At 40.1% G+C, this 72089-nt stretch overlaps 1 protein-coding gene across 1 annotated transcript; it reads left to right on the plus strand.

Moving 5' to 3' along the window:
* Positions 1-704: 704 nt before the first annotated feature.
* Positions 705-42173, plus strand: CDCA7L (cell division cycle associated 7 like; the record flags this gene model as incomplete). Its single annotated transcript, XM_080609600.1, has 10 exons — positions 705-770; positions 6938-7084; positions 10572-10703; positions 11159-11518; positions 13373-13447; positions 17733-17918; positions 19312-19446; positions 20293-20442; positions 21565-21701; positions 42125-42173. The coding sequence occupies 10 exons, from the start codon at positions 705-707 to the stop codon at positions 42171-42173; spliced, it is 1437 nt and encodes a 478-aa protein (XP_080465726.1).
* Positions 42174-72089: the final 29916 nt, after the last annotated feature.

The following is a 72089-nucleotide window of genomic DNA, read 5'->3' on the forward strand; positions in this document are numbered from 1 at the left end:
GCCACCTGGTTTAGTGGAAGGTATCCCTGCCCATGGCAGGGGGTTGGAACTGAATGATCTTTAAGGTCTCTTCCAACCCAAACCGTTCTGTGATTCTACAATTTCACTTGCACTGTTGAAGTTAAGGGCAGTTCACCCGGAAGCTGGGGAATGCTACATCACATCCATTCTCCTTTTATTTCGAAGTTGTTTTGAAAGGCTTAAGCTTCACATCCACACTGGATAAGTAAATATTTAAATTACTTGAAGATGAAGGGAAGCTGTGGCTGCCCCATCTCTGGCAGTGTTCAAGGCCAGGTTGGACGGGGCTTTGAGCAATCTGGTCTAGTGAAAGGTGTCGCTGCCCATCGCAGGGGGTTGGAACTGGATGATCTTAAGGTCCTTTTAAACCCAGAGCAGTCTATGATTCTATTAAAGTGTATTTCCCCAGACAAGACTGCTCCTTTCGCACTGACGCCCGCTGCCGTGTGAGGGGCGTGCAGTAAACCACCGACGACACTGGATGCCACCAGGGGAGCCCTCAGAGGATCACGATCTCACAGGACCATCCCGACAGCCGCTACCCATCCCCAGCCAGGCCACACGGCCTGCCCCGTCTCCATCTCGCCTTTCCCGCCGCCGCCACTGCCAGCCGGCTCCACCCCCCGCTCCTCCTACATCCTCCTTTTCCTCCTCCCGCGGTAGCGCGGGCGGCTCCATACGCCATGGTGCGGCGCGGGCGGCGGCGACGGGGGGGGGCGGCGGCGGCGGCGGCGGCGAGCCGCGGCGAGGTGAGGCGAGGCGAGGCGGACGGCGGGTTGCGCGGGCCGGCGGGCAATGCATGGCCGCTGGGGGAGAGCGCCGGTTTGCGCACTCTCCGCCTGCCCGGGGAGGTGGCGGCCTTTGTCCGCTCCCTGCGCCTCCGCGATCCCACGTGGCGCGGGGGCTCTGAGATCGCAGAGCGCCGGGAAGGCTTTGGAGACCGTCTCTGAGGCGGTGAGAAAGCCTTGGCAGTGATGGGTCCTGCAGTTTGTCTAGTAAGGGCCAAGCGTAGGTCGTTGGGGAGGAGCTTTGTTAATTAGTGTGTGTGTAAGCCTGGGGGCGTCACTTTAAAATAGCTAATTTTTAATATTTTAATTCTGTTCTTTTTTTTTTTTTTTTTTTTTTTTTTTTTTTTTTTTTTTTTTTTGTTGAAATGGCGCGATGCCACAAACATTTATTTGCGTTTCTTGAGTATACACGTGTGTTGGTAAGGCTAGAGGCTTAGGGACAAACGCAGGCGGGTTTCCAGAGAAGCTGTGGCTGCCCCATCCCTGGCAGTGTTCAAGGCCAGATTGGACTGGGCTTTAAACAACTTGGTCAAGTGGAAGGTGTCCCTGACCATGGCAGGGGGATTGGAACTGGATAGTCTTTAAGGTCTCTTCCAACTCAAACCATTCTATGATTCTATGATTTAATCTCTGCACCCAACTGTGGTCTGGCCCATGCCTGGTTCGCACTTGCGTCAGGCAGTTTTTGTGGTTCCAGTCTTGGGAAGTGGTGTGGTGAGTCTTCCATGTAGCGGAAGGAGCGAGAATATCAGCATCTCTGGTCAGCTCTTGCTGATGGAAAGTTAGGGCTTTACGTGGGTTTTTGTGAAGAGGAGGGTTGTAGTGACACTGAAACATCTGTTAGGACCTCTGTCCTCTCAGGTACCTTGTAAACTTCCCACCTCTGTATGACCTCGTGCTCGCCACTGACAGTGGGGAGATAAAGACACTAGAGCAATTTGGGAGAAATCTGATCGACATGTTTCAATAGAAGCGAATGACACTTCTCTGGTGCTGTAAATGAGAGCCTCTTACTGTCTGCTACTCACCTCTGCTGCACAGGTAAAATGGTGCGCATCATGATTCTTGTAAGGCGCAGCAAAGGGGAGAAGGACGCAGACTGTTCTCAATACTTTCTTGTTTCTCATGGAAACTTGTTTTTGGCTAAGCAAGGCCTTTGCTGGCTCTTGCTTCTCTTAGTGGCACACTGGTGAGCAGCAGGGATGTGGTGGTAAAGGTTTCCTTGTCCCTAAAGTCACAGGTCTGCTGACTGGTGAGCTAGCTTGTGAGTTTGTGCCTCAGTTGAAAGCAGTAGCCAAGGAAGTCAGCAGTACAATCTTGCTTCAGACCTGCAGTTCCATTTCCCATCCCAGGGTCTAATTTCCCAACAGCAGTTTCAGCACATGGAGCTTGTTAAAGGACTGCTGGCTGACAAATGAAGATATGACATGAAGAAGGGACATGTTGCATGCCTGGTGCACAAAAGTGTTTTCCTTGGAATGCTGGGGCTTGGGTAGTAACTAGGCACTACCACAGAGGAAAGGGATGCTGTTGAATCATGCAGAATTAATTCTGAAATAGGTGTTAATATCCGTGAGATACTAGAAAATACAAAAGAAGAGATAGTAGTAGCTAACAGCATTTGGATTGTGTTCGTGTGCTGCATGCTGATATTCCCATTATTATCAGTGTTTTTGAAAAGTAGGGGATAGTTTCCAGGTAGATATTGCCTATAGAAGGTCGCATTTTAAGTAACTTGCCTTGTGATTATGATGGTTGGGCATTCTATACTGTAGGATAAAGTTAAAAAAAAAAAAAGTAAAAAAAAAGCCCTTGAGTCTCAGGCTGGCTAGTGCTGACAGTCCTTTTGACTGTGCATCTAGTTGTGTGATTCTTTTGCACTGCAATACATGACTTTACCTCTCTTTGCCTTCCACATCACACATTTGTATGATGTTTAAAATTAAGCTTTCGTACAAATGTTGTTTGCCTTTTATGATTCCAGTGAAAGACCAGGATCTTGACTTATAAATAGTTTTGGGTTTTTAGTTTGGCAGCTATTGGAATTCTGTCTGGAGCCCTGTATTGTAGTGCTGCTCATAATTGTCAGCCTTGGAGTGCTTCCCCATTTGGTTGTCATTTTGGGGCTATGAGTTCCAGACCCAGTAACCTAGTAATGCAGTTCCAGTGCCTGTAACCCATGGGCGGTGTGCCTTGGGCTTACCTCCATACTGAGCCTGGGACAAGCTTTTCCAGTGTGTGTTGAAGGTGTGACTTTGCACAAGTTTGGTTTGTGTGAATACTTGTTGGAGAATAAACTTGGATAATTTCAGTTTGAACATTACTGAAATTATCTGTCCTCTGCTTCAAATAGGAATGCCCATGCATTGTGCAAACTTGAATGAGGGGAACACAGCACAACTGATTTTTTTTTTTTGTTTGTTTGTTTTTTTGAATGGTAGGAGCAAAAAATAGAGAATTACATCTGACCCTGCTTTTTCCACAGTATGTTCTCCTGATACGTTGTCAGAGAAGAATGTGCTAGTGTGACAATTGGCAATGGAAGTGACATGTAGAAATACCTCTTAAAAATACTAAAGAGGGTGGACAGTGATGTAGAAATAACTCTGATGCTTCCCACTGAAGCTCTGGGCATGCACACAGGGAAGCGGTTATCTCCTCACAGGCTGCCTGGGAGCTGCCTTGCAGAAGGTCAAGTTTCATCTGTTTTGGATTTGGTATCAGGAAAGTTGCTTTTTCACTTGAGATACCAGAATTCTTCCTGTTGATGTGGAAAGTAAATCACCTCAGGCTTTTTTTTTTCTCCTTGCCTAACAAAGGGGGTGGAATTTGTGGGGATGGCAATAAGAAAAACATTAGTTTGACTGGGGGGGACCTTAGGTGCCTTTTTTCTCCCATCACTCATGCGGATGTGTGGGAGCATTGCTGAAACAGGTCTGACATCCCTCCCGGCCTTGTTTTCCATCCTTCATCCTTGGTGCCAGACCTTCCAGCCCCCACAGGCATGCACAGGCTGTCTTCTCCCAATTCTGCAGGAAGAGTAACTCTCCTCCATGCAGCCCAACAAATCCTGGTGCATTCCTGGGTGTATGGGCAGTATTTTGTCAAATTTAGAGATGGGGAAACTGAGAGATGGGGATGTCTTGAACATTAATCTTCTGTATGAAAAACTTAGATGGTTATTCTTGCAATAGTTGGATTGGGAGGCATTTGCAGCAGGGAATGTTTTCCATTGCTTTTGAAAAGTACCTTGTGGGTGTGTTAAACAAGTAAGTGTATTTTATGTGCAAAAATAACTGAGCTCAATAGGTATAAGATTTCCTACTTTGACTTTGTCAGCAGCAGGTAATTGTTTCCAGCTTTTACCAGATTTTCAGTACTTGGCTTTTGACTAGTAACTTTAAAAGGTAGTATTTCTCACATCTCTGCAGCATTTCATCAGACCACTGTGTCTGAACCTGTGGTCTGTTCAGGTTGAAATATTTTCCCTGAGCAAGCCTGAAATGTGCATCGCCTTTCTGCCTTTGTGTCTTCAGGGATTTAGTGCCAAAAAGCACTTGAAGTACCTGGATTTTTAAGGTCCCTTCCAACCCAAACCGTTCTAATATTCTGTAATTCTGTGACCTTCCAAGTGTTTAAACATGAATATTTTGACATTTTGTTTAGGCAAATACGTATTTTCTTTCTTGTTATATGCGACTTTGTTGACAGTGTTAAAGTGCTAGGCTCTTATGTTGATTATAAATCAGTTTCTGAATGTTGTAATTGAAAAAATGCAAATATCTATGGCTTCTAGAACTACACAATAACAGTAAACAGTGCATTATCGCAGAGGTGGTTAGTGCAAGCTCATCCTTGATGTCTGTCTGCTGATGGCAATGGATGCTGGCAATAAAGTCAAGGATGCTCTTTTTGAATTCCTGGAGTATGCCCACCTCATGTGTCAGGTGTTGTCTGTTGTTAGCCTAGGCCTTTTCAGTGGAATGGAGACTTATCAATGACTGAATGAGATTCTTTGTAGTTGGGCTACAGGGAGCAAGTCGCAAACTAAAAGTTTTTTAAATTCTGCAGTAAGTTACTTACATCAGTATCTTAGTGTTTGGGAATGCATAACGATCAAAAAAGGTGTTCTATTGGAAAAGATTTTTTTGGTTTCTTTCTTCATTTAAAATCTGTAATTACACCCCCATAACAGCTCCTCTGGTGCAGATCTAGAAGTAATAGACAAAGAAGAAATTAGTTAGGCATAAAGTAATCACAGCAGTGGCTAACTTGGCTGTACAATAGCACAAGAATTAATGTAGTGGCTCCTGGAAGCAGTTTATTCATAGCAATGAGGCTCAGAGCTCCTTATATGTTTTTCCATTAAAATGCATAGTGCTTTATTTTTAATGCTGCTCTGGACCAAGTGAATTTCAAGGGAGGTGGATTCTGGCCATTTGTTTAAGAAGTGGGGGTAAGGGAATATCCAGAGAGGTTCAGATGTGGACAACACAACTTCTCCAGTGCATTGGGTTGTGCAGTACATTGGGTTGTGCACTCTGCTCTTGCTCAAGCAACAGTGAATCAGTTTTGCATCAGTCTACATCAGCTTAATAAAAGCGGAGCAAGAACAAAGTTAAGCCCATATACACCCATTATTGTAGCTTGTTTCAGAGAATGAAGCTTTGGTCAGGGTGCTGTTTGCTCTTTTAATGGGGGAGGAATGTTGTCAGCAACATTACTTTTGGAGAATGAGCCGCCTTTGGGCCATTTGTCTTGGCATAAATAAATAAAGGATAAAATAATGGTGGAAACAGTCATTGTACAAGTTCCTGTATGAGCAGCCTTGGTTGTCTGTGATAGTGAACAAGGATAGGCTGTTCTTGTATTGGACTTCATGTTGGGGATTTTTGCTTGAATATTTAGGGTTGGAAGCTACCTCCTTTGGAAGAGGAACTGGCCTCTCTCACCAGGCAGCTCTTGATCTCGTGTTTGCGAGAGTTAATGAGAGGAATGGGAAATCCATGTGTGACTTTATCACACAGCAGATAGCAGAAAGGCTTGCTTTGATTAAGAGTAGCATGTAACGTGTACATGTCATCCTGGGGATGTAGAAGATAGATGTCTGGGTGCTGTTGAGTGATACGGGCACTTTGCTCCCCAGGCATTTCTGAACAACTGAACGGTTTTGCGGATGATACTGGGATGTGTAAACCATGTTCTGAAACTTGGCAAAATGCCTTCTGCCTCCATTTTTAAGGCTGGATTTGTTCACAGTGTCCTTCCACACACCAAATCCTAAAAACAGGCTAGGTGGGAGCTGTCTGAAGGTGGCAGGCGTCAGGTAAGCCTCTCCGTGTAATGAGCTAGCCTGTTACATAGAGAAGTTTATCTGAAGCGCTTGTTAAATGCGTGTGGTCAGAGGGATTGGTTGGATGTGGTGATACGAGCCTCCTGTGCTAGGATCAGACTTCTTGAACTCTGAAGTTACAACCTTGGTCACATCAGAAAGTGCCTCTGCCTGCCTTTGGCAGTGCTTCCTCCTGGTGGGCTACACTGTGGGCTTCTTGCAAACAAGAAGTGTTTTTGTTTAAAATAGGTTTTCACTTCTTACCAAGTGTTGTGGAAAAAGCTCTGCAGCAGTACTGACAAAAGAGAATGAGTTGCACTGGTTTTATTTTGGGAGTTAGCTAAGTGTCTGCTAAAATACGTAATGGTACTGTTATTACATCTAATATTAAGGTTTCTATGTACTCAATTAGCATTTTGTTACATTTGAAGGTGCATTGCTCACCTTTGAGAGGAGGAGCAGTGGTGGGTTTCACTATGGATAAAGGATGCACTGAGCATATGCTTGCAAAGATGAGACATGCATATTTTTACATCTGAGTGCTGTTCTGTGGAGTTAAAACACCCTTCTTATCACATCCCCCCCTAGCCCCAAGTCTGGAGTCTGTATTTAGGGGTTAAAACAGTCTGTACTGAGTTTTCCTAGAGTTTAGCTAAATAAGGCACAATTTACACGTAGCATATTTCATGAAACAGATTTGCATAGGAGTATAAAAGTAAGTTGAACTGTTGCTAATTTGAGTTTTCCTAATAAGTTGGCATGCCTGACTCATATCTTCTCTCTTGTTTTGAATCAGAAGCAGATATCTAAGGATGTGGCTGACATTTTTAATGCCCCCAGTGACAGTGAAGATTTTCTGGGGTTCCAAGATGATGCTTCCAGACAGAGGTTGTTATCAGAAGACACCTATGCTAATTATGATTCCCTGGAGCCAGGAAAAAAGGTAGGAAGAGATTGCCTTGGCCCAGTTACGCTTTCTGTGTGCAGTAGTACTCTGAGCCTGTGTCAAGGCTATGTAAGCTATTACTCTCCGCAAACCCCGTAGTTTGCAGTTCTCATATTAAAAATGAATGTAAACAAACTTGCTATATTTTTTAGGGTTCAGTGATTTCTTTTAAAAACTGTTTAATTATATAAAAAGGAAAATGAGTTTCATTAAAACACAAGTTTAAGTGAAGCAAATAGGAAAGAGAGAATTATCCTGTTCTCTGACTACATACAATGGTGGAAATGCATGATAATAGAGGGGCATTTGTGAGTATGCGGACTTCAAGGTATTTCTTCCAGAAATTTATCTCGGTTCTGTTTCTGCACTAAAATCACATTTTAGTGGTGGTGACCCACAGAAACTACCAGCTCTGGTTGACGGTTGTGAGATTTGATTGATCTCTGCTCTCTTAATGGTGAAGTAGCTAGATCAGCATAATGGTTTGTAACTGCTTAAGAGGTGCTGAAGACAAGGACGATGACTTGTGTTAGCAAAGAAGACAGAGAGAATGAGGCTTGTACAAGTATATATTATTTCTGAGCTTTCGTAGGCAAATGGCCTCAGGAGAGTGTAGAAGCCTTTTGGGGGTACAGCCACTGTCTGCTATGAAGAAAGGCGGCGGCTAAAATGTAGTGAAATGGGTTCTAAATTGCTTTGTTAGTGTTGTTGCTAGATGGGAGTACTAGTAACTTCAGAAAACCAGAAGGTGACTTGCTCCTGTATTTGTGGCTTTGTGTGGAGCAAGAAGGATCAATGAAGAGAGGTGGTGATGGAGCAGGAGCCTTGTGCAGGAGCCTGAGCTTCTGCTGCCTGCTTGGGACAGCTGGCACCTTACTTTACTTCTCTCTGCCTTGGTTTCTCAACTTGAAAGATGGAGATTATGATAATGATCTTTGCTACAAATTTTTCTAATGAAAAATGCTGTGGAAGTGTTAGGCACTGTTAGTTTAAAATGTGTTACTGGGAACCCCAGTGAGACTTGTTCCACATATACAGCTGGCACTGCAGCCTTCCTTACCATTCTTGCGTTTCCCTTGGGCTGAGAATTATTTTAAATCTCCATCAGTGTTAACTCCTTTACCACTAAATGGTACACTAAACACACATTAAGAGCAAAGCAATGGGAAATTCAGAAAAATTGGGCAGTTGTTGGGAGAAGAGGCAAGGCAGCTGCCTTGCTAGGGGGTGAATGGGATCTTGGTGCATCAGGTGTTATCTTGGCTGCGATGTGCAAATGTGCTAATAAGTAGCAACCTCTGCATGTCTGCTCTTCCTTCGGGCTTTCTTCAGTTCTCCTTCCATAATCTTTACGCTTTTGTGGAGTTTCAGCCATTTCTCCTGCAGTTATCCCTGATGCCTATTTTACCTTGTGTAGGCCGTTCCTTATAGGTGTAACAGCATAGCTCTAGGTGTGTTATTTTCAGTCACTTTAGCTAACACACAGTTTATTTCCCTCCTCCTTTTCATTGTGGAATTTCATGAAAAACCACAATGCATAACAACTTCGGTTTCCCTCCAAGAAATGCAATTTAACTTTAAAGTAACTTCCCTATTGTGTTTGTTCCTTTCTCAAGCAACTGCACTGCAGCTATCAACAAAAGAATAAAGCAATTTTCCTCAGAGAAAACTTATTCCAATTACCCATAATAATTTGTAGGAGATGTTTAAGTGTAAAAAACCAGCATACGCAGTAGCTCCTCCCTCCCATTCCCCTCTAAGTTTTTCCACTCATGTATTGTATCTGTTTTCACCAGACATTTTAAGGTAAAGAAGGGTGTTATGAAAGTCATGGAAGGGACAGAATTGAAAGGAATAATAAAGATACTTAGTAAATGTATTGTATGAAAGGTCATTTTTGTATCTCACATGAGAGGAAGAAGTAGCAGAAGAAAACTGAGGAAACGAGTGTTGCTGGCTTTCAAGAGGCAGGTGTGGTGTGAACATGAGTTATGTTCCTACTGGGAACAAGTTTTTCAGGACACTAACAGAGGCAAGTTGGCAGATGGTCTTCTACTAATTCTGACTGGGAGTATGGAAATACATTACTGATTTAGTAAATGCATTGTGTTTAATTGATGCATATTGTGAAGAGTGTTTTAATGAGATCTTAGTTTCTTTTTCATGGGCTGAATTTTCACTTCCTAGTCTGTAGGCAGAATTTTGGGATCTCTATACCCTAGAATATGTTTGAATGATAAACTGCACCATCGAAACAGAGTTGAGCAGTTGGAAGGTGGAGGGATATTAGTCAGGCTGTTCAAAGCTCTGTGGTTTTGTGTTGGTATCTGTCACTTCAGTGATAGTGTACCAGCATAAGAAGGAACAGATCCCATCTCAGAGACCCTTAAGTGCTGCTGCAGCAAGCCCAGAGGAGAGGCTTTTTTTTTTTTTTTTTTTTTTTAAACCGTGTTTGTGGTTCGTATTTTCTTCCATTTGTCCAGGATTCAGCACTAACAGTTATGTTTCTCCTTCTTAGTAGCTGGTGCAGTGCTGTGTTTTGGCTTCAGTCTGAGAACAATGCTGATAACACATCAATGTTTTAGTTGTTGCTCAGTAGCGTTTATCAAGGACTCTCCAGTCTCTCATGCTCTGCCAATGCGGAGGGGCACAAGAAGCCAGGAGAGAGCAGAGACAGGGCACCTGACCCAGACTATACCACAGCACATCATGCCCAGTATGTAAACTGAGCGGAGTTACCCAGAAGGGCAGATCACTGCTCGGGTCAGGCTGGGTATTGGTAAGCAGGTGGTGAGCAGTTTGTATTGTGCATCACTGCTGGTTATTGTTGAGGGTTTTTTTCCTTCCCTTTTTAGTTTTATATTCTCTCCTTTATTATTTCCCTTATTATTAGTAGTAGTAGTAGTTTTGTATTGTACCTTAGTTGCTGGACTGTTCTTATCTCAGCCTTTGGGGCTTACATTCTTTTGATTCTCCTCCCCATTCCACCAAGAGTTGAGAGAAGGAAAGGGGGAAGTGAGTGGGAGTCTGCATGATTCTGAGGTACCGGCTGGCCTTGAATTAAGACACCATTCAAGGCCTGGTTTTTTAGATCCAGAAGAAAACATACAGCACAGCATGATAATTTACACATTAAAAAGCGGATAGTTTATTTTCACTGGGTAGTACTGAAGAAGAGGAGAAAGAGGCAAAGAAGAGGAGAAAGAGGCAAAGAAGAGGAAGGTTTCTCCCGCAAGAGAGTTAAATTAAAGCCCTGTGCTCAAAGTGAAGGGGAAGAAAAGATAAATCCTAAGCTAAATAACTTAGTGCTGAAACTGTATTTCTTCTGCTTTTTTCTTTCGACAGGTTTTGCCTGCAAAGTGCTTTCACTTTGCAGTATATGCCATCTAATTGGTATCTTCTTGAACCTCAGAACCCGTTTATTGTGGCTGAGACTACTATTTATCTGACTGTCTCTCACAGCTACTGGCTGGTGTTTTTACAGGGGGTTCAGTTTCAGTCCAGATACCTCACTGAAGAGCTGCAGAGGATTTTTACTGAAGACACTGATTCTGAAATGGAAACATTTGAAGGCTTTGATTCAAGTGAGGTGGATGTGAATAAAGAAGGAGTTCCGGTAAGGCAGTTACATACGTGTGAATATATGTGTTGACTTCTGTTTTTTTCTGTTTCTTCTGTGTAAACCTCCTGTTCTAGTAGGAGTGTTTCTGATACACTGTGATGTTCTTTCTTCATGCTGAAGAAAAATATTTTAAAAGAGATAAAAAGCTTTATTTAGTGTAACATCACATATGAGACATGAGGACTTCTTCCCTTGCTTGTAGACTGTGCTGGGCAAGAATGTTCTTTTGAAGACAACCATGTCTGTATCAGACTATTAATATGTAGATTTTGTATTGATCTCTGCACAGGGAGAGGTGGTGTACTGTGAACTTTTAAACATTTGTTGGCTTAGGTGAATTTATGACTGTGCCTTTGGGTGGTGAGGCTGCTGCCTAGAATTAGTGATTTAAAAATTACCTTTTTTGTGTCACAGCCAATAATGTAACATGGGATTCTTCCTGCCTCTAGGCAGTAGAGTTGGATTTGAGTGAGGAAGAACGTGATAATTTATTGGGTAGCAAGGAAGAAGAGGAGGAAGAGGTGACGAAGAAAGTTGCTCCCAAAAGAAGAAGCTTCGGCCTTCGTGTTGCCTTACAGTTTCCCACCAGAAAGTCATCTGAGAAAAAAGTTCCTGAACAGGAGTTTTCTAGCTTACCTTTAAAGGAAAGTGAATCCCTCACACCTCATTCAAAAGAAATAAGCTGTAAGTGGTGGGATAAACTAGAGGGCTCTGCTTCAGAGTCTGAAGAAGACATGAAAGAAACACAGGAGGAAAGTTCCAGTGCTCTGCTTAAAAGAGCCATGAATATTAAAGAAAATAAAGCCATGGTAAGACTTAAGAGCAGTGGTTTTCCTCTAACATTTACATTCTAATACTTAGCTTCAGCACAGTTGAATGTTGGGGTCCTTGCTGGTGCAGTGCTGGGACTTTGGTAAAATCTCGTGGTTTGTGTTTGAATTTTTTTCTGTCTGGAAAGACCCTAGAGGACCAACAGCATCCAGACATTAACCCCTAAAATAGCCTCAAGTAGGACTAGCCTGCTATGACCAGAACTGAACCAATCATTTTGCATGTGGATGTGAACAAAGTTACAGATGCCTGAGCTGTATTCTCATATTCAGAACATGTCAGAAAAACAGCATGTCCCTTCATATGGTTTGTGGTATCATTTGCACAGCCAAGTTTATACTTTTCATTTGTGTCTGACAGATCTGCTGCAGTTAGTGATTGGAAAGCCAGCTAAAAACTGCTAAGGATGCTAAAATGTAATTTTTCAGTTGTGTGGAATGTGTTTACAATTATGCTATATAACTACTGAAAGTGTGTGTTTGTGTTTGTGTGTGTAGGTCCGGAAAAGAAAGACACTGATCATTGCCTAACACTTTTTCCTCTATTGTCCAACATGCCACCAGCTCTCTATCACGCAGCCATGTAGATCCAAGTTGATGTTGGGTCCTCAGTGGTTCCTTTAGTTTTACTGTATTCCTGGAAAAGTTGCGGCTGCCCAAGTACAAGTACATCTCTTGGGTGTGTAGGCCTCTGTGTAAAAACTTCTTTTAGTTTTGTACCTGTGTTTCTAATCTGTTTTGTATCCTCACTGCTGTTTGTGTTGGTCTTGCTGCTTTTCCACTATTCTCACTCTTCTAGTTCAACCGTTGTGAAATTCATCGGCATCCTAGTTGCAGTACTGCAGTGACATTGAATAGGTCTTGGTAAATGCCACACTGAAGTATTTACTGAGAAATACTGCATCCAGCTTTTAATTTCATAATTGGTAGGGTGGTCTCAGAGACAGCTAACAGCTTGGGTCATCCCCACTGTTGCTGGTTTTTCAGAGGACAGCCTCATCTTGGTGTTCCAGAAGAGGTCAGTATGTTTCTGGACCTGTTAGCCACTACTTCTGTTGAAATGTACATGGTGCAGCAGATTGCCCTGCTGCAGTGCTTCTTATACTGCATACACCATGGTTAGGGGAACTGCCTGTGGGGCTTAGTTGTTTTATGACTTTGCAAATGAGCGTGTACGCATATTTCTGTGTGCATCTGCACAAAGCAATGGGTATTTAGCATTACTGGCTGTGGTTTGCAGCATTTGTGAAATCAGCACTAGCTGTCATGGTTGAAAAAAGGGATGTTCCTAGTCTTTGCTACTAAGGACCACTGAAAAATGATAAGGAAAGTTTCTCTGCTGCAATGTCACTGTTTAAAGGGACACTTGCCCTGGCAAAAAGCACAGGTTTATCAGCAGTTATTCAGAAAAATAGCCCATAGGGAACATTCAGTGGCCTTCTGGTCAAGGGCATCCTGTCTTCCTTCTCTCCCTCCTGTCATGGACTGTGATTTTCTCATTATTGGTCATAGATGTTGTAACCATGTTGTAATGTGCTGCTTCAGTGCTGTTTTGACAAGATTGGATGTTATTCTAGCTAATTCAAAATCCCAGTAAGAATTAATGGGAGCTGTGAGGATAGTGCTGTCTGCAGAGTTTTGCTTATTCAGAAGTAAATTAACTGCTTTTAAGAGCCCCACTTAAATAAAGTGCCTCCAGAAAGATTTCATGCAGAAACCTGAAACTTCATGTGTTTAGATATAATTCAGAGTGTATGTGAGGAGCAGATGATTGGTGTTGCTTGTTTGCAAGTGTGCAGTGAGTTTTCAATATGGCATCACTGTTGATTTCAGCTTGCTCAGCTGCTGGCAGAACTGAATTCTATACCTGAACTGTTCCCAGTGAAAACCCCCACCTCAACTCCTTCGGTAAGTCTCTGCTACTGGCTGGAGGTGACAGTCATTTTGCTAGACTTACGATTAATGTGTTTCCTGATGAAATGCTTTCACCATGATTGTTTTGGTTTTCTTTGGTTTTGGTCACTTTGTTTGCATAGATTTGCTATTGGTCAGTATTTAAGTACCAGAGGTTATGTGAGGAAATGGAATTTTATGAGATAATTTATGGAGAAATATGGAGACCAAGGTGAGATGCTTCTTTATAATTTTTGCTCCAGAAATACTGTTGAGATGCTAGACAAATCACAGAATCACAGAATATTAGGAATCGGAAGGGACCTCAAAAGATCATCTAGTCCAATCCTCCTGTCAGAGCAGGAACACCTAGATGAGGTTACACAGGAAGGCGTCCAGGCGGGTTTTGAATGTCTCCAGAGAAGGAGACTCCACAACCTCCCTGGGCAGCCTGTTCCAGTGTTCTGTCACCCTCACTGAGAAGAAGTTTCTTCTCAAGTTTAAGTGGAACCTCTTGTGTTCCAGTTTGAGCCCACTACCCCTTGTCTTACCATTGGTTGTCACCGAGAAGAGCCTGGCTCCATCCTCGTGACACTCACCCTTTATATATTTATAAACGTTAATGAGGTCACCCCTCAGTCTCCTCTTTTCCAAATTAAAGAGACCCAGCTCCCTCAGCCTCTCCTCATAAGGGAGATGCTCCACTCCCTTAATCATCTTAGTTGCCCTGCGCTGGACTCTCTCCAGCAGGTCCCTGTCCTTCTTGAACTGAGGGGCCCAGAACTGGACACAATATTCCAGATGTGGTCTCACCAAGGCAGAGTAGAGGGGAAGGAGAACCTCTTTTGACCTACTGACCACCCCCCTTCTAATACACCCCAGGATGCCATTGGCCTTCCTGGCCACAAGGGCACAGTGCTGGCTCATGGTCATCCTGCTGTCCACCAGGACCCCCAGGGCCCTTTCCCCTACACTGCTCTCTAATAGGTTATTCCCCAACCTGTACTGGAACCTGGGGTTGTTCCTACCCAGATGTAACACTCTACACTTCCCCTTGTTATATTTCATCACATTTTTCACAGCCCAACTCTCCAGCCTGTCCAGGTCTCGCTGGATGGCAGCACAGCCTTCTGGCGTGTCAGCCACTCCTCCCAGCTTAATGTCATCAGCAAACTTGCTGATAGTGCACTCAATTCCCTCATCCAGGTCATTGAGGAAGATATTGAATATTACTGGCCCCAGCACTGACCCTTGAGGCACTCCACTAGATACAGGCCTCCAACTAGACTCCGCCCCATTGACCACAACTCTCTGGCTTCTGTCCTTCAGCCAGTTCGCAGTCCACCTCACTACCTGATCATCCAGTCCACACTTCCTCAGTTTAGCTGTGAGGATGCTGTGGGAGACTGTGTCAAACACTTTACTGAAGTCAAGGTAGACCACATCCACTGCGCTGCCATAATCCAGCCACCTTGTTATGTCTTCATAAAAGGCTACGAGGTTGATCAAGCACAACTTCCCCTTGGTGAAGCCATGTTGACTGCCCCTAGTGTGATAGTAGAATGACCCTCTTCTCCTTGATACGCCTTGAGATGACACAAAGGATAAGGTGTTCCATCAGTTTCCCAGAGATGAAGGTGAGGCTGACCGGTCTGTAGTTACCCGGGTCCTCCTTCTTGCCCTTTTTGAAGACTGGAGTGACATTTGCTTTCCTCCAGTCCTCAGGCACCTCTCCCGTTTCCCAAGACTTGGCAAAGATGATGGAGAGTGGTCCAGCAATGACTTCAGCCAGCTCCCTCTGTACCCGGGGGTGCATCCCATCTGGACCCATGGATTTATGGATGTCCAGATTATGTAATTGCTCACTAACCCATTCCTCATCAACTAAGGCAAACTCCTCCAATTTCCCGACTTCCTCTGGGGCCTCAGGGATACGGGGCTCCTCAGGACAGCCTCCAGCAAAGTAGACAGAGACAAAGAAGGCATTCAGCAACTCTGCCTTCTCTGTATCTTCTGTCACCAGGGCACCCACCCCATTCATCTGTGGGCCTACATTACCTCTGGTGTTGGTTTTATCTGCCATGTATTTGTAAAAGCTCTTTCTGTTGTCCTTGACCCCTCTCACCACGTTTAATTCTGAGGAGGCCTTAGCTTTCCTAGTTGCCTCCCTACATCCTCTGACAACAGCCTTATATTCCTCCCAAGTGGCCAGCCCCTCCTTCCATGATCTGTAAACTCTCCTCTTCCATTTGAGCTTACCCAGCAGTTCCTTGTCTAACCACGCAGGTCTCCTGGCTCCCTTCCTTGGCTTTCTATGTGTTGGGATGCTCTGATCTTGAGCTTGGTAGAAGCAGTCCTTGAATGCTAGCCAACTATCTTGGGCCCCTTTACCATTGAGCAGCCTTGCCCATGGGATTTCCCCCAGCAATTGTTTGAAAAGGCCAAAGTTTGCCCTGCTGAAGTCCAGGGTTGCAATTCTGCTTGCTATTCTGTTCCTGCCGCATGAGATCCTGAACTCCACCATTTCATGGTCGCTACAACCGAGGCAGCCCTCAACCTTTACTGCTTCAACGACCCTCCTTGTTAGTGAGGATGAGATCCAGCAGCGCTCCTCTCCTAGTCGGTTCCTCCACCATTTGCATCAGAAAGTTATCATCAATGCACTGGAGGAACCTCCTGGACTGTGGATGGCAGGTTGAGTAGTCTTTCCAGCAAACATCAGGGAAGTTAAAATCCCCCACGACGACCAGGGCCTGTGACTGTGAGGCTGCTCTCAGCTGCCTGTAGAAGGCCTCATCAACTTCCTCACCTTGATCTGGTGGCCTGTAATAAGACACCCACAACAGTATCACCCCTGCCAGCCTGCCCCTTAATTCTCACCCACAGACTCTCAACCTGCTCCTCATCTGTGCCAGGACAGTACTCAGTACATTGTAGTTGCTCTCTCACGTAAAGAGCAACTCCGCCACCTCGCCTGGCTGGCCTGTCTTTCCTGAAAAGGACATAGCCCTCCATGACCACCTTCCAGTCGTGTGAGCTGTCCCACCATGTCTCTGTAATTGCCACCAGATCATAATCTACTGACCGAACACAGGTTTCTAACTCCTCCTGCTTATTCCCCATGCTGCGTGCATTGGTGTACAGGCATTTCAGGGCGCGAGCTGAGCACACCGATTTCACCCTACGGGGATGGGAGGCCTCACTGGTGCCAGCCCAGATACAACCCCATCCCCCTTCAAATCTAGTTTAAAGCTCTCCAAACGAGCCCTGCCAATTCCTGTCCCAGCATCCTTCTACCCCTGCGAGATAAACCTTTCCCATGTGTCACTGTCTGGACTGGTGTCTTATAAAACCAGCCGTTATCAAAGAATCCAAAACCCTGCCTGTAGCACCAGTCTTGAAGCCAATCATTTATGGACTGAATTTTTGTAATTGATCCTACATCATCATTTGAAAATGGAAGGAGTGCAGAGAAAATCACTTGAGCCCCTGGATCTTTCACCATCTGTCCCAAGGCCTTGAAATCTTTCTTCATTCCCCTCAGACTATGGGATGCAGCTTCCCCCCCACCTGTCTGGAAGATTGGCAGTGGGTAGTAGTCTGTCGGGTGCACCAGGTTGGGGAGTACCCTGGTGATATCCCTGACTCGGGCTCCAGGTAGACTGCAAACTTCCCTATGATGAGGGTCAGCTCTGCATATTGGGCCCTCTGTCTCTCTCAGAAGAGAATCACCTACTACAATTACCCTTCTTTCTTTCTTATCAGAGGCAGTCTTGAGGTGTGAAGGCAGCTGCCTCTTCCTATGTGACCTTGTAGGCATGCTTTGTACCACATCCTCACCTACCTTTTCTTCAAGATCCAGGGCCTCAAACCTATTACGGAGGGGCACCTGGGGAAGCAAAGCAGGTAGGGAAGGGGGTTGCCTGTGACACCAAACTGGAACTTGCTTCCAACCCTCGTCATGTATGCTTGTGTATATGAGAACAAGAAAGAGTAGTTGCTTTCCTTTGGGTTTAGATCCTGTTAATATCCCTCTTGCAGGGTTTTCTTCTAAAATCCACACTTTGTAGCAGACCTGTGCTTATGAAATTGAACCACTTCAGCATGAACCCAGAATGATACTAATATTATTTCAACTGACTTTTCTTGTCTAGAAGCAGAGATGTGGAAAAATATGAATATTTAGCTTCTGAAGAACAGCGAGAGCTAGCTTCTACCTTAATATGCCATACATAAAATTTTGGTACTGTTCTGTGGTATTAATTGGAATAGAATTTGACTGTTGTTATTCTCTTTCTAGAAACAGAAGAAAATCCCAAGGAGGACATTTTCAGAAGGCCAGATAGCACGTCGCATGAACCCAACCAGAAATGCTCGTCCACCAGAAAAATTTGCCTTGGAAAAGTTTACTGTGTCAGCCATCAAGTTTGCAGAACAATTCAGTAGCTATAGACAACAAAACCTCCTGAAGAAGAGACTCAGTGTGGTATTTGCCAGACTTTGACATCTCCAGTAGTCAGGGATTAGGAAACATTTAAATTGTTGGCCAGCACTTAGAGCAGACATCACATCCTACAGAAAGTTAATGAGAAGCTTTGGTTGGGATTAGCTGCAGGAAAGTTATCTTCAGGCCTTCCTGCCTCATCTTTCACCCATTAACTGGGCTCTATTTGTGACCTGTGTTGTCCAAACAGGACAAGGCAGTTTATAAGGTCTATTATTTATTCATTATTTGAAAATTACTAGAGCCCACAATGTAGAAGCAGTGGGGCTGGTGGAGGTGGCAGAGGAGATCTTCTCTATCTTCAGACTCAGCGAAAAAATAACAAAAGAGATAGGAGTTATATAGCTGAACTGAGAATGAATGAAGGGAATTGCACCAACAAATGCTGACGTACTGGTTAGCCATTCAAGAATTGTAGGTTTTATTCTTTCTCACTTTCTTAAGATCTGGTTTTTTCCTCCCTTGGCTTATGGTGGTCGTTTGTCTTGGTTATATTTACTGTATAGCTTTTATGAGGAAGTTTGCATCTGCACAGCCTGGATTCCAGTTCTGCTTGTAGGAATGAGAGCTTGGCATAGTTGAAGCATTATAAAAGGAACGTGGCTATTAAGAAAATGGAGTAGCATTGAATGAGAACCTGAGCTGGTAAATAACTACTTTGGAGAGAAAAGAGCTGATCTTGGGTGAAGGATAAATGAGGTGTTAAAGAGTGGGAGGGATGGGGAGAAAGCTGAGGATCAGATGAAACTCATACATGAATAGGGGTCAAAGAGAATGATATTTGGAAGGAAAAAAAGAACACTTACTTAATAGTGAATGGAGGACTCCCTTCTAAATAACAAGCAGGATAGTAAGAAAGGGCTGGATAGTAAGAAAGTATGGAAGGACTAACCTAGAACTTCAATAAAGATTTTTTTGGAGGACATTAGAAATTGTTACTGGAGAAAGCAATTAGAGAGTATGGTGGCAGATTGAAGCAGCAGAGCATGGGAAGGCAGAAGATCATAGTTCCTTCTTTTAAGAGGAAAGAAACGGAGTATGAAGAGTTACAGTAGACATATGCAGGGATGAAAAGAGAAAAGATTTTCCAAAGAAAAGGATGTAGCAGAAAAATATGTTAGGGATTGTAGAAATAGAAGTAGTAATGATGGGAAGGAAGAACACTGAATAATAAGCGGAGTATAGAAAAGATTATGGAGGAGAGGGAGAGAAAGGGGTGGTGATGATTTGGAAACTCTATTCCCTGTTCCCACCGCGGTCCATGAGCCACCCCCTCTAGACTGCATACACATTGTAAATGAAAGAATTTGTCACCAAGTGTGGTGACAGAATCTTCATAACACCAGACAAAAAGTGTTGAGATGAGTTTGTTTAGCAGGGGAATTGTCGAGTGCGCAAAAGGAGGAGATCATCAAAATATTCATCCCACCGTCCAGTAGAGGATATCACTGAGGAGGACTTGGACAACATTGCAATCACTGTTAAAGATAAAATCTATGACAAAGTTCTAGTAAGTGGCTGCTGTTCTTGAGTGTGACCATGTGCTTAAAAATTAAAGTTCTTAATAGTTCACTGGTATTTACTAAAAGGTACGCTTTCCTGCATTGGAGAGAGCAGCTTAGCACTATAATATTACACAAGCACAACTTTGAAAGCTTTGCCAGGCTTCCGTGGGCTTGCCTCTGCTGATTGATATGCCCCACCAACTTTTTCCTCAGCAAGGAAGTACTTTCTTCATTGAGCTGTTAAGTGGATTTGCTATAGCTATGAGTCACCACTGATGAAAGCCGGCATCCCTTTGATCTCTCATTCTCAGTATAAATGTGGTGGTGGTGGTTAACTATTAAATAATAGTGATCCCTGCTGCTCATTGTACCCCCTGGAAATGACATTTCTGTATGGTTTGGGTAGTTTCCAAAGCTCTTGATGAAACTTGTCCTTCATTTCTTTCATTGGGTTTGGCTATTATTAATTGTCTTAAAGATCTAGATGGTCAGCTTGCTATTTCATGCCTCATAGCATTTGTAGAAATGAGTCACAAGGTCATTTTTTGAATAATATGAGCTCTTTTTGAGATAGATAAAGGATCAAAACTGCGACATGAGGTTTGAGTTTGAGACTCCCAGTGCAGCTGAGGCTGGGCACTGTACAATTCCTAGCATCTCTCCAGAGATTAATTACAATAACAGAACTTACTGTTTTTACTAAGATTTTCATTGCTGAATTTGACTTCAAATTGCTGAATTTGAATTCAAAAGTTTGGTCTTTGCTATCAGCAGATATACTAGCAAAGGTCAGCAATGAGCATTTAAGATGTCCTTCGGACATACACTTTTCTCCTCTTTTCCAACTTTAGGGTAGTACTTGCCACCAGTGTCGACAAAAGACAACTGATACAAAGACAGTCTGTCGCAACCACGGCTGTGGTGGAGTAAGGGGACAATTTTGTGGACCATGTCTTCGAAATCGATATGGGGAGGATGTGAAATCAGCACTGCTTGATCCAGTAAGTATTTCCAGGTCTTGAAAGAAAGTGTAATGAATATAGTTTTGTCAATAAGCTGAGGAGCACTTGCTCATGATAACATAGAGTTCAAAGCTTTTTGCCATGAGAAAATCTGTAGTTACTGTTAAAACTGACACTGATCTTGTTGGAGCTCAAGTGGAACATGCTGGACCTGGGTTACAATCAATCCATCTTCCTGCTTTGAAGCTCCCATTTCTTACCAGATAGTGGAGGGAAAGCATGACAGCTTTTAAAAAAAGAAATCTGTCCCCTTTCACGAAAATGCCAAAACATTCCCTTTTTTTTAGTGCTCTCAGTCATGTGGCACGCAAAGCAGGTTCCTTGGTTTAGATTCCAACTTTTAAATATGAAAAAAAAGGAAAAGGATACCTAGAAGTCTTAGGGGTGGTTCCCTCTTCTCTGTTGTCCCCCAGGGCTCTGAGGAAGGAGGAAGCGCAGGCTGCTGCTAGAGAATGAGGCATGTGGGTACACAAAAAACCCTCAGCAGAATAGTACTCCCTGTGCTCGGGTTGTTCTGGGGCATCCTCTCACCCTCCTCTGCTTTAGATCTGGGTTTCTGGGCTGTTCTGAAAGACAGTGGAGAACTAATGGCTCTGATTTACTAGCCCAGTGTAGCAATGGCTGCAATTCCGTAATGCAGGCTGTTAGAACTTGCCTGTCTGTTAAGTTGCTGAGCAGCTGGGAGATCTTTAACTTCATGTACATGCTGGGTAATTCCATCCCAGGAATCATGCTATACCAGCAGGCAGAGCCAAAGAAACCTGTCATGGGGTATTTGTCTTTTGCTAGGCAGTTCACTGCAGTCAGCCTAGCACAGATGAGTTACTATTAGGCATTGCGGATGCCTTTAGTCTATTTGAAAATCAATACTGAGTACATCAGAGAACCCGAGAACCTGAGTCTTCAGAGTTCAGAAGTATTCAAGCAAACAGGGTAGTACTTAATAATTTATTTAATACGCAGAATTTGGAAAGTGTTTATAGGGTTGGTTGGGTGGTTGATAGAGGTTTTTAAAACCTTGTGTCTGAGTAATGGGAAGGTGACTGTAATCTTACTCATGTCTTGCCTTTACTTCCACCTTCCACCCTCACCCCCTTGCAGGCCTGGATCTGTCCTCCTTGTCGTGGGGTGTGCAACTGCAGCTACTGCCGCCGGCGGGATGGGCGCTGTGCCACGGGCATGCTCATCCACTTGGCCAAGTTCTATGGCTACAACAATGTTAAGGAGTACCTGGAAAGGTGAGGGTTTTGCCCCATGGTAATTTTCTTTTAAACTGTTGTAGCCCTTTAAACAATACCTGACTTCTGTGGCCTGGGGCAGATCCTGGACCTGTGCAAAAGAAATCTTTTGGACTTGAAATCAGCTTCAGTAAAGTGAGTCATAGTGTCTGTAAACAACTGATTTCCTTAAGAGATTGAAATGCTTTTGCCAATTTGAAATCTGTATTGATTGCTTGGAGCGTATAGAGGTGCTATTTTGGAAGTTATCAGCTTCATCTATGGTAATTGTCTGTTTATGGAGAACCAGAGTTTCCTAGAAAGCACTAACACTGTTTTTTCACATTTTCTAGTTTACAGAAACAACTGGAGAATAACAAATGAGAACTCTGAACTCAGCGTGTGCCTGCAGCTGGTTAATATGTTGACAATATTTGACTTCAGAAGGTTATTACTATGTTTTATAAAAGACAGAATTGTAGGGTAGGGTAGATTATATGCATTTCTTCGTTCAGAACTTTGATTGATGTGGTCTTATGCAAAAGAGCTCTCAGGAAAATATTTTGGTAGAGAAATCTACATGCACAGACCTATATGTTAAGTGAAGTGGCACTCTTGAACTTTGAGTGGTTAATTTTTAATAGAGCTACACAACCAGATGACTGAGAACTTGGTCAATTTGAGCAATATTTTTATTTATATAATTGTGCAAGTTTCCAAAAAGGGTGTTTAATAACTACCTGTAAAGCATATCCTGTCTTTAAAGAAACAAAATGCCCTTTGTTTGCCAGCTTGACCCTAAAAATTCAGTTTTCCAAACCTTTCTGAACCTACTCCAGCACCTGTAGTTTATGGAACTTTCCATGCAAAGAAGGGAAGGGTACTTTCATCCAAATGCCATAATATTTCAGCCAAAGCTGATGCAACGTACCAGTGAGGGATGATTTTTTTTTTTTTTTTTTTAATTCCAAAGTGCAATTAGTAACTGAAACATAAAAGTGGAAGAGTCTTTTATTTAAAAAAAAAAAAAAAAAATTTAAAGAATTTTAAACATCATCCCAATCCAGAAAAAGAATTGTTCACCTATGGTTTTCATGTGATGTACCTGCTGCCTGAACCAGCAGCTATTAACTGGTTAACTGGCTTAAATCACAGAGTTCAGGATTACTTTTTTTACGTACAATTCATATTTAGATTTTTTTTCATAAGTACAGCCAAACTTTCAAACTTTGTTTAAACACAATATGTTTCTATTGCAGTATGGTTATGTTAAAATTCTTGTAAGATACATGTTTCAATTTATGTAGAGAGAATAAAAAATAATGAAGAGTAATTTGTGAGTTGAACTACACCCAGATGCTGATGTCTCCCATTTATTTTCCATAGCTGCTATAATGAAGGAATGTTTGCAGATCAGTAATAATTATGTGGAGAAAGACATTAACACAACACTGACAGATGAGGATATAACAACATAGAGCACATAGAGTGTTATAGGAAAGATTGTGGTTTTGGGAGGCAAATCTGCTCCAGTTGATAATGAAAAATATCTCCTTTTGCTTTAACTACAGGGCAGATTAAGAAAGCAGTACATAGTAGTGAAAGCTTAGTACTAAACTGCCAAGAATAGAGCTACATCTGCTGGAGCCCATTTAGGTGGCTTCTCCTTGTTTTTCGTAGTGAAAGTCCAAACATAAGTTGGCCCTCTGCTTTTGGTTTTAGAAACTGGACGTTCATAAACATTATTAGTTTCACTTCAATCCACTGGAATAGCCCTCACAAAAATGACTCACAAGTCAATGCCTTGATCCAGTTCACCTATGGTCCCAGCTAGATGTCTCACCTGGTGCCTACAGTAAAGATAGGCACATGGTGTTCTGTAGCGCAAGACCAGAGTACTTCAGATTCAAAGAGTTGCCTATTGCTGAATACTTAAAGCTATGTTTAAATATACAGATTCAGTGTAGACTGTTGCTGGCCTGTTGTGCATCATCTCTTTGTGTGAATGTGGAGATGAGTATATAGCTTCTGCTGGGAAAGGACATCCGATTTCATCAGCATGCCCTTTCATTGAAAGCAGGGACTGGAAACTACTTATATTTGGGATTTCGAGTATGCATGTGACTGAATATATCTGTCAAAGTCAAGTGCTCAGATTTTCTCCTAATGATTCACTAGATTATGATCAAGTATTCCAAGAGGTGGAGAACTGTGCTTGGAGTGTTTAGCACGTGTTTGTTAGAAGAACAAATACAAACACAGCAAACTCCGCAGCTTTCAGAAAGTACATAGCCCTTCAGCAGCACAGAACTCATCTGTCTTAACTACACTGAAGAACCTGTTTGTATAGTGATATAACAAAGTAGCATATAAAAGTGTTGCAGATGCTTGTTGTGGATTTTAGAAGTGTTTATTTAGCAACAGGAAAGTTTATCTTTGTAAATACCAACACAAACACAGAAACTGCATTTCACAAAGTTCCTTGATACCTTCTTCATATCCACAGGAAGAATGAACAGCCTTTGAGTGACGGATTCAGGTTACCATTTCAGAAAAGCAGCAGTCAAATGACACACTTGTCATTGCTCCAGTCTCCCATCCTGATTTTACCCTTGGGGCTTACCTGCTGTAGTGGCAACTGCCTTCCAAAAGAGAGGTGCTTTCTTTTTATTACATTCAGGCCTGGTGAAGAGTACTGATGATATTTCTCTAATTGCTGTTGGAGTCATTCACCTTTCCTCTAATTAGCTCTAATTCAGTTGACAGCCTTTCTAAGTTAAAACTAAAATCCCATTTTGACTGTGTACCTTAATTGTCATTCCTAAACTAGGTGCTTCACTCTCAGCAAAGTACAATGTTTATCCTCTGAAAGCTGTTAAAAGAGGGATTGCAGCTCAAAAGATGAACACAATTTCCATTCAAGGACAGCCTACAACCATATTACAGCTACTGCAATAATTGACTCTTGGAAACCTAAATGAAAAATCTACTCTTGTCATACTTACACATCACCCACATAGGTGTATTGATATATCATGCTAATACAGGGTTCTTAAGTATTTACTTGCTTCTTTTGTCTCCCCAGTGGCCTATAAGTATTATGGCCTAGCAAATGAAAAATTCAGAGTTGTTTAGATCTGTTCATTTAGAACTGACAACTCTCTGCCGAGGTAGAAGAAAAGACAGGAGAAAGGTGATTTTTTTAAATAGATTGTTTGTTTTAACTGCGACTGTGTGGATGGCTTGATCCAGGTTACTAGCATCTGGTAACTACTAACCCTATTCTGCACCTCTTAGAGCTGCTGAAAATTTCTAGGCTGTTGGTATTGGGGTAAAAACTAAAGTCTCTGGAATAGTCTTCAAGCTTCTGAATCTCAACTAGATGGGAGTTGCTGTTTTATTACAATGCAGACCTTGTTTAGACCCAGTTAACAGTTATTTAAATGCATAGAGTCAGTGATTAGGACACCAAGCTGGTGTGAAATTTAAAGTCACAGTGGTCCAACATCAACAATCCATTGCCATTCCTAAACTTCCTCAGTGCTGTTCACAGGGTCACAACACTTTAGTCCAACTCTTGATGGAACTTACCTACCTAGTAAAGGGAGTTACAGTCCCTGAACTAGGTTACTGAGATCAACCAATTTAAGCTTATTTCTTTCCTTCCACAAAAAGCCCACAGATACAAGCTCCTTCCCCTGGTGGGTAGCCATAATCTTTGGTCTTTTGGGTAGCATCTGCAGTCAAGCACACCTTATCCAAAGAGCAGTTGTTCTTGCATGCCATGCTGTGCAGTACAGCTTTAAAAAGTAATACTTGCAATAACTCAATATTCAGACAGCAATTTTAATGTCAGAACTGTTAATGTGCCCCTTTTGGACCAGTAGTGCTCAAGCCTGAGACTGGCTGGGATTTGGTTTGGTTTATTTTTCCTTTGGCTGTTATTTGAAGGAAGACAGAAAAGCTGCATGAATGCAATTATTTGGAAACAAAATATTCTGAACAGTACAGAACAAACCAAAACAGTACCATGATATATGTACTGAATTGGTTAAATAATAATGGTAGGAAAACTCGCACTCTACCTTTTTTAAACTATAAAATTCAAGGTTTCATTTCCTTAGCTGCTGCTTCTTCACACCTGATTAGGCTGAAGACAAGTCTTTATTGATGCCCCTGCTTTCAGGAGATGATGGTCATTCTGATATTTAGCTGATTTTTCTCTTTGTGTTTAGACTCTGCTCAACTCTCCAAACAGCATCACAAACACAGCTAACACCAATGGTGAAAAAAATCAACATCTGGCAGTGAAACCACGACACCAAGTCCTTACAACCATCACTGCTTACCTGTCAGAAAGCACAGGGTTGAACAAGCCAGAAAGCCAGACCACTGCTGGCAGCACAAGATCCTGTGTCCAGATGTGAAGTTCTTAACACATGAGATTGGTAACCCTAAAAGTGGCAATAGCTTCTGACTTAATCTGTATGTACCACTTTTTTAACATATAAATAAATCACAGACTTCCAAGTGCAATAGTTCCTTTGTCTACAAGAAAAAGTACATGGCTAAAGTAACCAGAAAGTACATGCTTGCATAAGCACAAGGTCATGGTTTTAGGGGAATTTGTTCTTTCCCTGGTGCCCAAAATCAGTTGTAAAAGGTGATCGGCATGTGGCAGGTTGCTGGTAACAGAGAGCGTGAGTATGCTCAGACCTGTAAAACTTCTCGTCTTGGGGAAAAACCTGAACATGACCATCAGTCATGTTAACACCATGTACGTGTTATTCAGAAACTGCTAAAAATTGGTAGCAACAGTTGTTGATTCTTTAACGTAAATTGTCTGACACCATCTTCAGTGGTGCATTTAAACTTCCAGTAAGTCAGAGCAAAATACAAATTAGGAGCACAAGAGAGTCTGACAGCCATTGAATAATGGCATGCTGCAGCATACACTGCCACGAGATATCAAAGGAATTTCTAAAACACTGCCTATTTTATCCATATCTAATCACCTGCAAGGGGATATTGCTGGTGGCAGGGAAGGGGAAAAGGAATCCTACAAAATGCTGAACACCTCTAGTACTTGGGACAAAGGGAGGTGACAAAGCCTTCGCTTTAGCCAAGTGCTTGGCATTTTTGCAAAACACACTTCACAGTAAAACTGACTTGCATTAAAATTTGGACAAAAAAGTAAATGGAACAAAGCTGATGGATTTAGATCACTGGAATAGCTCTGTGCATGGTAGTTTAACCCTGTAACTGAAGGGTACTTACCGGTGGGCAAGGCAACATATGCTAGTTTAGTCCATATGTCTGGCACAGCATCATAGAAGAGTGCAGATTGCAGCACTGCTGTGTGGGGAGACACGTCAACTCCAAAAAACATACTAGCATCATAAAGAATAGCCATTCCATTTCCAAAAAAAAAAAAAAAAAAAAAAAAAAAAGGCAACAAAAAGCACCAAAACACATGGAACAGCAATAGTAGTGTTAAAAAAGCCACTTACTTGCCTTCAGCCAAGTCCAGCTGTTTAAAGAGACCTATGCATCTCTGAAAGGAGAAGGTTAATCCACTCACACTCTTGATGGCAAACAAAGGTGTAGAGCCTCCAGGCAGTAGTGTTCTGCATCATTCTGCTATATTAAACTCCTCGGGAAGCATCTCCAGAATATCATCCAGGATGTTCTTAACCTGTCCAGACCAGTAAAAACAGAGCCATTAGAAATCACTTGCAATCAACTCATTTTGACTGTTCTACTTTGAAGTCTGATTTCTTCTCCAGGAGAGAGCAAACATCCTATTTTCTTAGGCAGATAAAAACCAGAGATTCTCTCCCACCTTTGCTGTCTCTTTGACAACGGCATTGAGAGAAATGACCGCAAACCTGTTAACACTTAGCAACTTCTATTTAGCTTTATAGTTTCAAGTAACATCAACCACCTGTGAGAGGTGTTGAGAGACTGATCTGAAATTAGACTCCGCTGTCCATTGTCTCAAAGATTAATATGAGAAGCTGAGATGGAATTCCACCAATCCATTGTCTCAGAGATGGGTAGGAGGAGTTAAGACTCCAATATCCGTTGCCTGGGAGAAGGATGTGAGGAGCTGAACTGGACTCCACTTGCCTGAGGGATAAGTGGGAAAGAGCTGTGATAAGACTCTTCCATCCATTACCTCTAGGATTGGTGTGAGGAATTGTTGCCCATTATCCCAAGAATTGCTGCTGACACGTGCAGTTGAAGAGCTGGCTTCAAGACCAAGGAAACTGGTCCACCAGGAATGTAGTATGTTGTCCTGGGTTCAGCAGCAGCAGTCAGTTTTTCTCCTTCTTAGTAGCTGGTGCAGCGCTGTGGTTTTGACTTTCGGCCTGGGAATAATACTGATAAAGCTGATGTTTTCAGTTGCTGGTCAGAATGTTTACCCTGACCAAGGACTTTGTGAGTCTCATGCTTTGCCAGGGAGGAGGGGAAGCCGGGAGGAAGCAGGGACAGGACACCTGACCCAAACTAGCCAAAAAGGTATTCCATACCATAGCACATCATGCCCAGGAGGTAGAACAGAGAGTCGCCCGGAAGGGCTGGAACACTGAGGGGTGGGGGTGAGGTACCGGTCGGTGAGCGGTTGTATTCTGTTCCCTTGTTATTTCCTTTATCATTATTATTATTGGCGGTAGCAGTAGTGGTTTGTGTTATACCTTAGTTATTAAACTGTTCTTATCTCAACCCGTGGGAGCTGCATTCTTTCGATTCTCCTCCCCGTCCCTCCAGGAGTGGGGGGAAGAAAGGGGGGGGTGGGGGCTGGAAGTAGACTGCGTGGTTCTGATTTACAGCCTGGGCTTAAACCATGACATATGTAACATGAAGAACATTAGAACTCATTATAAAAGGGCGAAAAGGTAATCATGAAGAGGAGCCATTGCCATGAGGAGGACCCCAGAAGGACACCTCTGTAAGTACACTCTCCACCAATGACTACTATGGATCCTGAGGGACTCCTTCCATGAGACATCACCATGAGAGCAACTCCATCAGGACACCCTCAAGGGTACCTTCAAGGGAACGACTCCAGAAGGACATCTCCACGAGGACTCCCACCTCCAACGACTACTACTGACTCTTGGGGGACACTTTGCTCCGATACCAACTATGAACCCTGTAGGAACCGATACCGACTACGAACCCTGAACCATCATCACCTCTGATGACAGATCCCCAGGACACCACTGGATCCACAGTGGTGACTATCTCTCTCTCTCTGCACCCCAAATTCTTGCTTCATTTCCACCATTTTTCCAATCTGTCCTATTGCTATCTATCTTCTTTATTACAGTAATTTCCATTTTTAATAATAATGGTCTTTTTGTAATAAACCAACTGATCAATTATGATACTTGACCTCATTTACATCTTAATTTCATTCTTGGGATCATGAATGAAACAGGGTCCGACACTCGGGTTTTCTCCAATCAGATCCTGACACCCCCAAAGCAAACCAACATGTCAACCCTGGGCTTGGGATTACTGCTGTTACAAGGATGAACCCTGTGATTGCCTTGGGTTTCAGTTTTGTGATTAATTAATTAAACAATTTTTTGTGTTTCTACAGTACCTAATAGCTTCACCACCCCCTCCACCACCCACAGTCATTACTGTCTCAGGCATTAGGCAAAATAAAGTGCAGGCACACAGACACATGTCTCACCCCGAAAAAAGAGCCTCTTTCCCTCCCCACAGGCCTACTCTGGAACTGAGATAGAACATAAATGAAGAGCAATTCACAATGTCAATGTCAAACCTAGCTCTGGCAGCATTAATGATGAATGCAATATATGTAATTGTCCACACTCCCTCAAGTGGACAGGAACTGAAAGTGAAAAGCACAAGCTCCCCCTGGGGATTGAAACATTGTTTGGTAACCTGGTTTTAGACACTTAATCTCAAAAAACGACTGTTGTGGTTTAAGCCCAGCATCACACAGCTATTCACTCACTCCCCTCTTTTCCTTCCCAGGTGGGATAGGGAGGAGACTCAAAAGAATGTAAATCCCATGGGTTGAGATAAGAACATTCCAGTAACTACAGTATAATACAAAAATACTACTAATGATAAGGGAAATAACAAAGGGAAAACTATAAAACTAAAAGGGGAAAGGAAAAAAACCAATAAGCACAAGTGATTCACAATACAATTGTTCACCACCTGCTGACTGATACCCAGCCTGACTAGAGCAACGATCTGCCCTTCTGAGTGACTCCCATCAGTTTATATACTGGGCATGACGTGCTGTGGTATGGAATACCCCTTTGGCTAGTTTGGGTCAGGTGTCCTGTCTCTGCTTCCTCCTGGCTTCTTGTGCCCCTCTTCACTGGCAGAGCATGAGACTGAAAAGTCCTTGATCAGGGTAAGTTCTACTGAGCAACAACTAAAACATCAGTGTGTTATCAGCATTGGTATCAGACTATAGGTAAAACACAGCACTTCAGCAGCCACAAGAAAGGTGAAAAAAATAACTGCTACAGCCCAAACCAGGACATTTGGCTACTTGCATGCAGAGCTGTCATATTCCCTCCTGCAAAACCTCCATGATCTGATGGTGATAAGAGGAAAAAAAAAAAAAAAAAAACAAAAACACGAGCATCCAGAAGAAAAGGAGAGAGTAAAGAAAGAGATGGAGAGCTGCAGAACAAGAATGGCAGTCATGGGGGAGTTCCCATTTTCTGCAGTATTGAAATACTGTCACTGCTTCCTTCATGATGATGCCCAAATTTATTTTAGGCATTGTCACTACAGAGGTGAGTATTTTTTAGGTACTGAATTTCGGCATCCCCTCAGCACACAAGCAAGGATTATGATGCCATTTTGCAGATGAGAGTCTGAGACACACAGGACAGAGTCACACAGGAAACCTGGGGGAGAGGAGAACTGAAGCGTCAACTCACCTGAACCCTCATCCTAATACATAAGCCACAAGATTAAAGCTATTTAGTGTGTTGTTAATTAAGGGCTTTACACAAACACATTGCACTCATAATAACCTTAAAGGGGTCACAGGGAGAGGTAGGTAGATGAGACAGGTAAGTGGAGTGTGGAGCTAGGATAGCACGTCAGTAATCTCATCTTGTCAGAAACAATGATTCCATTCCACTTTCCACAGAAATGGTGCCAGTTAGAACATTTCTTTATGTGTTGATGTTCTTTCCTATCTCTTCTGCCTGGCTGTTAACACCCAGAAGCTGGAACAGAAAAGAAAAAAAAGCTACTCCACTACATCTCTCCAAATGTAGGAGTCTTGTACAGGGTTTTGCACTGCTGCTTTAGTCTCAATGAGATAGACAGAGGCAATAATTTTCACAGCAGAAAAAATTAAGATCTCAATCAGCTCAGTATTGAACCAAATACTATCAACTGCACTGTTCCTACAGAACAGACAGGTCCTACCCCTGTCAGGACATTAAAGATAAGACTCAGGATTTTGGAGCAGCTCAAGAATTAAAGAAGTATACAGGGGACTATGGTGAGATATACTCTTGGTGGGCTGCCTTTCTACTGACAACATCACATTTATTTTCCAGACTCCTCCAGCTCCTTCACTGTAAGGACTTCACTGGATTCAAAGTTTCTCTGAACTTATTGTCATAGAGCTGTCTGGGATTTAAACCAGACTTGCAAGTTGTTTTTTGCTGAAAAATATTTCTGGCTCTAAGTGGTACTTTTCATGGAAGCTATTTCTTCCTAATGCTGGGCCCACTCCACAGAATCACAATAAAATTTAACAGCTTCTGGCATTTAGAACAGTCAACAACAAGCTGCTGCTCACAATACCACCAGTAAGCACTCATTTCTGAGTCATTTTGGTTCTGCAACCAGCCATTTACCTGCGCCTGAACCTGCACCCCTACCTTCACCCACAATGAGCTATGTCTTAAAACGCCATTTTGAAGTAGTGCCGAGGGTTGAAAAAAGTCTTGTTATTTACCTGAAGTGAAAGATCAATTCTGTCAGACAATCTGTACTTACCAGTCTCTCTGCTGGCACTTAGATCAGGTTTTACTGTATTTGTGGGAGTCATGGGGGTTACAGAGATTCATATCAGGAACTAGTTCCCCTTCTGTCCTTATGACAGATCCCAAATGAGGTACAGCAAAGCTGACATATAGTGGTTTATCCTAATGCACCTCATGTAATGAATTTAAGCTAAAAGAACTCATTAGCAATACAAATAGGTAAAAGAGAGGGTAGTCTCTCAGCAAACACAAAGTGCCAGCACTGATGAAAGGCATTGCCATCCTGTTTCATTCATTTGGCAGCCCATCAATGAATGATTTCCTGGTTTTGCTAGTAATTCAGGGCTCTAACGTTTTCCAGTTATGACAGATAACTTGGAAAGATATCTCCCTGCTTAAAATACCAGTGGATCCACTCAGGGTTGGGTCCCTAAACTTTCCAAAGGCCATAGGAATAGCAGTGATTCTGCTCAGGTTTCACCACTTATTTTACAATTATTTGAATGAAAGTTCAGGCTTGTGAAGGTTAATGGACTGCCAAAACTGGAAGCAGTAATTCTTTACTTATCCATAGGCTAAAGGCAGACCCGGAGCTGTCAGGATGAGCTTCCCCTCATGGCCCCACGACCTCAGCTGTCATTTGGAGAAATCACCCTCCACCTAGGTCAGTAGTACAGTGGTGTTTATCCTTTCCATCTCCATGGCAACTTACTTTTGGGCATCTTCTTCTGAGCAGTTACTTCCAATTGCCTTCATCTAAGTGTGGCTCTTTGACATATGAAAACCCACTTGTTAGGGACCGAGGAGACACCAGCAAGCTTATCTTGCTCACAACCAAAAGGCAGCTTCAGCTGTGTTGCCAAGGGTGAAACCAAAGCTGCTCAGAATAGATGCTGTTAAGAGAAAGAAAAGAAATTGAAATACTGCCTGTCAGAAAGCTTCATGGTTATATATTCACACTGATAGGTTTCATTTGTTTAGCAAATAACTACATTGAAACACAGATTTCTTTTATTTCAATCCAGTGAGAGGTATCTATAAATATTGCAATGAAAATATCAACTTTGTGACTAAAATTCAGTAAAAGTATAAAGTGTATCAATTGAGCCTTATGTCATGTTTTCTACCTTATTCCTTATAGAAAGCTTTAAAGAGAAAAGTACATTTTCAAAACACTGCATGATATAAAAGAATATAACTCATTAACAAGTGCATGTATTTTCCCAAACAGACCTTTAAAAACATAATCTTCATGAGTGACAGGAAGGTAACCTACTGTGCCTTTCTTAGAAGAGAAATAAAAAACTTGTATCTGATTGCAGTCTTTTATATCTCCTCTCTAGGAAACACTCAGTAACTGAAATTCTACATTATTTGAATTTGGGAAGTATTCAAGAACTTTGATAAAAATTGAACTAATATTAATCCCATTACCATTATATCACATAAGCATTACGGTTATTGTAGAACTCTAGTCATAATGCTACTGTTGTAGCATGTAGTTAACAATAGTAAAATATTTGATTCAAGGAACTACTTTCTTTCTCTTTTACTTGGCTTCACAGATTTTGAAGCTTCTTTTTTGCTACCGTTTCATTTGCAAAATATCATAGAATCATAGAATAGTTAGGGATGGAAAGGACCTTAAGATCATCGGGTTCCAACCCCACTGCCATGAGCAGGGACACCCCACACTAAACCATGCCACCCAAAGCTTCGTCCAACCTGGCCTTGAACACCGCCAAGGATGGAGCATTCACAACCTCCCTGGGCAACCCATTCCAGTGCCTCACCACCCTCTCAGTAAAGAATTTCTTCCTTATATCCAATCTAAACTTCCTCTGTTTAAATTTGAACCCATTACCCCTTGTCCTGTCACTACAGTCCCTGATGAATAGTCCATCCCCAGTATATTTGTAGGCCTCCTTCAGATACTGGAAGGCTGCTATGAGGTCTCCACGCAGCCTTCTCTTCTCCAGGCTGAACAGCCCCAACTTTCTCAGCCTGTCTTCATACAGGAGGTGCTCCACTCCCCTGATCATCCTCGTAGCTCTCCTCTAGACTTGTTCCAACAGTTCAATGTCATTTTTATGTTGAGGACACCAGAACTGCACACAATACTCCAAGTGAGGTCTCACAAGAGCAGAGTAGAGGGGCAGGATCACCTCCTTCGACCTGCTGGTCACGCTCCTCTTGATGCAGCCCATGATGTGGTTGGCTTTCTGGGCTGCGAGCGCACACTGCCAGATCATGTTCATTTTCTCATCAACCAACACCCCCAAGTCCTTCTTTGCAAGGCTGCTCTGAATCTCTTCTCTGCCCAGCCTATAGCCATGCCTAGGATTGCTCCTACCCAGGTGTAGGACCTTGCACTTGGCATGGTTAAACTTCATAAGGTTGGCATCAGCCCACCTCACAAGCGTGTCGAGGTCCCTCTGGATGGCATCCCTTCCCTCCAGTATATCAACCGAACCACACAGCTTGGTGTCATCGGCAAACTTGCTGAGGGCGCACTCAATCCCACTGTCCATGTCACCGACAAAGATGTTGAACAAGACCGGTCCCAACACCGATCCCTGAGGAACACCACTCGTTACTGGTCTCCAGCTGGACACTGAGCCATTGACCACAACTCCAGCCAGTTCTTTATCCACCGAGTGGTCCACCCATCAAATTGATGTCTCTCCAATTTAGAGACAAGGATGTCATGTGGGACACTATCGAACGTTTTGCACAAGTCCAGGTAGATGACGTCAAGTGCTCTACCCTTGTCCATCAGTTTCATAGCCCCATCATAGAAGGCCACCAAATTGGTCAGGCAGGATTACCCCTTAGTGAAGCCATGCTGGCTGTCACCAACCACCTCCTTGTTTTTCATGTGCCTTAGCATGCCTTCCAGGAGAATTTGCTCCAAGAGTTTGCCAGGCACAGAGGTGAGACTGACTGGTCTGTAATTCCCCAGGTCATCCATTTTCCCCTTCTTGAAAATGGGGGTTATATTTCCCTTTTTCCAGTCATCGGGAACTTCACCTGACTGCCATGATTTTTCAAATATGATGGCCAGTGGCTTAGCAACTTCATTTGCCAGCTCCTTCAGGACCCGCGGATGGATTTCGTCAGGTCCCATGGACTTGTGCACATTCATGTTCTTAAGATGGTCTCAAACCAGATCCTCTGCTACAGTGGGCCTAGGGTCATCGTTCTTACAGTCCCTGCATCTGCCTTCCAAGACTTGGGTGGTATGGTCAGAGCATTTGCCAATGAAGACTGAGGCAAAGAAGTCATTAAGAAACTCAGCCTTCTCCAAATCCAGGGTAGCCGTTTCTCCTGATAGCTTCTGGAGAGGGCCTACATTGTCCCTAGGCTGTCTTTTATTTGCAATGTACCTATAGAATCCCTTCCTGTTATCTTTAACATCCCTAGCCAAGTTCAATTCTAACTGGGCCTTAGCCTTCCTCACCTGGTCCCTAGCTTCTTGAACAACATCCCTGTATTCTTCCCAGGCCACCTGTCCTTGCTTCCACCTTCTATAAGCCTCTTTTTAACTTTGAATTTTCCTGAGCAGCTCCTTATCCATCCAAGGAGGTCTCCTGGCCCTCCTGCTGCACTTCCTTGTAAGTTGGGATGCAACACTCCTGAGCTTGTAGTAGGTGATCCTTGAATATCAACCAATAGTTTTTGGCCCCCCTGCCCTCTAGGGCTATATCCCATGGAACTTTACTAAGCAGGTTCCTGAAAACGCCAAAGTCTGCACTCCAGAGCAGTGAGCTTGCTGCACGCTCTTCTCACTGTCCTGAGGATCTCGAATTCGACCATCTCATGATTGCTGCAACCAAGGCTGCCCTGGAGTGTCACATTTCCAACCAGCCCTTCCCTGTTGGTGAACACAAGGTCAGTTTGTGATGAAGCCTTTCCAGACAGAAACCTTTACGCCCTTGGGGGCAGTATTTGCCTCCTAAAAGTTCAAGTAAAAACTTAATTATAGGCTTTAAATACTGCATGATGTGACAGAACAGAACAAGTAAAATAGCTGCAGCTATTCCAGCCTGCAAGCCTGAACAGACAATCCCTGTGAAAAATACCAACAACTTGGATTTAGAATGAAACATTCTTCCAGTTAGAATAAACCCACTTTTTGTTTGTTGGCAACAGAAACACATTTAAAATTTTTCTAATGTCGTATATATTCATCTCAGGTAATGGCTTTTTCTTTAGGGTTTTAGAAGGGTATTTCAATATTCTCAGTATAAGCTTGCTCAGCTGCACACTTCTGAGGCACTGATTACGCTGGGATAATCAAAGCTAGTGAAATAAAGTGGACATTTTTCTAGTGTGCGAAAACTGAGGGGTTTGCATTAGAAATATTTTGGGCTGTCAGGTTTGCATAATTGCCATTGTAGTCTCCAGAAAACTGTTGGACTAAAAAAACCACTGAGCCATTGCTCAGTGAATGGATATGGTGAGGATGGAGTTCACATCCCCTTCACAATGTCAAACAATAACTCCATGGACATGTGTGTGGGGATCAGAAGGCAGAGGGGAAGAGTGGGACAATGAGGCAGGATCAGGCATCTTCACCTGAGGAGATCTCAACTTTCAGAAGCAAGTGTGGTGGAGTTCATCTTAGCAACAGGAAAATGGGTTAAGTCTATTTGAGATGCAGGAGATTAAATATTCACAGGGAAGCACATGAACTGGTACAAGTGATTATGGAGGTAAGGCAATTTCCACTAGCTGGTGGGCTAGCTCAGGTTTCCCAGTTTATGCTTTCTGGTCAATCTTTAATTGGCTTAAGCAAAATTGTCCCCAAAGGATACTCAACTGGGAGATTTTTTTATTTATAAATCTATATACGGATATGGATATGTACACACAGTCATAAACATGTTTATATACATACAAAGTTATGTTTTACAAAACTATAATCTCTCTTCTCTCTCTGGTATCTCTGTTAAAAAAATGTTTATAAAGCCAAAGGTAATGAATCACTTACCAATGCAAAGAGAAGGGCCAATAAGTCCTCCCTGCCATCAGAATCCTCCTTTTCATTAATTAGCAAAATTAATTATCCAGCTTATGAATTCTGGTTTGAAAAGAGCAGAGCTTAAAGCAGCAAGATTTGTTAGCAAAGAAAAGTAAGAGTTGAAATAAGGTTATTTTATAGAGTTGGTTTTTAAATGGGATGCATTAAATCATCACTATAAAATTAAGCAATTATCTCACTATGACACCAAATACAATAGAAAGGAAAACCAGTTTCATGTCCTATTAGCTAAATAAAGGTCAGTAGGGTAAGAAGAAAAAAGGAAAATTAATTTCTAAGAGTAAATACAAGTTGGGAGATATGGAGAAAACCATGTCATCAAAGGATGACATTACCCTCTCTTTTTTTATTCATAAATATCTCTCAAATTTCTTTAGCTACTAGAATGGGAGGATCTATTTAGTATTATCCTATATCATTCAGTAATAAATAATTATTGCCTTTATTTAGGCATTTCATACACAGAACTTATACAAATTACCTCAACCGAGTATTTAAACTGTACAAGTGTGAAATATGCTGTAGCTTAGAAATAAAATCACTCATCTACCCTTAACTTTAACTCAATGGGAATGTTACTGAGAAAGTCACAAGGTGACATCCTTAATACATAATAATGACACATGCAGGAAATGCACCATTATTTATACATGTGACATGCTGTAAATTGCTTCCATCATCAGAACTAATTGTAGTGATTATTAATGCAGTGTTATGAACTGTCAGAATTGCTGTATGTAATTACATTTGTGCAAATGCTTCATTACCTGCCTAATGAATTTGGCATATATGCACATGTAAACCACTGTTTTTGTTAACATAATGAAGGGCATTTTTTTCCCCCTTAGCTACTGATGTGGAACTGGTTTGACCTATACTATATTACAAAGTTCAAGCATCCACTGCCAGAAAACCCACCACACACCTTTTGATCTGGTTTATTTTCATACTTAGCAATGGCATTGTATAATGCCAGCCACTTAAATAGCAGCTTCAGAAAAAGAATTGTGTCCCACTCATTCAGTACAAACAGCTGACTGAGTTGAAGTAACCTTGGTGTATGGTTACCTGACCACTGTTTCTTATCTTCGTAGGGGTCTCTAAATAGTTGCAGAGGACAGCCATACAAACTGTGAGATCTCTAGCACTGAGCAGGTTCCTTTCATTCCAGCCGCAAAGGCCAAACTGCAGTCTCCCAGCAACACAGTGTGAAAGTAGTGCAGAGAAAAAAAAAAGGACACTTTTAAATCCCACTTCTCTGATGCACAGTTCAAGGGTATCCTGTCAAAGACAAAAGGAATACATTTATCCAGTTAACAACTGGCAGCATTATTGATAGCTGTGCCTGCCTCAGCTGCTGAAAGGGAGCACTTATAAACCTGGAGTTTGAAGGAGAGCGTGAATCAGATTTCTTAGTGACCAGTGACTATTAGGCAGTATTTTCTGAAGTAATTCCTAGATACAGAAGTGTTGATGGGCTGTCTTTTTATCTCCAAATGTCCCTTAGGAAAGGAGAACTGTTGTGCTACTGAAACAGATAAAAATAGAGACTTTAAGTAGAACTCTATAGATACTACTCAGGTAACTGCTATAGTTTCCTAGCATAAATCATCCATAGGTTTTATCCCAAGTTGCCAGTTTAACATTTATTAAAAAGCATCCTATTCCTTCAAATTTTAAGCTGTTTTTCAAAGAGTTATGTTTGAAATTTAAGTTTCATAATACTCTTTTGCCTCCTTTGTTTGTAGTGTTAGTAAAGAATCTCAGCAAGATGAAATTCTGTGCAGAGCTTCATCTGGTTTTTAAATTACCAAGACAAACTAATTGACATTTGCCTATAAAACATGCAGAAATTAATTCTTTATTTTCTGACAGTTTCTTAAAGTCTATCTTTTAGTTTAAGAAGTAATTGACATTACAAGGTGACTTTTGATGCCCTTAAAAACATAAACCTGTGGAAGAAACTTCAGAGGGATAAATTCATGGCTGTCAAAAGGAAGTAGGTCATCCTGAACAGAACAACAGGTAGCAAAGCCTGCATAAAGGTGAAAAGTTTTATGTATGACAAAAACCCTCCTTAAATCAGAATCCTGAGTTTAACAGTGAAACATACAACACAAGTTTCTATGCTGGAGAAAGCCACAAAACATTCCACCTGGATTAGGCATAGTTTAATTTACTTATTACACCCCCTCCCCCTAAAATTAAGATACCTTAACCAGAAACATATTAATGATATTAAAGACAGTGTCTACACAGAAATTTGTAGCAAGCTGCAAACAGTTATGGTTCAAAATAATGGAGGAGAAAAGAGAGTTCTCTAAAGTATCAAGATTAGAAATTAGCTACTTAAAATACATTTATAATGTTGATATTTTTTACATAATTTAATATATATATTATTTCTATTATATACATTTTATATTTTTATAAATTTTTTGACCTGAACCCAGCCTGAATTGTGACAACAATATGTATGGATTGTCTTTATCAAAACTTTGTCTAGGTTTTTCATGTTTCCATTAAAAATATTATTATAACAAGTTACAAAACCCATTAAAAATAGTATTACAAAAAAGGGAGAAAATTGCTGCATTAATAGTTGCCTGTTTAGCTACACACCCACAGCCATTCTTCCTTTTACAGAAGTACCTTTTCAAATCCCCCCATACCACCAAAATCTATCCATTTCTAGCCAAGGTAGCTTTGACGCAGCTGTTTTATTGCACAACTCTTTTTTTTCCTAGGCATTGGTTAGGAGAGTTCCCTTCAAAATAAACTCTTCCCCTTTTCTTTTACCCCAAGCTCTGCCTTCATGTGTCTTGTGCTCAAATAAATACATGCTAATACATTGCTGGAAGACTAATGTGCACAGTTACGGTTGCCTTCATCATGGTCTGCTTTGCTGACATGAATAAGCTGGCTAGTACAAAGAATAAACTTGAAGATTCTTAGCTCCTGCCATTTCTTGATATGTGTTGAAACAGCAGAGGTGTCACCATCAGTTTCTAAAGTTTCAGGCTCTAATTGTGAAGCTAAGGAATATATTGAGGATCTGGGGCTGTAGGTGTTCGCACATGCAAAGATAAGCATAAACCAGCACACACTTGGTGTCTACTCAAATTCCCTGTAGAACTGGGACCTAAGACAAAACATGTCCAATGCATGACAGGAGCAAGACTGAAGAACTGCTAGACAAAGAAAAATGTATACAGCTATTCTGCTACCTAAAAAATATGTTTCAAACCACTTCAGAGCCTAACAATCTTTAAGGTTCTTAATTTATGAAGGCAGTGGAAAGTCATTGATAGATCAGAGAAGTGAGTTATAATGGAAAAGTATCTGCCTCCAAAGCACCTATCGGTGAAATATGAGAGTATCAAGAGAAAGATTTACAATGTGGTTGGGCTATAGCTGTTTTCACCCCTCCTTTAGCCCACACTTTTATTTGTTACAGTATTAGCACTTCGACTCAAATTGCAGCTCAGCCATGCAGTTTCTGTCTGGCTTTTCACTGCTGTGCCAGAACCTACTGATTGCACTGGCTTCCATCTCTGTGCAGTGCAAAAGGAATTACAGCTCCATACACTAGCCAAGAATATAACGTCAGTCATGCTCTGGCTGCTGTTATCACTTTATCAAGAGACCAAATGAAAGTGTATTCCCAAATTGTTCCTTGACATGTGGAAAAAGGAATAGGGGAATAAAAAGAGAAGACGACTTTCATATTACATCACATTACATGATATCAGCCTGGCAGTGCCTACATTTTCATATAGTCTATATCCATCCATGGCAAAGTGGAAGTGATTCAAGCCTTAATATAATAACAAAATAACCGTTTGATATATCAGATGTCTGACTTTGAGAAATTATTAAGAGTGACAGAAGAGTTAAACCTGTTACCAAAAGGTTTCAAACCAGTCTTTTTCTGCCATTTTACTAACATCTGTGCCAACTGGTTTTGCTAGATCTGAAGCCAAAGGAATTTTTAAAGTATTACACAGGTCATTCAGAATAGCAGGGTTTTTTTAAAATATAATACAGTCCCTAGCCTCCAACAAAATGCATACTAAATACATCATCTTTTTGCTCCAGGACTTTTTTTTAAGCACAAACATGTAGGGCATCCTGGACCAAACCCCAGAAGGCTGAAGCTCGAGAAGCAGTGAGTACATCCAAATCCCCTTAGCTCCAGCTACCTTAGCACCATTAGGGATTTGGTCCAAGAGATTTATGTAGTCTCCTCTCAGAATTTCCCCAATCTTTCATTATCAAAAATCTTCACAGCAAAACCATCACCTCCCTCCTGTCTCAGAAGCCAGGCATAACAGGCAGGAAAATGGAGCAGGTCTGTGACACCAGATGCCTCTCTGGTGTTTCCCATGTATCCCTGTAGCTTCAGACACACAACACTGTTGATTCCCATTCTGCCACCTCCCATTTTTTTGCCCTGTCCCCAGAGCAGCTGAGAACTCTGAAATTCTCCTAAAACCCATCTCTGCTCTTTCCTTCACAACAACATTTCTGTACTTACTACCAGAAAAGCAGGGTCATTTTCAGACTGCATGACTAGCTTACTCATGTGGAATCTGGTTAAAGAATTCTTCCAGTTTCACTGTTGATGAAGGAGTTGGTTTGTGTCTGTTTGCACAACACCTAGCACGCCAAGGACCCTCACTAATCCCTTGGGGGTTTTATTTCAGCTGGCGACAACACTCAGCCTAGCCCATCCCTTCATTTGTTGCAGGCAACTTGGTTAATAGCCAAACACCACTGAGGTGAAAATAAGGAGGGAATGCCCCACTACCATGACCTCCTTAATATCAAGGCCTGGAACATACATTTCTTGTTTGGCTTTAGGGGAAAGGGATTGCTACAAATGTCCGTTGTCTATTTAGCATACAGAGGTGCTTTCAGTAGCATTAACAACTGCAGTGCTCCTGCCCACACCATCGTTGTGCCAGGAACCGCAGCTCACCAGGGGATTTCACCGATTTCTGTGTGTGCTGCAGAGTGGGTTCTCAGTCCATATAATGCTGGCCAAAGCTGCAGCTGCTATCTCACAAAAGCAGCACTCAGGGTTATTTGCACAGTGTCCAAAGGGGGAGTCAGATGCAGTTCACTCAAGTCTCCACTATGGCCCAGTCAATGGAACAGGAGCTCCTAATTATGTGGGGAAAGCATATGTGTGAGGACAGTCCTACTATCCACTAGAGGATTTCTGTTGTATCTCTCTTGTTCCTCCTGGGAGGGTGAGGAGTGTTCAGCGAAACATGACATACATTTTATTAATATGTTTATCCTGTTACAGTCAAAAGTGAAAAAGAGCAAGATTATTTGTTGTTTAAAAATTTTGTTCTAACCCACTGATTGTTTTGTTTGTGTTCCAGGAATATCCCTCCACTTGAGGAGACAGTCCCTGTCAGAAGGGCTGTTTGATACTTGGAAAGGAACTCAATGGTCATGTCCGGCAGCCTTCCCACTTGCTTCCTCTGCAACCATCTCCTGCCCTTGTCCTAAAGAGACGTTAAAATCTTCCAGAGTCTACAGTGAACTCAAGTTTTTTGCCTGTAAAAGAAATAACTGGGGAAGGATGAGTGACAGAGGAGGAGACATAAAAATTTGCAAAGCAGAAAGGAAAAAGTATGATAATGCCTCCATTATTTCACTATCACTTGTGCAATGCGTATTACTTCTTCTAAAGCACTTCACTAAATCATTACTATTTCAACAAGCAAAATTGCGAGCTCTCAACGGTGGCCTTATTGCTGGTATTAGAAAAAGACTGCACAAATCTATTCCCTTGGTTTTAAGATAATGAACCTTTTGACATTTTGATAGATGCTCGGCATTGTTACTGAGCTTTAGAAACTCTTACAGGGAGTACATAGCAATTCCCTTATGAAAAAGAGAGCAACATGTGGTAGATCTCACATCAGTTTTTTAACTGATTGGTTCAGTGGGTAAATGCACAAGCCTCTCACCTTGTGAGGCCTGAGTTTAAATTGAGCACAGTGAGGTCACAGCTGTATTAACCTGGTATTCTCACTATTGTCTGTGGGGAATAGTAATCCTAAGTATAAAGCCACTGAGCCCTATACAATTGAATATAGTTTGTATAATGACCATTATTTAGTCACAGGGGGCACAAGATTACATGAACATGAAGAAAATTGCCCTCTGGCCCTCATCTAGTCAAAAGGTAGAAAATAGTACAAAGGAAACCTGCATTATGCCAAGCAGAGGAATAATACTTGGTCTAAAAATTTCTTCATACTATAGTGCTTATGGCCTTACACTTTTCATTCACCCTATTTACCATGAACATGGGGGTGTGGGGGGGAGGAGAAACTTTAGAACTTGAATCTTCTGCTGAAAATAAACTCTGCCAGACTTTCCCATAGTAATGGGACTCCATTGCACTCCATTGCAGTGACAGATGATTCCAGAAGACTCTGTTCTGTTTCGTAAAAATACACTCATACTCATATGTGTGTATGACCACATACACTCAAGTATATAATCATATATCAATTTTTCTACATTTCCAGCCCTACATGCTCCATTTCACTTTCAAGGTCAATTTTTCTTTCTTTAATGGGAGGCCAGCTGAATGATTCTTGCACAAGAAGCAAACAAGAGGCTTATATAGTGTTTCAATATCTTCAAGTGGATCTGCTCCTGGAGACAAAATGAATAACATAGGAATGGCTGGACTACTCTCTTCATCGGATGCTGCTAAACGCATCCTTACGCTTTCCACATATCTTGAGCCAAGCTTTTCCTCCCCAGAGTTCCTATACACAGGAAAAAACATGCACTAAACACCAAAAACATTCCCTGATACAGGCTTCAAGACTGCACCATTCTCAGACTTGAGCAGCTGACAGAGATGGTCAAACAGTCATTTCATCAATGAAATTGTCAGGGAAGTGAAGATGAGAAGAGGAGGCAAGGTGAAGCAAGGGAGAAGAGAGTCATTCCATTTCTTTGGGATAGGAGCCATGAGACAGAAAACAGCAACTTCTGAATGAGAAGACCTCTTCAACAGTTGAGTCCAGTAAGTCCTTATATGCAGGCAATACTGTCACATAAGGCCAAGGCAGCTGGGCAAAATATACACTCAGGACACAAAGCCTGCATTCTCAGAAGGCATGCACATGGATAAAGGTTGTGATGGTGTGGAGGATCAGGTCTATGAGGCCATCACTTGAGATTAAAAGATCAAAACAGTACAACTGGAAAACAGGTGGGAGAAGATTTGTCAGTATCCACAGCTGTATCTTTCTTGGTGTAAGAGAATTTTCAGGGAGGGTGTGTCAGTGTCACTAGATAATGGTCCATGGTGAAACACACAAAAATAGAAAAGTACTGTTTGGCATGGGTTGTGGGAACATAATCTTGAAAATAGGGGAGTTAATATCACTGTTAGCAAAAGGGAGTCTCATACCAGATGCAAGACACAGGAGATACTGGTCCATGGTGGCTCCTCCCCAAAATCTCCTAAAAGTCCTGACCCCCACAGACCCTTTTTGTACAGCTGGCTACTCCTGATGTAGGCTGGCCCACTACATCGGAATCAGTGTGCCCTTTCACTAGCATAAAAGCCCGAGCCTCATGCAATGCAGAGAGGCAGAACCTCATATCACCCAGGTCAACGTTGCCTTCGCAGGGACAGCCAATAAGGTTGAGCCTGCCACCTCGCACTGTGATGATGTCTCTCGGAGCTGGCTTCCTGATTGTCATCACATGTTCTTTGGGATTGGTAAGATAAGCACTCACCAAAATCATCCATCACTGTTTCTTTTACCCTTTGCCGGCTCTTCCTCCGTATCTTTTCCTATAGTAATAAACTAGTCGGGTTTTTATCCATTGTGTCTTGCCTCCCTCTCAACCTGGAATCCTCGAACTCTGGAACAAAGGGAGTCCTGAAAAATTGCCATTCCATGGGGGTAGCTACCAGCCCTAATGGCATAATGAGAACTAACACTTAGAAATACTTTTTTAGCTATTAATAGCATAACTTAGCATATTTCAATTTATTAATGCACACTCTCCTCATGGTACCTACATGCAACCTAAAAGAAATCACAAGCATGTTCTCTGAATATGCTGAGACTCATGTCTTACCACAGTACCTCTTCATAAACTCTTCACCAGCAGAACAGGCTAAGAATGACACTCACTGATTTGAAATTCTGATTGATCACTCAGTTTTATAAGTTATTTGGTTAAGATCTGAGTTTTCTCTGTGATGACACGGACAAGCCACTCTCACACATACCTGCCCTGAAAGACATGCCCCTCAGATTTCATACCTAAGTGCATATGACATTCTGTCCAGGTGGAGTGTCCTCAGTACAATTAATTTCTGAAGAAAGCTTTTGTTTGTCCATTCCTGGGGAAGCTTTCCCTTTTCTGGACATTGTGAGTCTACCTACTTCTTTCACCTCTTGGTAGATTTTTCAGTATCTATCTATCCCCCTAATATACATCACTGCTGTAAACTGGAAGCATGCTAAAGACAAATACAGATGGTATACCTTCTGTGTGAAGACTGAAATGGGAAGACAAATGCAGATACTTTTGGGAGCACATAAAAAAACTTAATTTAACTAATTACAAGTGACTCAGGGTTTAGCTTAAAATACTAAATTACGTATATATATATATATGCACATAAAAATAATACTATTGATAAGAGTTTACTTTGGTCAGTATTGCCATACTCTCTGCTCGTTAAACATCAAGGTATGACAAAGTGGAAACCTCATATGGAACTTTTATTGTAGTGAGGAGTTGTATGAAGATCAAAATTTTATTTTAAGGAACTGGACAAATGATGGCAAACCAGAATTTCCTCACAACACACAGTGCACTATGTCTACGGAAAAAAAATACACTTTTTAAGTGTATTTAAGCAGAGTGTTCTTAAGCAAGGACAGCTCCTCTTTAAAAGAATCACTAGTTCTACTAAAAATTATGGTGGAATGTATGGCTTTATCTGAAATTGTCTACCTGTAGCATGCCTCCAGAAATAACATCAGAAAGGATTTAAAACTGAAAAGCAATTTTCCCAGCACACCTTAATGGCACTCCATGACTGAGTAGTTAAGAAGTCAACAGGTGTGTTCAACTCTGAATCAAAGAAGGAAATCCAATTCAAGGAGTTCTATCTCTTTAATTCTTAGAAGAATCTTCACAGCATACAAAATTGAGAAAGGTCAACTTGCTTCAAAGCCACTTTTGCCTTAAAGTATTCACTGCTCAAAGTATTACTGAATAGGGAGCTCAAAGCAACAAGGATTTCTATGGCTGCATTTTTTTGAAACTCTAACATAAGAATTTACATCTTGCCTTAATGACATTTTGAAATTTTTTTTTGAAATCTATTGCAAATGGAATTATATTCTTAGAAATTAGTTACCAAAGGGTGTGACAATTTTTTTTCAGAACCATTCCTACATACAGAAAGAGCTGAACTTTCCTTTACCTTTCAAAAATGACACCATGAAAACCAAACACAACCTGTCAGTGAAGACTTTTTTGCAGAAAATATAACTGCATATATATCGTATATATATATACACACAATATATTTTTATATGCGATAATACATTTACGTACTGAAAGACAAATTCATTGAAATTTTAAGATGAGCTAGCCAACAACAGCAGTTATTTTTCTTTAGCTTGTGGGAACAAACAAACATAAATATGTAAGTCTTGCACACTGAAGTTAACCTTAGACAAATTTAGTTACAATTATTTTATGCTAATACTACTGAAAAAGTACAGATTTCTGAATTCCACCTAATTATCTCTATGTATCCTTTTCTTATCTTGGAAGATAGAAAGAAGAACAAATAGTGCACAGCTGTTTCTATCACCATTCTAAGCCTCTTCAGACTGCAAGCTTTCACAAAGCTTTTGGGAAATTCGCTAACCTCGAGTGGTTTTTGTTGTTGGGTTTTGTTTGGGGCTTTTTTGAGTTGTTTTACACTGAATCAGTTCCAGCACATGAGCTGTATGTATACTGAAGAAAACTCCAGGTTTCTACAAGATTTTTTTAGTTTTTTTGTCACTTTAACCACATATACTGGGAAAAAGAGACACCTTTGCCATGATACCATATATTCTCTTTCCTTTTTGATATAAATATCTTCATCTATCAAAAGCCTCCTCTCTTTCCAACTAAAATATATATTTAATAAATCAGAAGTTTATTGTGCCCTTTACTCTGTTTTCTGTGTACCCTGTAATTCGGATTGAGTTAACTTTTCAGTTGCTGTACCTATTTCTGTTCTTTATGATCCATCCTAGTACCACTGCCACAAAAACCCCCAACATTTAAGCAGCACAGTACTACAAAGCTCAGTGATATAAATAAATCCATCCGTACCATGATGCAGAGAAGTCATCATAGTTTTGTCTCCCCCTTCCCCTTTTTCCTCCTTTCCCTTCCAGACATTTCTCTCTGCTTTTTACTCCCATTTATATACTGTGTAGAGTGATTTAATTTTTTCTATCTCCCTTCAAATTAGATTCCTCAATTTTTTGCCTTCTTCCCAAATTTTTGGTTTCTAGTTTAGTTCCTACCTCTGTAGTAACTGAGGTAGCAACCATCTCTGTGATATAACCTCTTTTGGAGCAAGCTTTTCAGGGTAAAACCTGTCTCCAGTACAACTGAGCCCTGTTTTGTTTTTTTTTTTTCCAGAGTATAGAGATACTAAAGTTAAAAAGAAAAATAACACCCTGAATGTGGTATGGATATGTATTATTTACTGAATTCTTACTTTACATGCCACATCAGTTTCGACCCTAAGTATCCAACCAAAAGCAGGTAAGTCATGCCATTTATCCTCAGTGTAGCTTTGTGAAGTGATTGCAGCATTTTAAACCAAAAGAATTACATAAAAGCATCTTTGGAATTTCTGCAGTTATTACTGGTACTGAAGCAGCAGTCCCATGGCACAGCTACAAGGTAACAAGATAACTTGTTTGGGCAGAGGTATTACCTTCTAGTGAAGAAACAACAAAGCCAGTAAATACCAAGATCATCGATCTGAAAATTTTTCATCACCTGAAAAGGTGTTTGGGCTAAGGAACTGAGATGATCCTTTTCAAAAAGTCCTTGGCTTGTGAAAAGAAAGGCTGCATACGTGACAGCTTCTGTCAGGTTAGAGATATGACATTGAATACCCCCCGATTTTTCAGCCTGCTTAATTTGTGGGAGACTGCTTTGAAGGCCTGAAAATAAGTACAATTATTTTAATTTATTTGAATTCTGCTTTTTTTTTTTTTTTTTACCTGTAAGATAAGCTGACTGCAGGCTTCTAAGAAGAGCTGGCATAAGCTGTCTAAAATGCAAAGCACTTCTGCCAAGAGGCTTTTGAAGAAGCTTTCCACAAACCAGTTGATGAGGGCTGCAAATACCAATACTCTGCTGCTTCCTTATTTAGCTCAGTACAGAACCTTCCACTTAAGCAAACTGGTAATTTTGCAGTGGGTGATCTCCCTTCCTCATAGCATTAGATCATTTGGTATATTTGCCACAGTGAATTCAGAATCTCTCAAAACTCTTCCTATCTGACCCTGTTGGATGTCTTAATGTAAGGAAAGTAAACTTTGCAAGAACAGTCAGAAAGCACGGTCATAATAAAGATAGTTGACAAAGACATCTGAGGGACTGTACTGCACTATGGACCAGCAGGAGGTCACATCATGTTCTCCTTTGTCAGACACACAAGCCTGAAAATGTAAACATCTGGTACAAGCGATAACTAATATATCAGACATCACTGCTGGAAGCAGAATTCTGTTCCTTGCACTTTGAAACCAAATATAGCAAGATGATAAACTTCTACGTTCAGTGAAAACTGGTAGATGTGGTTCAAGCTGCCCAGGCTGCTACTAACAAAGTAAAGAATGGACACTCTTACAGCTGTTGGTCTGTAGTGCTCTCTTGTCATGTTAATCTGAGCTTCATTTTCTTTGGCTTCAGCTTTCTATAGGATGACAATTGTGTTTAGTTTTTAGTGCACCACTATTATCCCACACAATTACCAACATTTTCCTATCCATACAAAAATGCATATGGATATACTCTAGAAAAATGACTTTTTTTTCACAGAGTAGCAAATATTTAAGGTAATCAAGCTTCTTATCTTAGGCAAACATTAGAGAACAACTGTTTTCTGCAGCAATATGCCTGTTTACCTGTGAAACTATGGTAATCATATATGAATACAGTTGTTCGTATTCCATGCTGATACTTACTTCTTTTATGACTTCTGACTCAAGCACTTAAGTCAAAAAGAAAAACACCCATGAATATGTGACATCTACATACCATAAATACGGAACTCTGAATAAGTGGGTGGACAGCCCTTGCGGTACTGAGAGGGATTTGACTCTTCTTAGCTTATAGAAATGCTTCATTAAAATAATTACTAACACGCATCTTACGCGTGATTTCAAGTGGTTAAAAATAGTTCCATTGTTACTACCTTGTGCTGTATTTCTGCTGCAGTTGACTTTGTTGATTTGAGTTTCTCTACAAGTTCACTTTCATCTAAGAAACTGCCCTGGGAAGCTGACAGGCTGAGCAGCATGCCATCCTCCAGTTGCCCAAGCTCAGTCTTGAAATTATTCTGCTGCTTGGCCAGGATGGACTAGCAGAGGAAATGAAAACACTGCATTTAAACAACCACAGCCAGAAATTCTGATTTATACCATTTGTGAGCTATAATTGCTGTTTAATTACATCATTTGATTTAATTTAATTTCTGAAAGAGACAGTTTATCTTCTGTCCCAAAACACTAGAACTAAGGTTCTGAGACACCCAAAGAAAGATGGTCAAGGTCAATGCAGACCAGCACTCTAGCTCTCTCTTAGCCTCCTTCCTCCTCAGACCACACAAAAGGACTGGCCTCTTACAAGAGATGGAAAGTGGTAATCTATGTAGCAGCTGAGAAAATCAACAATAGCACAAGGCTGGAAAACCCCACTTCATCAGCAAGCAGTGTGAGAAAGCATGGTCATAGTCAGCTGTGCTGGCCTGACCTGACAGTTAAATAGTTTTATACCTAACTCTCCATCAGACTCTGACCCTCACACCAAACCCCCCCTTGGTGATACAGGTGCTGTAAGCATACAGCCCCATGTAGAACAACATGCAGATGCAGAGGAACATGGCTTTCAGATCATATTCCCAAGTATATGGCTTTCAGTCTGCAAGTGGTAATTTAACCTCTCTGACCCAGTTTACCTTTGCATGAAGCAGCAGTACCTCAAAGAAGTGTAGTAAATCTTTGTGGATGAGGCTAGTAAATGATATGAGATAACTGGAAAGACACACTAGAGAAATAGGAAGTGTTCTTATTCATTTCACACCCTTAAGTGTTTTTTTTCATTTTACACCCTTGTTTTTTTTCATTTTTTATCTTATAGATCACAGTCTGCTCAAAGTCCTTTCTATAACCAGCTATAAAAGTGTTTCGCTTCATAAGTTACTGTACACTGGCATGCCTGCAGCAGCCACAGAACTGCATCTTTGCAGGAATAAATTATGATTTATTAATCAAGTGACCCAGGTCCTAATAGTGCCATCATATCTTCTTATGGACTGGCATGAAATTCTGTTCACTCTTATTGGCTCAAGATCACTGAAGCACAAAGCATGGCAGAGGGCTTTAGTCCTGCACTGTAAATTAAATGCAATGTACAGAGCAAACCAAGCAATAGAGAGAAGTGTGAGAATAAGATCATGATAAATTTCATTTCTAGCAGAGCTTTAGGTCAAGCTTAACCCTCTGGGAGCATGGATTTGAGCAAATGAGTAGAAGTACCTGCTACACGTTGCAGAATCTGGTCCTTAAAATCTTTCTAATATATGGGTTACTAACAGTTACTGTACAGCAGATCCAAACATTAATACTAGTCTTAAAATCTCAGAAGGGGCAATGGACAGGTCAAAATACAGTCCTTACCTTACATTTTTCTAAGTCTGGCCTTTCAGCACTGACAGTCTCTGCCAACAGCTGGTCTTCTAGCGCATCCCTGGTGACAGCGAATTTAATGAGGATGGTCTAAGTCTGCAGTTCTGGCTTGTAGAGAGGGTTAGCCAGTTTAGTGTGAAGGATGAGATCAAAATTCTTGTAGAATTCATATTCTTTGCTTTCAATCTTCATATATCTGGGAAGGAATAAAATGCACGTGAGTGGAGATCTCAGTGAATTTAAAAAAAAAATAAATAGCTTGCAAAAGATGGACACCATATGATCTTGGCAGCATAGGAAGTGGATACAACCCAAAATTTAGGTGCCTGCAGCTTAAGAAACAAAATAACAATGGTTAAACCACACCAAATTCTATGAAGAATACACAAACTATTTCTTAATTGGCATCAGTTTATTTACATATTCAGCAGACACCAGTAGATTATTCACTGCTGTACTGAAGAGTCTGCGGTTTAGGGGTAAAAGTCTACCTTCGTTACTTACCACAAACTTAGGAAAGTTTTCAAAAAACCCTTAATGCGATGACTGTAAGAACTAACAGTTATTTCCTTAAATATAACTCACATTTCCATCGTTTGAAACACTTTAGCAGTAAATCCTAAAAAACTAACCAGATGTATATATTTATAACAAACTGGTATTAAGCAGAGAAGAGAAAAAGGCTGGTGACTGAAATAACAAGAATAATTTTTAAGGCAATCTGCTAAATGTTGTGTTCCAAAACAAGTATTTGCTGGGTGAAAGAATTAATTATACCAGGTTCACTTTTTATTCACTGAACAAAATTCCTTACTGTAGACATGTCATTTCCTGACCCCTTGCCTTCCATGAGAGTTGTCAGCCTGTCCCATATAGCAACACTACTACTGCTGAAATAGAATCATAGAATCATAGAATAGTTAGGGTTGGAAAGGACCTTAAGATCATCTAGTTCTAACCCCACTGCCATGGACAGGGACACCTCCCACTAAACCATGTCACCCAAGGCTTTGTCCAACCTGGCCTTGAACACCGCCAAGGATGAAGCATTCACAACCTCCCTGGGCAACCCATTCCAGTGCCTCACCACCCTCACAGTAAAGAATTTCTTCCTGATATCCAATCTAAACTCCCTCTGTTTAAGTTTTAATCCATTACCTCTTGTCCTGTCACTACAGTCCCTGATGAACAGTCCATCCCCAGCATCCTTGTAGGCCTCACTTCCTACTTCTATGGCCCAGCACCTAAAAAAATGGAAATACTGCTTATAGACTGCAGTGTGTGCTACAGAGCAGGTGCCACAACTTTCTGTCATCTGCTTGCACAGTGAGCAGTATGCCAGTCTTCAGCCATTGCCTGTCACACGAGCACAAGTACTCTATGTACAGCAATGGCTTTGAATGTTCTCTGCCATAAAAGAAGATCCAAACATTAACAACAAAATTCTGTTTAAAAGAAGTCAGTAGAACATTTATACAATGGAACATAGGTAGACAAACCCTTTTCAGAAAATTCAAATTGCTATTTGTTAAGTTAAATCAATCTTGAAGGTGATTGCAATAGTATAGATACTAAACACTTCAAATGCAATTCATGAAATGAAATTCGCATCAGAACATGAATAAAAGTATTTTCTGTACAAATTTTAAGTCAGGAACACATATTTCAGCTCTTAGCATCCTTGCCTGCTTCTGACATCCCCTTAGCCAGAAGACACAGGCTAGATGAACTGGTATGCTGAAAGCACTTCTGCACTTCACCAAGGATCAGGAAGAAAAGACAGTCACTTGTGGCATACTACAAGTGAAGTCCTAAAAATAGCCTACTATGCGTAGTTCTAGGAAACCCATGACTCTACATAACTCAGTATCAGGTGTGTATCTTATATAGTACTGCCATACAAACTACTGGAGATGAGTTTTCCTGGCTTATGCTTGTATAATTATGACATAATTTAGTCATGCAGTCATGTCCTTCAGACAATACAACCTTTCTCAGCCGGACATGAATTAAGCTTCCAGTTCTGCACATGGATTTCAATTCTGAATCTGTGGTCTCTCCACAGCCTTCAAAATGGACTACGGCTGGAAGGAACCTATCAGTGGAGCTTGATGCACAGAGAGAAATTTTGCTTTGCTTTAAATACATATGCAGAGAGATAAGAGACAAGCAGAGATTTGACACAGGACAACTTTTTTAGTTTGCTTTGTCAGTAGAAAAACCCTCACTAAGAAAGTCATACTGTATTTCAGAAGGTCTATGTGGCAACATAATAACCTTTAGAGTTCTGGATTCAAGTTCTTTATGGGTTCAATTCGCAGAAGCAATAAATTATGAATTTCTGTGATTATCATCTATGAAAGGCGAAAACTACATAATGACTCATTGGGTTTTATTACTGCAGCTGTTCTAGGTTTTCTGTTAATTACAGATCTGGGAAAAATAAATGTTTTGTTATTGCTTTCACATGGTTCAAGGAGTAGAAGCAACAGCGATAAACATAGAGGTGGGGAAAACCAGTAGCACGGCTTCATTTCTTTTTCCCAGTGAAATGTATCTATTTAGAGATTTAAAGGTTAATTCTGAAGAAATGTAGCAGATATAGGCACTATTATGGGACCATGATAGAAGGCATATTTATATATAAAAGAAAAGGTGACCAAAGAAGTTACTAAAGACAAGTTCTACTTTTGTGATTTTTCTACATAATCTTCATTTCTTCTTTCCACCAGCAGGCGCAGATAGAATGGACTGAATTAATGCACCATTCTACCCAGGAGAAAACAGAGCCTCTTTTGTGTGAGCTCTATCTACCTGTTATTTAAGAACATACACAGCAAATTAAAGAAAGATTGTTCTCCACAAGTTTTTGGTTTTATTTTCTGTTGAAATTTTTGTAGACCTTGAAATAAGGGAATCACAAAGCACTTCAAAAATCTTGTATGCACTTTGAGTAATAACAGATTTTTAGCAAAAACAAACAATAAAACCAAATAAATTTCAGAAGCTAACACAAGTTTTAAACTCTCAGCTATGAGAAGGTTAGGAATAGTGGAACATCTTGTCTGATCTGTCAAAATCTGAGTTATCAGCACAAAGACCTGCTTTTCTTTTGCATATGTGCTGCCTAGGGAAACGTTGCCTAAATCTTTCAAAGGGGGGATCTCATGAAGATAAAAAAAATACTGAGTATAGGAACATGACTTCATGTCATGAAATGCCACAGCAGTTTATACAAAAGCTTTTCTTAGCAGATACTGTAACGCAACTTAAAATCAAAAGGACTATCTTTCAAGGCAGATGTTCTCCAAAATATTCCATGACTCTAAATGGCAGACAGTAGGGTAGCTCCTAGTAGCTAAAAGTTTTCTATAAGCTCAGCAAGAATGAAGAGAAGTGATAAAATTTTGAACAGAAAAAGAAAGGGAAACAATATTTTTCAGTGTGAAGAAAGAGGGATAAACACATTTTCCAAAGGAGCCTTCTTTCAGTTCCTGCTGCTTAAAATTAAAAGCTTCTGGAACCAACTTGCAAAATCCAACAAGTAATGTAGAGAATGAAGTTGAATAAATCGAGTGGAAACAAGTGCAGAATGGGGCTGTTACTAGGCAATCTCAGTAGGCAAATGGTGCAAGCTGGTCAAACTAGTTCAGTGAGAAAAGCATTGCCTTAAAGTTGCACAGCTGGTGAGACATTCAAGGCAAGGAAATCTTCTCCCTGTGGAGAAACAGAGTGAATTGTCTTGCTGTTTCATGAATAATAGTCATGCCTCATAAGAATGGAAACTTGTTCATACAAGCTACATTTGCGCATAAATCAAATTTCAAGGCATTTTAAAGAATCTTGTAATAAGCTAATTTTGCCACTGACGAGGTGGACTACCACTTTGTGAATGTGCAAAGGATTTGAGCAGGTGTAACAGCTCATGTGAATGCAAATAGGGGCCTTCTGAACAGTGAATTTATTCCTCTATCTGCTTTCCTATGAGTCAAAATGAAATTGATCTATTAGAGTTAATGCTCATATCCAGTGATCTCCAAAACAATAGTGCTGGGGGGATAGGAAACACACAGATAATCCGCAAATATTAGAGCCTATCTGTATCAAATCTATTCAATGGCATCATTCTTCTTAGAGCAGGCAAGGCCAAAACCCAACACCGTACAGAACTGGCACCTGTTTATTTGACTTATCTGCTTCAGAAAATCTAAGTACAAACATTTTGAATCTTTTTGTATGTAATGCTAATAAGTTGCATCCAAATTTTATTTACTTTTTTTATTGTGACTTTCATGCTTATATAAAGCTGTATAATACAACCAATATTTTTTTGAAATTATTTTATGCTCTTTTGTCTTTTCTCCCTCTTCTTAAAATATTCTAAAATATTTTAATAAAAATCTTAGCATTTTAAAAACATTTTGAACATGAGGTCACAGTTTAAAGTGTATGAAGACACACTGAGCAGGTTGGCAGCTCCAAAATTAAAATTTTAAAAAATCTAAATTTGAACACCTGAGCTTGTTAGGCTTCTAAATATATACTAAGGCAGTAAACAAGAACTCTGATTTTTCAGGTAACAAGTACCTGTATTTCAGCCTATGTTTTGAGGAAAATAAATATGTATGTATATTTGAAATTCTCTGAAGGTGAGAATTTCTTTTGCAGGCTTTATTCAGGAACAATATCAGAATATGGTGTTACAGAATATCGACGAGTCCAACACAAGAACAATCTTGGTAAACAAGAAAGGAGAGAGATACTTTTATGAAGCTGCTTCATAGATCAGTAAGTTCTCTAAGATGCAGGCTAGTAAATTTGTTTGGAAGAAGTATAAGTTGATATATCTCCCTTGCTATGCTTCCTGTTGATTGATATGATAAGATATATTTTACTTAAAATTAGGATTGTCTGAAGCTCAGTGGATTTAATTATTTGTAATTATCCAGTTGTTGTCAGTATGTGGCCATTTTATGACAGTGGTATCTACTGTGTGGGTCAGGTTCAACTGTATATCTTTTCAAACACAGAATTAATGTACTATTGATGAAACCATTACTAGAACCAAATTAAAGTCTGGGCTGATGTATTGGTCTACAGGGTGCTGTCAGACATGAAAGGAGTAATTAGTATTCATTACTTCATACTCTGCAACATTCCAATTATTAATGAACTTCAACTGCTGAACTGCACCATATCTATCACAAATACCTTTCTAGTCTTTCTTTATTAGGACAAAAAAAAAATTTCAAAGTACCTGACACAGCTAGTAAAATAAACAGATAACAAAATTTAATCCAGAACAAGGAAAACTCTGCTTATTTGTTAATAAAGGAGTATATATATTATTAGTGCCCCATAAAGGAGACCTACCTCATCATCAGTGAGCCACAGAATGCTAGGTCATGTAATGCCACTTAAAATATTCACCAGAAGAACCTATATTAGAATAGCTCCATATATATGTGCTTGTGTGTACAGCTCCGTTGTGCTATATGGAAATCTTTGCTAAGTAAGTGCAAAACTATATTGTTGTGATCCTTCTTCTTTTCAATCCAACTTCTTTTTATTGATTTACATCCTTCTCATGTCTTAAGAAACTGTTACCCTGCACAACTTCTGATCTTTCTTTTAGATCAGTATAATTCCAATTTTCAGTAGAGTTTTTTCACTACAGATACTAAAAAGCAATCTACATGGTCTTACTCTAAAGTACTCCAAATACCACTGCAGAAAAAAGTAACAAAGAGGAATCATTTCAAGATGTCACAGTGCAGGGAAAAAGTGCACCTTCCAGGAGCTTCATGTGTGCAAGAAGATTTGAGCTGTTGTGTATTGCTTACATTTACTGCACAGGCACCAATGCCTGAAGCATGGGGGGGAAGGAGGCAGCGATAGCTTGGGTAATCTGTCCAAAACTAGACATAATTTTTATTTAAATTTTCTTTCACATTTTCTCTTTTAAAAACCTGAAACTATGCAAGCACTCTAACATTTGACACTCATCTAGAAATACTTCAGCAGTATTCTCTGACTTTTCTCAGAATAAACATCATATTACACAGTATCACAGTATCACAGTATGTTAGAGATTGGAAGGGACCTCAAAAGATCATCTAGTCCAATCCCCCTGCCAGAGCAGGAACACCTAAATAAGGTTACATAGGAATGTGTCCAGGCGGGTTTTGAATGTCTCCAGAGAAGGAGACTCCACAACCTCCCTGGGCAGCCTGTTCCAGTGTTCTGTCACCCTCACTGAGAAGAAGTTTCTTCTCAAGTTTAAGTGGAACCTCTTGTGTTCCAGTTTATACCCATTACCCCTTGTCTTATCATTGTTTGCCACTGAGAAGAGCCTGGCTCCATCCTCATGACACTCACCCTTTATATATTTATATACACTAATAAGGTCACCCCACAGTTTCCTCTTCTCCAAACTATAGAGACCCAGCTCCCTCAGCCTTTCCTCATAAGGGAGATGCTCCACTCCCTTAATCATCTTAGTTGCCCTGCGCTGGACTCTCTCCAGCAGGTCCCTGTCCTTCTTGAACTGAGGGGCCCAGAACTGGACACAATATTCCAGATGCGGTCTCACCAGGGCAGAGTAGAGGGGAAGGAGGACCTCTCTCGACCTACTGACCACCCCCCTTCTAATACACCCCAGGATGCCATTGGCCTTCTTGGCCACAAGGGCACAGTGTTGGCTCATGGTCATCCTGCCATCCACTAGGACCCCCAGGTCCCTCTCCCCTACACTACTCTCTAACAGGTTGTTCCCCAACCTATATTGGAACCTGGGGTTGTTCCTGCCCAGATGCAGGACTCTACACTTTCCCTTGTTATATTTCATCAAGTTTCTCCCTGCCCAACTCTCCAGCCTGTCCAGGTCCCGCTGGATGGCAGCACAGCCTTCTGGCGTGTCAGCCACTCCTCCCAGCTTAGTGTCATCAGCAAACTTGCTGACAGTACACTCAATTCCCTCATCTAAATCATTGATGAATATATTAAATAATACTGGTCCCAATACTGACCCTTGAGGCACTCCACTAGATACAGGCCTCCAACTAGACTCCGCCCCATAGACTACAACTCTCTGGCTTCTGTCCTTCAGCCAGTTTGCGGTCCACCTCACTACCTGATCATCCAGGCCACACTTCCTCAATTTAGCTATGAGGATGCTGTGGGAGACTGTGTCAAATGCTTTGCTGAAGTCAAGGTAGACCACGTCCACCGCTCTGCCATCATCCATCCACAATGTTATTTCCTCATAAAAGGCTATGAGGTTGGTCAAGCATGACTTCCCCTTGGTAAAGCCATGTTGACTGCCCCTCATAACTCTCTTATCCTTGACACGCCTTAAGATGGCATCAAGGATAAGGTGTTCCATCACTTTCCCAGGGATGGAGGTGAGGCTGACTGGTCTATAGTTACCCGGGTCCTCCTTCTTGCCCTTTTTGAAGACTGGAGTGACATTTGCTTTCCTCCAGTCCTCAGGCACCTCTCCCGTTTCCCAAGACTTGGTAAAGATGATGGAGAGTGGTCTAGCAATGATTTCCGCCAGTTCCCTCAGCACCCGCGGGTGCATCCCATCTGGACCCATGGATTTATGGATGTCCAGATTGCTCAACTGGTCCCTAACCCATTCCTCGTCGACTAAGGCAAACTGCTCCCTTGACCTGACTTCATCTGAGGTCTCAGGAGTACAGGGCTCTTCAGGACTGCCTCTGGCAGAGTAGACAGAGACAAAGAAGGCATTCAATAACTCTGCCATCTCTGTATCTTCTGTCACCAGGGCACCCACCCCATTCATTCAACATCACGCACAAAAGGTCAGAACATAACATTACTCTCCCTTGTATCATCTACCAATCCTACCACTGCAGTGTCAGAACAGGGAAAACATTAATTCAGCCTTGCATTACCAAATTCAAATCTGAATTTCCCACATGAATGTCCAGCTACAGACCTCTGAGGTGGAGCTCACACGGGCATCAATGCTGTAAGCCCTTCCATTGGGATGGAGAGGTCAGAAAAGCCCCTGCACTCAGATCTGTGGAGTACTTGCATCAGAAATAGGTCACAAGAGTTTTGATGTTAGCAAACTAGGTTTCTGTGTAAAACTAGAAAGACAGTAACACCACAATTACATCTGTCTCAATGGATTTGTGAACACTGTCAAATGGAGTTGTTTGATGCATGGCGTGTTGACAGTAATACTGATGGGAAGAGCCGCCCTCTCTAGCTTGCTTATTTCTGCCCTGTATTGTTCATATTTTAAACCAGTTCATTGATCTGGCTTCAGTGTTTCACAGGGTGGCCCAGAAACCAGCTATGGCAACAAACTGTAAAGTAGAGGCACAGTTTTCTTAAGCTGATATTAAAGCTGGAAATCCTTATATTTTTAAATCTAAATCAGGCTAGAATTAACCATTTCCAATACTTTCCTTTTGCTAAAGATGCCTAACATGGAAATGAAATAATTTATTTTCTTTTGAGCCAAATTATAATATATATTCCTGTTGTGGTTTAAACCCAGCCACAGCTCGTTCACTCACTCCCCCCCTTCCTCCCCCCACTCCCAGAGGGATGAGGAGGAGAATCAAAAGAATGTAGCTCCCACAGGTTGAGATAAGAACAGTCCAGTAACTAAGGTATAACACAAACCACTACTGCTACCACCAATAATAATAATGATAAAGGAAATAACAAGGGAACAGAATACAACACCTCACTGACCGACACCTAACCCAACCCAGTAGTGAGCCAGCCCTTACGGGTAGCTCCCAGTTACATCCCGGGCATGACGTGCTGTGGTACGGAATACCTCTTTGACTAGTTTGGGTCAGGTGTCCTGGCTCTGCTTCCTCCCAGCTTCCCCTCCTCCCTGGCAGAGCATGAGACTCAGAAAGTCCTTGGTCAGGCTAAACATTTGAGCAGTAAATGAAAACATTGGTGTTATCAGTATTATTGCCAGGCCGAAAGTCAAAACCCCAGCGCTGCACCAGCTACTAAGAAGGAGAAAAAAATTACTACTACTGCTGAAAACAGGACAACTCCTTTCTTGTTTTGCTCCCTTTTTGAAGTAAAATAAAAAAGAAAAGATTTCTACTTTGGGCTGAGAAACTCACATGCATGTCTATATTGTATTTAACCCAAACTTGTGAACTGGGGAGAGAATTTTGTTATCTAATGAGATATAGATACTAACATTTTAATACCTACTCATCATCAGTTTTCAGCCATTACATTTTAAAAAGAACTTCATGAAGGGTTATAAAGTAGTAAGCAAAATATGGCAATCAAGGAAATGTAGATTGGGTTGTCACGGCAAAATTCTGATTACTCAAGTATACTTACTTTCCCTTTTTAACTGTATGTCTTCCATGCAAGTATGGGATCAATAGTTTCACACATGTTTTTGACTAGTACAGTCTCTCCACAAGCCAAAGCTCTTTGAATGGTCTTCAGAAAACTTAATATGAAAAATAAAAAAACCTCCCTCAAATATTAGATAAATGCTAGTTATAGAAAGATTTATATAATAGGAGTTTTTCTAAAAGAACATGGTTAAACCACGCGAAACTGTTCACAAGTAATTTCTCAATGGTTAAGGGTTTGACAGTTTTGAATTCAAATTCTTCTACCTATGCTCTTGTTAGACCTCATATTAAAAAATAATATATTGCTGGGGCTTTTCTTATAAGCAAATACCAGGATATAGCTCCACATTGAAGATATTAGAATTAACATACAGAGGTTGAGGGAGTACATATATCTTTTAGCTTTTATTTTTATTTTCTTTTCATTTTTTGTTCTTGTGTTATAGCTTTTGGTATATTCTCATCTAAACAATAAACACTTTCTTGAAGGGTTAGAATTTAAATGACTTGGGAGAACTCTGTCTCAATAGGCACCGAGAAGAGAGTAGATAATAGTGGAAGGATAAGTAAGCAGACAATATAGCTTCACAGAAAGGTACTGGCCATAACAGAAAAGAGCTCATTCAGAGGAGCAGACAGGTTAAATGATTAACATTTGTTTAAAAAATAAGTGCATTACTCTGACCATTTACTATGCTGTGTAATCATGTGTTACATTTGGAATTCAGTAAAACAAACTTAGATAGCCCCTTGAAATGGAGCAGTTAAATCTTATCTACTTGGCTCCCTATATAAAACTAAACATGAGAAAAGATATGAACAGATTAATTACCTGCAAAAGCTATCAACTTACATATAATTCAGTAAAAGCAATGAGAATCAAAACTATGTTTATTTACCAGGAAAGGACCTGATACTGGCTTTTGCCTTGAATACCATACACTGGATTGAATCTTCCCCTTTGTAAGATGCATGCGCTGTGTTCTCCTGACTAAATTGGACAGCATAAGTAAGGTAATAGCATCAGGCTTTGAACCTTACCTATTGAAAAAGTGATTTGCCCCTCACAAGAAGAGCGTTTCATCTTTCACTCTATTTTCCTCTCAATGCTTGAAAAAGGTCCCCTTTCAAGCACCATTTTAAATGGGAAATAATGATATGGATAAATAAGCAGTGGTGTTGTAATATTTCAAGTGTGCAAGTAAGTGCATTCCAACAAACACCAATCCCTTACAAAAATTAAGGAACTTGGGGGCAGTAAAATGTGAAAGCCAATTCTTCAGCATGCACATACCCTTCCTGTCCTTGACATACAACATTAAGGTCAGCTCCATATTTATTCTTTATCTGTTTAATTCCCTGATGGTGGGAATCTATCATCAGAGGGCAGCACTCACAGTTTATCAGAATAGTGACGTTTTCTGCTCACATCCTATCACTGGGCAGCCGCTCGTTACTCAATACCGCAGTCATAGCATCATCTGTCAACGTGGCAATCGTGTCCAGACCCTTCATCACAGGAACAGAAACCTTTGAATCAGACTGGAATATAATCATCCAGCATGGTTACCAGGTAGCAAGACATGACTCAGTGCAATGCACAGGATAACTGGGCTGATATAAATTAGGCTTTCTAGGCAGCAAAGTAAGGAAGATCCCTGTGGAGTTTTAGATGTAAAAGGATATACTAGAAAATGTGATGAGAAGTGGTTTATCATATTTATAACAGATTTTAAAAAAGAAAAAGTGTTTTCATTTAAGACATTTACATCATAAAAAATACTTATAGTTTGGTAAAGTTTCAAAACCACCATATATTATCAATTTCAGTGTATACAGTTACTGATACTGCAAATTCAATGCTCATGTATGCTTTTGAGCAGGTATTTCTGGAACCATAAATCAGTATCCACACAAAAATTATAAAACCAGTATTCCCATGATAACTTATTAATGTAGTTCAGTGATGTGTTAACAAGCTCAGAAGCCAGAGGGAAAACCATCTCTGAGAGTAGAGGCAGTCTCAGAGCTCCCTGAGTGGAACCAACTGTGGCAATGCTATCATATGAGTGCCTGCTCACTAAGGAGGAGGCTGTGATCTCCAGATACACTAGAGCAGCTGTCAGCAGGCTCACAGCAGCACACACAGAGTGAGAGTGAATACCTAAGGTATTTGAAAAAGAAAAATGGCTAGTGGAAGCATAAAAAGACCTACACCGGACGATGCCAGGAATTACTGAAACAAAGGCCAAGGCCCCAGCAATTCTTTCATGATGTTATTCCAGGCTTCCTTATTTGTGATTTCAGGATTGAATTCTAAATCCACAAAAATAACCACAGCATCATCAGTATTTAGCCTGACCTACCTCCTATACTATTCAGAAGTGTTTTAAAAACTCTTCCATCAAAATTTTCTTCTTCCTTAGGCATGCATAATCCCACGTGCTAGTTTGTAGACTGGAGATTATTTTAAAAGTGCACATTGAAGCAAAACAAAACATCTAAATCTGGTGGTTGTTTATAATGAAAATCATTACATATATTTAAATTGAGCCAAATTTGCACAATTATTAACAAAAAGAATAATGGCACCATACCTCTAGTGCAGTTTCTGTAGCACAACAATATAGTTAGCATATTATGAAATGTATACCACTTTAAAATTGTCTAACCCCCGATTTTAATCACAGTGCCCAAAATAAACCTAACTTTTTAAAACTTGCTGAAAATGCAAGTACAAAAGGACCAAAAGGCATATACTCTCCTCCATAAGCAAGCAATGTATTTATCTCCCATGTGTAACACATTTATCTAAATATGCCAGAAGACTGAAAATATCATTTTTCTCTGGACTGTAAGGCAAGCAATACAATAATTTCCATGAGCTGAACTATTTCCTCTTGGAAAACACTAGCATTGGGGTATTATGAGGGTTTCTAATGCATTTTTCACACAGTACAAGAAAAAAATTTTAATATATAGATACATCTATTGTTATCATATCTGCACAAAGCTTTGTAACATAGAACTTTGTGTTCCTTCTAAAGAGGACTATTAATAAATATCTATTTTTAACATCACTATGTAAATGCATTTCTCTCCTCTTTCTTTTCCACTCTTCCTCACTTGCAGCAAAATGATCAAAACTTAAACAAGGTATTTTTTATCACTGCTGTTCAGTGAAATCATTTGAAAAGTAAAAAGTTATAGTATGGATTATTTTTTATTTATAAAAATGTTCAATCCATTTCAGAGGATTCTTAAAAGAGCTAAGAATGACATTTATTTCCAGAGTCCCATTATTGAAAATTGAAAATATATTGGTGTAATATTTTTTACTTATCAGCATTAATCTGCAAGGTAGAAGGAGGGTTTTGAGAAAGAACTTCATCTGCAGACAAAGTTTTAGTGGAAAAGAACAGGGAGATTTTCCAGGCAAAACAAAGCTCCACAGAAATTAGTGACTGTTAAACTCTCACACAAAATAAACATCTACAGAAATATCCCTGCAGTTCTGAGTGCTGACCTTGAAAAGCTTGGATTTGGCTTTAATGGTATTTCAAATGTCCCAGGCAAATCAGCTGGCTTGCTGTGCCTTAGCCTTGTGAATTAAAATGGGGTAAGAGTAGAATAAACTACATTAATTGTGATATAATGCTATGATTTGCGGCACATGAGAAATAAGAAACAATTAGGAAGAGGTGAGGAATATTTTCAGCAGTAAGGAGGAAAGGAGCAGTTCAAAACTTCACAAGGAAGAATGGAGAAAGCTTTGCGGAGACCACTCCAAGGGTTACAGCCTCTATGAATTTATTGAGTGCTATCACAGTTTCCTCCATGTACAAGAGAAATGGGGATTATCATAAATACATGCTCTTACTAGAGCTGAAAAGCTAAGCAGAATAGGTCTCCCTATACACCTTTCACTCTAGCATTTGCTGGTACATGGGTTTTAGAAGGGACAGAATTTGGCATTGAGAATTGGAAAGGTAAGGGATTTTTTTTTTTTTTTTTTGCCAAAGAGAACTCAATTTCTGTCTCCGATTCCCCTGAATATGTACCTGTAATCTGAGGGAAGCATGTATGCATATAGGTACGGGAAAACAAATACCTGCAAAAAGCCACTTTAAAAAACTGTTTTGTGCTTCAGATTCTTGAATGCACCAATTTTAGAAAACCAGACCCTTCACAGGAGACTCTCATTTATATACAGTAAATTTTGCCTTTTGTGACTTTAGAGAAGGAATCCAGAAATGTTCCATCAATTCTTGGCGATATTGTTTTGTGAAGGATGCAAAGACACAAATGCTGCTGTTAATAACCTGTCACTACATAAAAGTTTGGTTTGTGCTTTGAGAGTTTCAACAGATTGGGTCCAATGTATGTTTTCAGACTACAAAGCAAAATTAGAAAATGTTATCTCCTGAACAACTTGGAAATGACAGAATGTTTGGTTTCCACATTAAAAAACAGAGTACAGTAAGACAGGTACTGTCAGCAAGAGATACCCTTCCTAACACCACAAGACTGGAAACAATCCATTCTTTCTGGTATGGAGATTTGAGACCTTTGAAGCTGCAAAAACAGAACAGAGCTCTTAATCAAGCATTCTATCTCCTTCCCCTGTTTGATTTTTACAGTAATTGGTGCTTTTGTCTCAACCAGATACAGTATAGAAGACACATGGCAATACTGGCAGCATCTGGCTTAATACTGCGAGATACATTATGACACTATTGCCTTGTGCAAAGTGCAATCATTTTCAGCAAGATTCAGGAAAGGCAAGGAAACAAGAATATTAGAAGAAAATAAAAAATAAAAAATGAAAAAAAAAAGAGGAAAGGATAAAAAGCTGTTTCGGGCATAGCAAAGATATGAAGACTTCTTTTTTTTTCATGATTTTTTTCCAAGGGAAAACACAAGGCAGAAGAGTTGTAGGGTTTTTTCCTTATTATTTGGCTGGCTTGTTCTACCTACTAGCCACGGAAGTTTTACTGCATTAAAAGCCAAAATAATCTGGAATTTTGACAAGAGAAAAGAAGAGGGTTGTCAAACACACAGGTTTGCATAGAGAGGTTATGGAATTTCCAACCTGGGTGATATTCAAAACCTGACTGGACATGATTCTGGGCAATCCGGTCTGAGCAGTCTGAGCAGTAGTGGTGAACTAGATGACCACAGAAGGTTCCTTCTAGCCTCAATGATTATATCAAAGTTTAACTCTAGAAATTGTTTTCTTCATCTATTGTTTTTCCTCACAGAGAGCCCTGATTTCTGGAATCCCTTGTGCACATGGCAAGGTTCATCTTAACCACACTTGCTCTGGGATATTTTGGATGACTAGTCAGGAACAGTCTAAGATATAGATGATTTCTTATTAGTAGCTACATGGAAAGCTGCTATTTTATTCCAGTTATGTTTTAAAGACAGTCTATTTAAAATGTTAAACGGTGACTAAAGAATTCCAGGGAAATGAAAACATCTTCTATAAAGAAAGCTAATATTTAAGATACAGATCAAATCATCATCTTTGTTTCAATTGGAACTTATGACATGGTGTAAAAACCAAATTAACAGTATTTGGCACCTTATACTTTGATTGCTGTGTGTATACAGTTCCCAGCAAAGGAATGAATATATATTGCATGTATGCTCAAATAGTTTCATCATAGAAAGGAAGGTAAAAATTGATCATCCGTTAGAGTCATCTTCAAGCTGATGAAATTCTAGATGTAAAATTAGAATAGACCACTGTAACCCTTCTTCCTTGTTTGTACCGTTTGAAATAAATACTCAGGATAAAAGTTTGTTCACTTGACAGGGAAACCTCAGGAAATCATTCTTCAGTGAGCAGAGGGACTGAAGCAAAAAAAGAGCCAGTATGAAAGAAGGAAAGCACACTGCTGAACAACTTATAATCACTGTCTTTTACCCACTGTCATACAGACATTTATTTTTCATAACAATGACAGTAATCAAAACATGTATTTCCAGGCTTTTATATGATGTAATCATAATCAGTGAAAATCACTGAATGGAATACATCCTTCATACTTCAAATAATTATGTCTAAAATGCTTGCATTTCACTGGTGCTAGCTGCTTGAGAGCTTTAAAGAATAGTCTTAGACGAGCTCATTCTTGAAAGCCTTAAAAATGTATAAAATCAATCTCAAATAACAACTCATTATAAACATAAGTTTCTATATGTACAAAACCAAAATAACAAACTAATTGTTAAATTTGATATTCATGAAGTATTTTCCATCTATATTTTTCAGAAAAATCAGAAATATTTACTGTAATAGTTAAACATCCTATCCCGTAAAGACAGACATGGATATCAGAAGACTCAAACTCTCTTGTTATAACACAGGAATATAAAATATTCACTAAGAAAATTCAAGTACTTTTGATTGAAGTACCATGATTTAAAAAGTTAGCATTTAAATATTTCACAGTGTAAATGCAAGACTTGGTGATTGTGAAGGCCTCCTAAACCCCAGTTACATTCATAAGAGATGCCCAACAAATGACAAGCAAATGACTGTTCCTGTTGAAAGATCTAACAGTAATTTTTGTAATGTAGCAGTTTTGTTTTGAAGTATTTTAGACATCCATTTTTGCCTATGGAAGTCACTGGATTTTTCTTTAAACCATTAACTGAAGGCAACAAGACAATAAATCCATTAATTTAAAAGAAGGCTGTTTGATTTATCCATTCTCTCCTCTTGTCACTGACTCGTAAGCCATAAACAATAAAAAGCACCCATCTCATTCTCCAAAATAGCTTTGAAATTTGAAGATTTACTAAACATAGAATGATTGTCTATTTAAATCTTCAGTAATTTTACCATACCACCCAAGCACCATAAATCACTAGTGACAATGGCTAGCAAGGGTTTAAGAGTTGGAACATGCAGTGTAATAAATTTCCAGACAGTTAAAAATCACTATAATTTTATTCTAATGCATTATAGATTGCCTGTAATGTCATCCTGCCTGAGGTGGCCCATTTCTAATTTTGAACAGCTGTTCAGCTTGGGAGTTAGTTAATGATTAAATATAAATTGCCTGATTTATTAGTCTGAATAGTTGAGATTCCAGGTCAATGCTATATAGACAAAAACATCAGTCTTGATGCTTTTCAGAAGTTAACTGTATCCTGTTCTAGTCAAAAAGAATTTATTCTCAGAGCAAAAGGCTTGACGTTCTCAATTAATCCTTTTAAATATTTTCCCTCTTAACTTACACAATAAGATCACTAATAAAAACTCAAATCTCGGAGAAAAGCTTCTTTTAACTATGTATAAACATTCAAATCCAAGACTCAGAGACTACCCTATGGAAGGTCATTGGCTTCCACAATGCTTCCAAAGACTTTGGGGGTTTGCAGGGTCAGGCCAACAGTGACCATCTCAGGTGTCTTGGGCAAATAAAAGTTTTCATATGCAGATAGCAATATTGACTCCACTGTTTTTCTACCAAAGGCAAGATTATTTACATATTTTACATTTCTGGGCATATTAATTTCAGAATCAAGGATCAAACACTGGTCTATTTTAATTACACTGGTGTTTTTTGATTAATTATATACTCTTACAATATTTCTTTCCAAACTGATTAAACCTTGGTTGCTAGTCTCTGCTGAGAGATTTGCAGAAACAAAAGTATTCACACTCTGATCACAGAAAGCAAGGTCACAGGGAATTTATGAAAACCAACTTAAAATATTTATTCAGACTGCCTTGGGAACTCACAAAGTAGTTTCAATATTATTTGTACTTTTTATTTCCTGTAATTTACACTTATTTGTCAAGAAGGAATGGTTAAAATTCTGGATGATGAGTTGAGACAGCATGATTTCAGTAAAGACCTAGGAGAGACTGTACAGCAACACTGTGGCTGACTTGAATGTTTACTGACCATTAAATAGGCATGTGTTAGATTTAATGATGTTTGCCTACAAATAAAGCTAATAAGCACACTGAAATCACTGAAATATATATAATTTTAACATAAGTACATTTCATTTTTATTTAAAAATTAATAGTTTCTGCAAAAGGAAAAATACAAAAGCAAGCAGCAAATATATCATTGGTGCCTTCCACTTATTTGCGATCTAAAGTGCAACGCTGGCACGTACAGGGTGACTCCATCCTTACCTAAAGGATTATTCAGTCTTTCTGCTCATTAACTGAGGCTGTCCAGGCTGTCACAGTGTGTTCACAGTTGTGTACGAATGTGGTGTCTTAGTTATTGAGACTTCTCTCTAGCAATCACGTCAACATCAGTTGCTCAGAAATACATGATTTTTAGGAAATGCAATTGTGGTGCAGTAGATTTTACTTCCTAGGATTTTATTATAAGATTTATTTGTTTTTTTTTTTGTTTGGGGTTTCTGTTGTGGATTTGTTTTTGGGTTTTTTTTTTTTTTTTATTTATTGATTTATTTGTTTTTTCTATTTAAATTTTTTTCTAATGAGGATTATCTTATTGCTTGTGCCACCTTCTAGCCTATTTTCCCTACACATAATCCTCAAAAAATTAAGTTTAACCTCATAGTCAAAAAATATTTCAAATATTTTAAAACTCACACTAGGCTGCATATTCAGGCAAATTCTTCTTACTTCAAATCCCTTGACCAATCTGTTGGCCAGCTCAATAGTTTTGGTGGTTTGTTTCACATCATCTTGACATTGGACTTTCTCTGCAACTTTCTCAAGTGAAGATATGAGCTTATGCGTATTCATGTTGCTATCCAGAACCTATTCAGAAAAGGGACTGGCAAAATTATACCTTAAGATTTGTTGGGTTTTCTGGTGGTTTTTGTTTTGTTTTTTTGATTTTTGGGGTAGGGAGGGAAAGAGGTTTGTTAGGTTTTGGTTTTTTATGGGTACTTTTTTTAAATTTTTAATTTAAATAATATTTTAAATAATTCTAATGAGAATAGATGCATAATTGCAGACAGCACCTCTAAGTCTGAAGGATATAAACTTTAGAGGAAAGGTTTTGTTGTGCAATATTGTTGTTCTTTCTACAGCTCCTAACACAACAAAGCTATGTTAAATAACAACAATTTAGAACAAAATCACCATTAGAATCCTTTACTAAATATCCATTTAAATGGTGGAGATCACGTGCTTGGAGATAATAGCAGAAGTGTTTCTGCTTGATGACAATGGTCTGTATTGCAATGGCCAGATCTGCAGGTCCCAGACAAAAGTGCAAGTTTCTTGTGCTAAGTTCAGTAACAAACATCCCAGAACACAGTAACTATGTCCTGTGCATTCTGGAGCATTTAAAAATGTAATGGGGAAAGAAAAAAAGCAAGAACAGAATTGTTATTTTCATTTTGTATATCAGCCTGTTAGCATAAGTAGGTCCAGCCATTTACTCTTGGGCAGACAGTATGGTTTCAGTAATGGCATAAAAACATGCAGATCTCCTGCATGATGATCCACACCTTCACCCAAGATCTTGAACCACACTTATATGCACTCTTCTCAAAAGGCAGCAACATGACCTCTCTCTGCTTTCAGGGCTTTCATACTGAATATACCTCAACTCGGTAGCAGCTGCTACCCACCCTCAGTGAGGTTCTGCAAATTCCCTCTTAGACTTCTAAGACTTTATTTTCTTCAGTCTCTATCACTCCTGCCATATAACAGGTTGCAGCAGAAAAAGCTGCAGCATTTTGTCCAGATTCTTTCAAGTGAGCAGTTAGGATGACATGAGATTTTTAGATAAAATAATTTAAAATTGTTTCTGTTAATGCTTACTTCTCTAAAACAGTTGAAAGATGCTTGGATGAGGAACTATCTTGTTATCATTGTTGAAGATACAATTCCCCATCTTTCTGAAAAAGACTAATAAATGCTGTAATAGTCAAGAATAGTTATTCAGCAACAATTACACACTGAAATGGTGGGTGATGGTGAATCACAAGTTTCTTCTGCTTGTAAAAATAAAAACTCTGTTAATAAAAACTGTTGAGTTTGTTCATCAAAAAGAACTAAAAAGAAGAAAGCCACTCATAATGTGTTTATGTCACTTTTCCCTTTCATAAGGAAGATAGATACACACATTCTTTCCTACTTTATAAAAAAAAAAAAAGAATTCTCTCCATTTCAGTAAACTAAGGACTAATGAATAGAAAGCTGTTAAAAAAGTCAGATATTGAGTAATAAAAATCTAAGAGGCTAACATCTTGAAAAGTACTGGTTTTACAAGTAATCAGATGAGGCAAAAATTGAATACAAGAACAGAGCTTGAAAGACCATTTTGAAAAAAAATAAAGACAAGGCAAGACAACAGGGGCAAAGAAGAACATGAAATTGGTAAAATAATGAAATTCTAAGACAGCATAACTCAGATTTCTAAGTTTCAGTAAAACTGAATTTTGCTCATTCTCTTAAATTGTTAAGAGAAAATAGTGAAAATAATCCCCATATTACAGACTTGTTCAGCCTTCATTTATTGTTTGATTTCTTAAATTGTGAGATTTCAGATCTAAATATTACCAACAAAAAAGTCTTAACCTAAGTCAAAGCCTTCTAAACCTAATTAATGCCATGTCTTTCAAACCAGCTGAAGCTTTCTTTGCTTAGTGGTAGTTGGCTTGCAGCAGAGAAACTCCTTCCACCCACCATCTCCCAAGATACCATGGCATGTCTTTGTTTCAAGAGTGCTTTGTGTTGCAGATGTCCATTAAATGAATTCTTAATAAACAACAAATAATCCCTCTCAAAACTTCAAGAGGCACTTGGTGGGAAATGTGGTCTTCAATCCTTAACTCAAAAAGACATTTGTCAGTAAAGGACTGATCTAAGTTTCCGCTTCTACATGGATGTGTGCACACATGGGTGTATGTTTCTGGAGGTCTTTAAAAAAATCAAGGAGATTTGATGTAATTTTATGATAAACACACATTAGCATGAGTTTCCAAAGCCTTTTCTGACAGTTATTCCTATATTCCAATAGGTCATTACTCATATAAACATTTGTCTCATACTCCTTGTAAAAATCACAGCCACTTGCTAACATCAATTAGCATTTCAGTTTACTAATCTATTGGTTATAACACGCCTAGATGCCTTTGAGGAAATCCAGTAATTTCTGATTAACAGCTTCATGTGCTACCACCCAAACTCTGGAATGTTTTTCAGTAGGTATGTGGGGAAAATAGTGATAATCCCCAATGAAAACATATCTTTAATACTTACACTAGGATGTAATTAAATCAATAAAAATAAAATAACAAAATAAATAAAATTATGTGGGTTCAATATATTAGAGAAGAATGCTTATTAATCAAGCAGTACTTACAAGAAGCTTTTCCTGACGATTCCCTGTTTTTCTGTAGCTGCTGCTAATCTATCATTTGCTTGGGCCAATGCAGAATATTTTGGTTCTAGCTCAAAAGACATCTTGAAAAAGACATACAATATCAATGCATCAGACGAGAAGCTGGTCTCACATTCATTATAAAAACAGAAATGATGACAGACTTTCAGATAACACTACTAATCTCTCATTACGTGCTTTAGAGCCATCTTTCTACACAATAGTGGAGATTTCTTTCATTACTGACATAAACACTACAGGAGATTTGTTTATAGCTTATATAAGGATATCTTAAGCAGAACTGAATGCATTGTGGGTCTACTCTCCAACTAAAATTAATTTATATGTATCACTTTCATAGTTTTAGAATAAAGGTGGAAATCAGACAGGAACTAAGTCTGAGTAGATTTCAACTAAAATTGACTAGGTTTTTACTATTTTGCAATTAAATTACAAGAGGCTACAATACTAGGATGAACTACCTATCTTTCTTCATCACTGAACTTTCCTATATTGATACCCAGGCACAGAGACCAGCTGCTGCAAAGGATTTTGTATGAACATAATTTGAGTTGAAATCTGGATCCTTCAAGTAATGTTCCTTGACTTTCAGACAATTCAGAGGAATATGCT

The sequence above is a fragment of the Psittacula echo genome (assembly GCF_963264785.1).
Source record: "Psittacula echo genome assembly, chromosome: 2".
Classification (NCBI taxonomy): Eukaryota; Metazoa; Chordata; class Aves; order Psittaciformes; family Psittacidae; genus Psittacula; species Psittacula echo.